This window comes from Lactuca sativa, chromosome 6, assembly GCF_002870075.4.
Source record: "Lactuca sativa cultivar Salinas chromosome 6, Lsat_Salinas_v11, whole genome shotgun sequence".
NCBI classification, from domain to species: Eukaryota; Viridiplantae; Streptophyta; class Magnoliopsida; order Asterales; family Asteraceae; genus Lactuca; species Lactuca sativa.
In genome coordinates this window covers 67,095,592-67,167,680 of record NC_056628.2, presented here as the reverse complement: position 1 = coordinate 67,167,680, position 72,089 = coordinate 67,095,592, and the positions used below count along the sequence as shown (strand labels likewise).

The window sequence follows — 72,089 nt, the reverse complement described above, 5'->3', positions numbered from 1 at the left end:
ATGTATCCAAGGCTTACAATTCTAGATCTAGTGTAAATAATTGAATCATAACATATGAATCAGATCTAGAAGAATACCTTAAGTTGCTTGCTTGAATCTTCTTGTTCTTGGAGCTTAGAGTCACAATTATCACTCCTCTAATGGATTACAAACACCAATTAGCAAGAGGATGATTTAGAGAGAGAGGAGAAGTGAGGAAATCGGCTCTAGGGTTTCAATCTTACAAGAGTGGCCGTTTTCCCTCACCCATGGGGTCTATTTATACTATGAGCTACTAGGGTTACACCCTTAACCCTAATTGAATAACTTAGGCCCTAAGCAATCCAAAGATCCTTCTAGATATGAGGCTTAGACGAATTTAAGATATCCAACCCTAAAATTCGCCCACCCTAATATCCATAAAGATTCATAGCCCAAAAAACACAACTATCACACATTTGACAGTTTATGCCCCTTTATTCAATTAACCTCTTTAAGTCACCAAATTAATTCTTAATTAATTTATGACTTACATCAATCAAATAATATTATTATTCATTTAATATATTATTCTCATAATATATTAATATAATAATATCTCTTATCTCTTTATAAATCACCCTGTCAAGTTGATATGGTGAAGGCAACCCGATAGGACCATGCACAACCAGGTCAAGTACTTACCAAATATAGTTACAGGCTTAGACACTAATCCAACAGTCTCCCACTTGGATAAGTCTAGTAACTACAAATACAAACACAATCCGATTAGCAATCATAGCTCTCAAAGACGCTGTCAAACTCTGATCTTATAAGTATCCTGTCCTTTAGATAAGGGATCGTATAATCCTCTGTTATAAATATCGTGCGAATAATTACATGGAACATTGTCATACTTATTGTCCAGCAATTGGTTTCTCGATCTCAGATTCATTTGACGTAGAACTTAATTGAGCACATCAATTTAGTCCTGACCGGGCCCGGCACATAAGTCAAATCAAATCATCGAGGGGCCTTGATATCGCTTTTACCCTCTTAGGATAAAAGGAACAGATAAACTTCGACTTATATGCATTTACTATTCACTAATCAAATCATACACAACAATGCGTTTTATAACATCAAGTTATTAATGCGTTTTCACATTATCAATGCACCACCAATTAGCAAACAATAAACCATACATCTAGGTTTTAAGACCATATGATATTATCGTCTTGCGATCACTCGTGATAAATTCCATGAAGTGATTCCAGCAAGCGCGGGTTTATTCCAATGCTCAAAACTTGTTCATAAGCACTCATGAACGTTGCAGCAAACCTTTGCTATGTCTAATACCTTTTAGACAATCTACACATCAATTCATGACAATCTTCATTCATACCTACTTCCAACATATGAACGATTGTGAACCATTCGAATAATTCGATTATTCTCAATAACTCAATTATTCAGGAAGTCAAAACATGCAAATTGAAACAATAGTTAAAAAATTAACATAAGACAATAACTTTACTTATAAATAATACTCTTTTATTTAATCATCAAATGTCAATTACATTTATCTATTATATGTTTCTAAAATATCTAATCTAAACTAATATCGTCCTTCAGCCCAATGCTCCTAGCGTGCTGCAGGTGCTTAACCCTACTTAGTCCCTTTGTAAGCAAATCTGCTGGGTTATCCTCTGACGATACCCTCTTTACTACGAGGTGTCCTTCTTCTACCCGATGTCGAATAAAGTGATATTTTCTGTCAATATGACGAGATCTACCATGATCCCTTGGTTCCTTGGTCAAGGCAACCGCTCCTTCATTATCACAGAAAATTTCCATACGCTCCTTTATGGCAGGTACAACTCCAAGGTCTCCAATGAAGTTATTCAACTATATTGCCTCCTTTGACGCTTCACTCGCTGCAATGTACTCTGATTCGCACGTTGAATCAACTACGATTTCTTGCTTGGAACTTTTCCAAGTCACTGCTCCTCCATTAAGGGTAAAGACCCAACCCGAATGCGAACGAAAATTGTCCCTGTCGGTCTAAAAGCTGGCATCACTATACCCTCGCAACTTTAAGTCATCACTCCCACCGAGGACTAGAAATCATTCCTTGGTCCTCCGAAGGTACTTAAGAATGTTCTTGACTGCGGTCCAATGTGCTCTGCCAGGGTTCCCTTGATATCTACTGACCATGCTCAAAGCAAAGGCCACATCAGGGCGAGTACAAGTCATAGCATACATAATCGAGCCAACTGCGGAAGCGTATGGTACTCGGCTCATTTCTGCTATCTCAACTTCGGTACTTGGGCATTGAGACTTACTCAACTTGGCATTACTTTGGATTGGTAACTCTCCCTTCTTTGAGTTTACCATACTAAAGCGTTTTAGTACTTTCTCCAAGTAAGTATTCTGACTAAGTCCTATTAGTCTCTTACTTTGGTTTCTCACTATCCTTATTCCCAGAATATAGGAAGCCTCTCCGAGATCCTTCATAGTGAAGCACTTCCTGAGCCAGAACCTAACTTCCTGCAGTGTCGGGATGTCGTTTCCTATGAGCAATATGTCATCGACATACAATACAAGGAAGCTAACTATACTCCCACTGGCTTTGAAATATACACATGATTCATCTTCGCTTCGTACAAACCCAAACTCTTTGAATTTCTCATTGAAGCAAAGATTCCATCTGCGAGACGCTTGCTTAAGTCCATAAATGGACTTCTCAAGCTTGCACACTCTATTGTGATGCTTCCCATTGACAAAAACCTTATGGCTGAGCCATGTAAACATCCTCAGCCAACTTCCTATTAAGGAAAGCGGTTTTGACATCCATCTGCCATATTTCATAATCATGAAATGCAGCAATGGCCAGCATCACCCTAATAGACTTTATTTTGGCAACTAGTGAGAAGGTCTCATCATAGTGCACTTTCCCATCCATGTCGGTCTTCTTCTTGAAGATCCACTTGCACCCAACCGTCTTACGTCCGGGCACATGGCAACCAAATTCCAAACTTGGTTGTCGTACATGGACTAAATCTCGCTGTCCATCGCCTCTTTCCATTTTTCAGACTCCGGGCCTACCATGGCTTCCTTATAGTTGTTAGGTTCATCTAAATTTATTAGTGTACTATCACTAATATACGTGTCCCCTTCTATAGTGATATGAAAACCATATAACTGGGGTTGAACTATGACTCTTTTGGAACGTCTAAGAGGTAAGGACTCGTCAATCGGTTCAACTGGAGTTTCCTCCTCGGGTTGAGCGTCAGCGTTAGAGGTTCCTTCATCGCTCGACTCTTGAATCTCTTCAAGATCGATTTGTCTCCCACTGTCCCCTTGGCTTATGAGTTCTCGCTCTCGGAAAACCCCTCTCCTCGCAACAAAGACAACATTGTCACTCGGTCTATAGAAGAGATATCCAAAAGATTTCTGCGGGTAGCCGATGAAAATACACCGCTCACTACGAGGTTTGAGCTTGTCGTGAGTCTCTCGTCTTACGAAAGCCTCGCAACCCCAAACCTTGATATGTGCCAACGAGGGAGCTTTCCCTGTCCACATCTCGTGAGGTGTTTTGGCAACCTTCTTTGTAGGGACTAAGTTAAGGATATGGGCGACAGTCTTTAAGGCATACCCCCATAATGAGTTAGCTAGTGAAGCACGACTCATCATGGAACGAACCATGTCCAACAAGGTTCGATTATGCCTCTCAGCTACACCGTTCAATTGCGGTGTTCTAGGTGGTGTCAATTGCGAAACTATTCCGCATTCCTTGAGGTAGTCGTGGAATTCAAGACTTAGGTACTCTCCTCCTCAATCGGATCGAAGCATCTTGATTTTCCTGCCCAATTGATTCTCCACTTCTTGTTTAAACTCTTTGAACCTTTCAAAGGTTTCTGACTTATGCTTGATTAAATAGATATACCCATATCTACTATAGTCATCGGTGAAAGTCACATAGAAGCGGTTCGCATCCCTCGTGGTGGATCTAAAGGGCCCACACACATCGGTGTGTATGAGATCCAATATACCCTCACCCCTTGCACAAGAGCCAGTAAAGGGTGACTTGGTCATCTTTCCAAGCAAACAAGACTCGCACACGTCATCATCCCTAAGATCGAATGACTTCAACACTCCATCCTTTTGGAGTTGGGTTATGCGTTTCTTATTGACATGTCCAAGAAGACAATGCCACAAACATGCTTTATCCATACTATTGGAAGAATCCACACACAATACATCATTTCCAAAGTTATCTACAACCATAACAGTTTCATAAATTCCATTACAAGGCATTGCTTCAAAATATAAAACACCATTTAGATAAGCATAAATTGAACCTTTCTCATTATCAAATGAATATCTAAATCCTTGTCTAAACAAACCATGAAATGAAATGATGTTTCTTGCCATGTCTGGCGAATAAAAACAATTATTTAAATCTAAAACTAATCCATTACTAAGCGCTAAAGAATACACTCCAATCTTGGTGACATGCGACGATCTTCTGTTCCTCATGATTAGATTTATTCTTCCACGCTCCACATCCCTATCTCTTCTTAGTCCCTGAAAATCAAAACATATGTGAAAACCACATCCTGTATCAAGAACCCAAGAAATAGTATGTGATGAATCATTAGATTTAATTGTGTAAATACCTGCAAAAGACGACTTGATCTTCCCATCCTTGATGGCTTGCAGATATTTCGGGCAGCTTCTTTTCCAATGCCCTATTTTGTGGCAGTGGTGGCACTCTGCCTCTTTAGGGTTAGAGTTGGGCTTAGCAGAACTAACTTTGGTTCCACTAGAAGAGGTACCATATTGGGATTTACCCTTGTGGTTGCTCTTGGAGGGAGCCTTCCTCTTCTTGCCCCTCCCTTGCCCCATGGCCAAAACAAGAGCAACAGTTGGAGTGGGAGTTGATGCAACAGACTTGTCTTTGAGATTGCTCTGAGCAGTTCTCAACAGTCCTTGGAGCTTGCTCAAGGTGACCTCTTCCTTATTCATGTGATAGGTCATGTGGAAATGGTTGTAGCAGGGAGGCAAGGAGTGAAGGATAATGTCAATCGCCAGGTCTTCATCAAAGTTAACATTCAACTTTAGCAGACGATCGACATATCTCTGCATCTTTTGTAGATGAGCGGTAAGGGACTCCCCACTGCCCATTTTGGCAGTGATCATTGAAGTGATGATCTCATACCTCTCTTGCCTCTCACTTTGATGGTAACGGTCCACCAAGTCTTGATGCATCTCATAGGGATAGTAGTCCGCATAGGAATTTTGAAGTTTAGCAGTCATGGTCGCTAGCATGATGCAATGGACTTTCATAGCATCATGCTCATGAGCCTCAAAGGCAGCGATCTCTTCGGGAGTAGCAGTGTTGATGTTCACCTCCTTCAGCTCCATATCGAGGACATACTCTTTGTCCTTGTAACGAGTGACCATTTGGATGTTGCGGATCCAATCGTTGAAATTGGACCCGTCGAAAATCACTCTCCCACTCAAATTCATGAGTGAGAAAGAGCCGGAGGAGTTCGAGCCGAAAGCATTGTTGTTGTTTGAGTTCGACATCTGAAAAAAAAAAGAACAAAGTTTGATTATAAGTGAATCCCTAATTAAACACCCAAAATGAGAAATTAGGGCTAGGATTCAACAACATTATTTACATACTAGAAAAGGGATGCCGTAATCCAATATGCAAATAATTTGAAGGTAAGTGAATGACGATTCACTAATTTTCCACCATGAAAAACATAAAAGAGATTAAGTTTTAAATGTATTGAAAAATTCCTAGATTCCTTTTAGATTCATTGAACTTTTCAATGACATGTTTAAATCTCGATATGCCCCTCTAGTTTGTGACTGGGATGCCGAGGATCACAAAGCGGGTGTGAATAACCATGCAAATATACATGATGCCCTCATTGTTACAGTCACCTATTCGATGTGCCGGTTAACCATACACACTCCATCGAACTATGACAAACAATTAGTCACTCTTTGCCACCTTTGCTTAGAACCAATTAGTGTGTCGGTTAACCACACACGCTCCACTAACTTATTAGCAAGGGTACAAAGTGTAATTTCATGGGATTGCATCAATTCACTTTTCCTAAAGTAACTAAGATTGTGAATTTTATGAAACACGTTTAGTTACTTCATATAAATACATTATACTTATTAATGAGGAAGGGATTGCCCTATCCTACCCGTTCGGCTAACGACCCTCCACCAGTCAAGCAAGCGGTGGGTGCGAGTGTAGACCCATTAAGCGCCATTTTATAGGCAACAACCTTATACCCACCTTATAGACTGGCTTCGTGAATGAGGCCTACTAACGGTAAGACTAGCATTTTTAAATCATACATACACACACACACACACACACACACACATATATATATATATATATATATATATATATATATATATATTAAGCTTGTAATAATATAATAGTATAGGGTTGAATTTTAAACTTGTAAAATTCTAGGGTTTGAAATTTAAATTATTCAAATTAAACTTTTAATCACAAAACTTAAATTTCAAAAACTTGAGGACAAGTTTAAAACTTTTTCAAAACATAAAGGATCAAATATCAAATAATATAAATCAACTAATTAATTTAATGATTATCTAAATTTGACCTAGTCAATATTACATGTAAGACAATTTACCAATTTAATTCAAATAATCAATTATTATCATATAAGGAAATTATCAGTCAATCAAATGGTAATTATCTTTTGTTTGGTCAAGAATATACTCAAATATATGATAAAATTCGGATATTAATGATCCAAAGCAATTAAGGCAAGTATCCTCAAGCAAAACAACAAGAAATCCCGAAATCAGCTCTAACTGACGCTAGAACTCGCCGAGTTCCACTATGAACTCGCCGAGTTGGAGCTACTCGCCGAGTCCACAATGAGACTCGCCGAGTTCATCAGTCAGAGGCACAAAAAACGATTTTTTCAAGCAAAAAACAATCAACCAAGGCATCCATTCAATAAAAATCAATCAAAGCTCTGATACCACTGATGGGTTTGAGCCATAAGAACTTTCCTATGTGCACATGCAAACCCTAATGCTTGGATCTAGGTTTCTCTAATTGAACATGCAATGTATCCAAGGCTTACAATTCTAGACCTAGTGTAAACAATTGAATCATAACATATGAATCAGATCTAGAAGAATACCTTAAGTTGCTTGCTTGAATCTTCTTGTTCTTGGAGCTTAGAGTCACAATTGTCACTCCTCTAATGGCTTACAAACACCAACTAGCAAGAGGATGACTTAGAGAGAGAGGATAAGTGAGGAAATCGGCTCTAGGGTTTCTATCTTACAAGAGTGGCCGATTTCCCTCGCCCATGGGGTCTATTTATACTATGAGCTACTAGGGTTACAACCTTAACCCTAACTGAATAACTTAGGCCCTAAGCAATCCAAAGATCCTTCTAGATATGAGGCTTAGACGAATTTAAGATATCCAACCCTAAAATTCGTCCACCCTAATATCCATAAAGATTCATAGCCCAAAAAACACAACTATCACACATTTGACAGTTTATGCCCCTTTATTCAATTAACCTCTTTAAGTCACCAAATTAATTCTTAATTAATTTATGACTTACATCAATCAAATAATATTATTATTCATTTAATATATTATTCTCATAATATATTAATATAATAATATCTCTTATCTCTTTATAAATCACCATGTCAAGTTGCTATGGTGAAGACAACCCAAAAGGACCATGCACAACCGGGTCAAGTACTTATCAAATATAGTTACAGGCTTAGATGCTAATCCAACACTAATTAGCTGAGTGTGGGTTGGGCCCATATCTCTTTAAGTGTGGGTGGGGCCCGTATCTCCTAGTAGCATGATTTATCTTATAGTTAGCCGAGTGTGGGCGGGGCCCATATCTCGTAGTTAGCCGAGTGTGGGCGGGGCCCGTATCTCATAGTCGGAGGAGTGTGGGAGAGGTCCGTATCTCCTAGTTAGCTGAGTGTGGTCGAGGCTCGTATCTCCTAATTAGTTGAGTGTGGGCTGGGCCTGTATCTCCTTAAGTGTGGGTGGGGCCCGTATCTCCTAGTAGCATGATTTATGTGTATGGTATGTGGTAGTTTGGGGAGACTCACTAAGCTTTATGCTTACAGTTTTCAGTTTTGGTTTCAGGTACTTTCGGTAGCAAAGGGAAGAGCTCGGATAATTGTAGTGCACACACCATGATTTTAGCGTGGGATGTTTTTACTATGATATTTTTGACAAATGTTTATGATGTTTTGAAATATAATGACTTATATTTTTTATGCGATGATTTGATAACTATGGTCTTATTAATAATTAAAAACGAAAATTTTGGACCGTATTTTTTGGATGTTACATAGACACAAATATATGCATTGCGGTTTTAATGTAATGGATGAGCTTAAAATGGATGTATTGTGCGATGTTCGTGGCTAGGGTTTTGATTTGATGGTATGATGATAATAAAATTCAGTTTAACTTGGGGGCAAGCAAAACTCAAGTGTGAGGTATTTTGATATGTGCATAATTAGTTGTGTATTTCATGCATTTTCTGAATACTTTTTGCTATATTCATGCTCATTAAAGAACAAAAGGTACTTAATATGTTTAAATTCTATTTTGCAACAGCGAAGACATGCTCGAGATTAAAAGGAAGCAGAATGCGGAGCTGGAAGCGGGAAAGAGTGGACCTGGTCAACCGAAGACAAAGTCGTTTAAGGAGACCGAAACCCACGAGGTGGAGGCTTCGGCCACACCGTGGGCAAAGGAAAATTTGTGACCCATCTGTTAGACTTGAGGAACACGCATGAATAATGCCTGCCACACCATGGACGCTTTGGCCACAACGTGGGGATCAGATTTTAGGAAACTATAAATAAACATCCAATCCTTCAACCCTACCTTATGCTTCAAGTTATTTTCAACTTTTGGAGGCCAAAGGCATGCTGGAAGACAGAAGAAAATCAAATTTCAATTGAAGTTTAGTTTTATAAGAGATTTAAGGCAATAATACTTCTAAACCTTGTTTACCTTGTTCTTCATTATGTTTTCCACTGTGAACTTCAATTTTAAGTGTTTTCAGTAATCATGGGCTAAAAACCCTAACTTTTGTTAAGAACAGAGGATCAATATGACTATGTGTTGATTTATTGGATCTTGGATTGTTGCTGGTTGCTTATTTGTTATGATAGCTTGTTAAAGAACCTTTTATGTTAATGAAAACTACTTCTTCTGTATGTTGCTGAGTTTTTTTTCTGAATTAGATGATCATTCTTGTTTGGTAAACTTGAATCTTATGAATTTGTGACCGTCAAAGTTGTAAAACTAGTGGTTTGATCATAAACCTATGGTTAAATAGAAGAGTAGATAAATTAAGGTGGAAGTTAATATGTGATGATCATTCATGTATTGTTATCCATTAATGTCAATCATTAGTTCAAGTCTAGCATAACTCGAATTTAATACTAGTAATCTTATTTGTTTGTCAACCTGATCAATGTATGAGTGAATTAGTTTTACGAAAGGATTATTGTTTTGATCATAAAGTATAATCAACTTAGGAATCGATAAGCAACAAACAACTCAATCCATTGCACTTTTCCAATAAATCAACCATAGGAGTAATGTGAATCGTATCTAAATGAAAGTCTTTTTAATATCTTGTTTTAATCATCAATTTGAATTGTTTTTTGTTAGTTTATTCGTTTTTGGTGATAATTGTTTTTAAGTAAGTTGGACTTGTAAAACCAAAGAAAAACCCTTATTTAATTGCTTGAGTAAATTACACGAATCGTCCCTCGTGCAGGTACGAAAATGCACGTTCGGTCCCTATTTTCAAAAAATAACTCGGATCGTCCCTCGATAGTTTCAAACTTACCCGCTTCATCCCTGAAATACAATTTTGTTGCGAACTTAGTCCGTTCCAGATTGGAAATGACCATAATACCCTTATGTTTTTATTTTTCAATTAATTTGATTTTTATTATGATTTTCAATTAGAAAAAATAAAACCCCCAGACCTTCATTTTCCCCAACCTATCCACCACTTTTTAACTGTTACCGTAAGCACACACACATTCATAAGAAGGAAACAAGAGATCATCAACTTGTCGATGACCGATCATCATCATCGTTTCCACCCTCCGGTGGTGGTGGTTTTGGCTGGGTTTTCTGGGGGAACTCTAGAAGTACCCTAACTCATCCTTCTCGTTTCTCCAACTTCATATGAGAAGGCGATCGGTTAGGTCATCATCATTGTCATCGCCTCCAAGCCACCATCATCCTCCTCGCAAGCCATTGACTTCATCTGCGGGTTTCAGGCGAGGGCTAGGTTTTCCAAGCCACCATCGTCCAATCCACCGCCGCAAGCCACTAACTCCTCCATCACAAGTGAACGCCACCATTACCACTAAACTCCACTATCGCCACGTTTGAACCTGTCACAGATGGCCACTCCTGGTGAATCTCTCACCCATTTTTGTCTCAAGCCCAATCTTTCACACCCTCACTCATAGATCTGCTCAATTTATTCACAATCATCAGTCGATTTATGCAAGTGGGTTTTCATATTTGAGGGCTAGGTTTTTCAATTTGAAGTGATTGATTTTAAGGTTTGGGGTTTTAGATTTCTGGTCGGTTTTCAGATTTCTAGTTTTTCAGGTTTCAATTCTTGGTTTTCAGATTTGATTTGGTTTGGTTTGGTTGTCGGAAGTAGGCTGGTGGCTGGTGGTCGGACATGATATTGTTGACCAACATTTTCCGGTGACTTGGTTGAAGGGAGGGTTTAGGGCCACATCTTTTTTAAAAGAAAATAATAATATTTTTTTATAATAAGAAATCAATAAATAATTAAGAAATAACAAATAAATAGAAAAGAAATCAAAAAATAAATAAGTAAGGGCAAAATGGTATTTTTATGTTTGGAGGGATAAAGCGTGTAACTTTTAAACTAACGAGGGACGATCCGAGTTAATTTTTAAAAATATGGACTGAACGTGCATTTCAACACCTTCACGCTGGTCGATTCGTGTAATTTACTCTAATTGCTTTTAAATTAGTTAACTTTAGTAGATAAATTAGCTTTTAATCATTCATGTTCCCTTGTGTTGGACACCCTACTTTTTTGTAGAGGTGGCAAAAATTGACACGACATGAAACCCGACACGAAATAAACGGGTTTGGGTAAGATATTTCAACCCGTTTAACTAAACGGGTTGACACGACACGACACGGAAATTAAACGGGTAAGGTTAGGGTTGAGAATTTCAACTCGAATATGACTCGAAAATAACCCGTTTATTTATATGCAACATTTTTGAATTATTTAAATAAACTAGAAAGATACAAAACAAAAACCATAAGTAAAAGAAAACCTTCGAATTGAGTCGTTTTGTAATGTTGAAATGACTTAGCCGTCTAGATCAAGATTTAGTTTCAGTTTTTCCATTCTCTCCCAAACTACTCACTCTCTTTCACCACTCTCACATCCTCGCGACATTTTCGTCCGCCTCCCCAATTCCCACTCTTTTAATTTTGTCATCTGAACTTGCTATGACTTCATCTATTATGCTTCCAAACTATTAGTTTTTCCTCTCCGCCTACCCAACTCCTAATCTTTCAACATGCTCAATCTTTTAACCTCACATGACACGACATATTTTAAGGTATAAGCCTAACCCGAAACCCGACACGAACTCGACACGAAAATAAACGGGTTGACACGATACGACACGTTAATTAAATGGGTCGGGTTAGGGTCAAGCACTTTCAACCCGTTTAATGTTTCGACACGACACGAACCCGACACGACACGACACGATTGCCACCTCTACTTTTTTGCTATATTACTGTTTGATTAGGTACATTGCCTAACACATTAGCTAGTTTAGATAGTTGGTTTATAAATTAAAAATTGATATTTAAATTGTGTATCAACATCAAACCAAACATAGGTGGTAGTCAATCTTCGAATAAGAAGGACATGTGTTATATAGGCGGAGTAAAGTTAACATTGACGATGAAGCAAATGATGAACTGTAGTAAGAGGCAGAAACCAAAGCCAAAGACGAAAGATGGGGTATCGATACCTGACTGATAAAATGTTTGCTGAACCCAAAATCGAACCCTAATCTTTGGTTGCTCATCGATAGATTTTGTAACCATGAGGATTGGCGGACTGGAAACCAAACATAGGTGGTAGTCAATATTTGAAGAAGAATGGCAGGCTTCACATAAGTGGACTAAAGCTATTGGGGGTAACACGTGGTGAAAAGTAGGAGAACGACACGTCAATGATTAGAGGAGACAAGTCAACTAAAACCTTCAAGCCGAAGCTAATACTAAAATAGGAGCGGCTAAACCAGAAGCCACTTGGTTCCAAACCATCATTGTTTATAAGCCCTAACCTTATTAATATTGATATGTATATAATATCGAACCTATCGAGTATATGTTAAAAAATAATAAAAATAAAAAATAAAAAATAATATAATGACTTCCAACCCGTATTTGAACGGGCCTTTTCTTTGCTATTGGAATCTACGAACACATGTTGCAATCCTAAGGCGTAAGCGTCACCACCCACCACAAATAACCCAATTTCTATGAAACAGATGAATGTACAGTAAAGTACACGACCACGGAATAGGACCCAGGAATATTAAAATACACGTAAGGAACAGAGAATCCAAACCCGGATTTGGTTGCATGAACTTAATCGGATTGCACAAGGGCCTACACGTCCGTTCAACTTTGTAATTGGACTAAGGATTATCGATTTATTTTTCCGACCTCGATTATCAATCAAAACAGGGAAATCGGTGAGAGAGAAAAGTGAAGTCGGCGGCGTAAGGTTCCGAGTTCACCGAATACTCTGAAAACCTCCGATTTCTCCGATCATCGTTTCCATTCGTGCCCTAACTTTATTCATCATGTAAGTCGCCCTAATCTCTATTCGATTGTAGGTGGAATGGAACACTTTTGATCTTGTTATTCTGGAATTGTTTGTTTTCTAATACGTTTGAAAGGTGTTTAATTGCGTCTTCTGTTTGAACATTTTCCATTAGATCGGTCGTCGATTTTGGGGAAGGAGATGAGCTGTTTTTATCGGTTTGATTGCTGCTGATTGATTAGGTGCAATCTATTTATTCAGATAAAGATGGATTTGGTAACGAGTTGTAAGGTATTGTTTCAATTATGTCTGTTCCTAATGGTTATTTAGGTTTTTGTGGCTTCAATGTCGATGGGTGTTCTCTGTGGTTGTTCCTGTTGTTTTACAAATAGTGTCAACTTTGTAGATGGTGAAGATTAGGGATTTATGAGAAAACTTTGAGTGGTGCAAATATCTTTTTGTTAATTTGTTGTTGTTTTATAGGAAAAATTGACACATTTTCGTATAAAAGAGCTTAAAGATATTCTTACTCAACTTGGGCTTTCTAAACAAGGAAAGAAACAGGTTCAGTGTTCAACTAGTGCATCTTTGTATCTTCTTCAAAGTTCAGTTGGCTTCTTATAAGTTACAAGGAAACAAAATTCTTCATTCTTAAATTCTTTTTATTGCTTCTAGGATCTTGCTGACCGGATATTAGCTATTATATCAGATGACAGAGGTAAATGGTACTTCCTCTATCAAATATTTATCTATCATGTATTGGTGTTCCTGTAGTCACTTGCTTCTTTACTTCATTATTATAAATACTTTATGTTTTTAACCTAATGAACACTGCATTACTATGTGATTTGGAGCAGTTTCTGGGATATGGGCTAAGAAAAGTGTCGTTAGGAAAGAAGAAGTGGCAAAACTAGTTGATGACATGTACAGGTGTTTATCTTTTTCATATTTCGTTATATAAAAAATGTTATATTTTATACATACGATTTCTGTGGCCTTCAGTTTATCTTGACACATAACTACTCTTTTGTCCCCAGAAAGCTGCAGATCCCAGGGGCAACTGAATTGGCATCAAAAGGTCAGGGTGTTTCAGATGTCACCATTAATAATAATAATACAACATTCAAAGAGGAAGTTGAAGATAGTTATCAGAGTGAAAAAGTTCGATGCCCATGTGGAACTTCACTGCAAGCAGATTCAATGATAAAGGTTTTTACTTTTTATCAGCATATCCCTTCTCCTTTATATGTTTAATTAGATTTAAGTAAATAACCCTTAGTTCTCATTTTGTTAGATAAAGCCCCTTGAAGTTGTTTATGGTTAATTAGTTATTACCTATGACACTTTCTTATAACTATCCATGACTTTACATGAGATACATCAATTAATGTTTCAGTATTTCATTCTTTTCTAAAACAAGAATCTCTATATGCTAATAATCTTGAAAATTTTCACTTTTTCATCTCAGTGTGAAGATAAAAAATGCAACGTGTGGCAGCATATTGCTTGTGTTATTATCCCTGAAAAGCCAATGGAGGGTATTCTTCCACCTCCTCCTCCAGTTTTCTATTGTGAAATCTGTAGACTTGGACGTGCAGATCCGTAAGTTTACTCCATAAAATTATATATTTTTTTCCTTAAAAGTTAAAATCCTTGTAATATATACAAACTATATAATTCATCTTCTGTTTAAAACTTGGTTTAATTTTTTAAAAACTTTATATGCAGATTCTGGGTAACCATGGGACATCCTTTATATCCTGTGAAGCTGAGTATTGCAAATGTCCCTACAGATGGGTTAGTCTATAACCTTTTAACTCTATATTATCTTTTCATTTTAATATAGTTTTGCATGTTCTTATAGATATCACTATATCAGACATTGATTTAAATAAATTTTTCAGTACAAATCCAGTACAGAGTGTTGAAAAAACTTTTCAGCTTACAAAAGCTGACCGGGATTTGTTGGCAAAACCAGAGTTTGAACTTCAGGTTTGAATTTTGATGATTAATTAATTATAGCAAAAAAAAAATATTATATATATTAATAAAATGGTGATGATCACAAATATAGGCTTGGTGTATGCTTTTGAATGACAAGGTTTCTTTCCGGATGCAATGGCCACAATATGCAGATTTACAAATCAATGGTATGATTATATTGACTTGATAAATTATTTAAAATTTAAAATTTAAAATTTAAAATTCCTTTTTATTTTTTTCACTTACTGTGTCCTCTTAGGTATGCCTGTTCGTGCTCTCAATAGACCTGGCTCCCAACTTCTTGGAGCCAATGGCCGTGATGATGGCCCACTTGTAAGTTTTAATCAATTTTATTTTTTTTTAATTTTTTATATTAATAAGTTTTTTCTTTTTTTCAGATCATGCCATACACCCGTGATGGAAGCAACAAAATTTCCCTGACAGGCGTTGATGCTCGAGTCTTCTGTTTGGGTGTCAGAATCATGAAACGCCGCACAGTTCAACAGGTGAGAGGGCAAAATCGTCTTTTTTAACATATAATATGAATATATATATATATATTTATTTAATTTGTAAATTGTAATATTGTTATTGTTTGTACCAAAAAAGATTATGAATATGATTCCCAAAGAATCTGATGGTGAGAGATTTGAAGACGCGGTTGCACGTGTTTGTCGCTGTGTTGGCGGTGGGCCCGCTACAGAAAACGCAGGCAGCGATAGTGATTTGGAGGTGGTTGCTGATTCTATACCCGTTAATCTCCGCTGCCCAGTAAGCAACTTTTTTTTTTTTTTTTTAATAAATTTATAAAATCCATCAAACATTATATGACATGTCAATATGTGATGCAGATGAGTGGTTCAAGAATGAAAATTGCTGGAAGATTCAAACCTTGTGCTCACATGGGCTGCTTTGATCTTGATGTATTTGTACAAATGAATCAACGCTCACGAAAGGCAAACATTATATTCTATACAACATAACTTATTATTATTATTATTATTATTGTTTTATATTTTTGTTTTTATAATTGTTTTTATTCCCAATTATATAGTGGCAATGCCCCATTTGTCTCAAGAACTACTCCTTGGAGAATGTAATTATCGATCCATATTTCAGTCGAATCACAACCAAGGTAGAGAGAGTATCATTTCCATATATCTTTTTTCTCCTTTCCGAAGTTTTTTTCTTTAATAACTTTTTAATTTTTTTTTTATAAAGATGAGGAACTGTGGAGAAGACGTGACAGAAGTTGAAGTGAAACCAGATGGATGTTGGCGTGTAAAGGCAGAAAAAGATATAAAAAATTTAGGGGAACTTTCACAATGGCATTCACCCGATGGAACTCTCTGTATTCCAATGGAAGCAGAATCCCAACCAAAACCAAAACAAGAAGCTTTAAAACAAGTCAAACAAGAAGGCGTTTCAGAAGGTCATACGAGTCTAAAACTCGGGATTAAAAAAAACCGAAACGGAATTTGGGAAGTCAGTAAACCAGAAAATCCACTTTCTCTTTCTTCAGGGAATAAACAACCCGATAACTTAAATGGTATTATCCACTCTGGTATTCCCATGAGCAGTAGTGCTACTGGAAACGGTAGAAACAGTGAAGATCCTAGTATTAATCAGTCCGCTGGAGGAGGAGGGCATTTTGGTCATTCCACCACCAACGGATCCCTTTCACCAAACTACGGATTCAATTTCAATCCCTCTTTCGCAGACGTTATTGTCCTCAGTGATTCAGAAGACGAGACTGAACATGAACCTGAACCTGAACCTGAACCGGTTTATAAAAATAAAAACAATGGAATTTCCTTTTCTACCCCTCTTCCAAATCCGGAAGATCCAAGTCTTATACCTGGTGGGAGTTCGTGTCTTGGGCTTTTTAATAGCAATGAAGATGATTTTGGGGTACCCTTTTGGTCATTACCTTCCACTAGTCAAGTGGGGCCTAGCTTTCAGTTATTCGGTTCAGATGAAAACCAAATGGACCCCATGGGTTCTGTTCCGTTACTTCCCGAATCCTCAATTTACCAAAATACCCTCGACATAAACGATGGTTTGGTTGATAACCCGTTAGCGTATGGACACGATGACCCGTCGCTTCAGCTCTTTCTTCCAACAAGACAGTCTGACGTGGCGGCGGAGCAGGCGGAGTTACGAGATCCACCGTCTGTGTCAAATGGTTTGCAGGGTGACGATTGGATTTCGCTCAGCCTTGGCGGCGGCGGCGGTGGTGGTGGTGGCGGCAGTGGGGTGAATTTTGAAAGTACCGCTGCGAACGGGGTAAACTCCGGTCTGCAACCGCCGCGTGGAGATGGTGGGTTGGATTCGTTGGCGGATACGGGTATTGTTTGTTTTTAGATATATATGTGTAGAATATTTATAATATATATGTTTTTTTTTTTTTTTTTTTTTTTAATGTGATGGATTTTGTTTACAGCTTCTTTGCTTACTGGAATGAATGGAAGTAGCAAAAGAGAAAGATCTGATAACCCTTTCTCGTTTCCTAAGCAAAAGCGTTCTGTAAGACCAAGATTGTATTTATCAATTGAATCAGACTCTGAAGAAGAGAGATAAAAATAAAAAAGAAAGTGGTTTCAAAATTTCAATTGAAATTGAAATTGAAACTGAAATACCACTTTTTGATTGTTTTTTTTTCTCCTTCACAAATTTTGACCTTTAGAAGAACACTAGGTACAAGGTAGAGAGCACTTCCAGACCCTCATTTGGTGAGTTATGTTTTTTTTTTTTTTTTTTTTTTTTTTTGAAAAATAAATTATATGTAAAGTAGTTAATAGTATTGATTGCTAATGGTGAGTTTTGTATGTGTAACAGGTGTGGTATAATATAATAGATTCTTTGTGATCAACTGACTTGTACAAGAGAAAAGCGTATTTGGTGGTATAGCAATAGCATGTTTTGGTAGGAAGGAGTAGCTTGTAAATGTCATTTGCTCACAAAACTTATCTTTTAGTTATTTAATACAACAAGCAAGCATCTGGAGTTCTTATTATAAGTTGATTGATTGTATACCCCATGCCACTTTCTCCTTGTATGTCACCCAACATATAATATAAATATGACTCTCTTTTCATCTCTATGATCACCATTGTAACTCAAGAATCGTGATTTTTTTGAACAATCCGAAAAAAGATTATCCAAATCAATGCACGGTAGAACATCTATAATTTAATACTCGGTAAATTAATAACCTCGATAAGATTAATAATTTGTCCGGTTCTAATTTGGGATTAGTATAAAATTGGACCCCAATCGATAAAATAATAAAATAACAATTTTTTTGAAATCTTAGTATAAATATATTGGTTTCAGTAAAACTATAAATTAATAATTATTAAAATATTCTAAAATTCTAGAATTGTCTATTAAAAAAAATGAATCTATAGTCATTTGTTTTTTTATCAACTTCAAATCTATATTGAGTACATCTTTAAATCTTATAATTGCACTTAGGAGTTGAGACACTGTATTCTCGTTTTGCAACAAAAAGTTATGAATAGTTGTTGTCGCTTGCAATGCTTCTTTCCGAGTGACCGGTTCCAAGGTATTGAATCATCATCAACTTCATCATTAATCGAATTTTGAACGGTATCCGTGATAATTTCTTCAATGCTTTGAACCTCGTAACATTTATTATTTTCACCTGGATAATCCAACAACTCATTTACATCCATTTTGTCTCGATAATGCATTCTCGTAATCAAGTTCTCAAGCTCATGAATGTCTTCTTCAGAATTTACATCGTTTAAATCATTTGAGCCGATTGGATTAGCCGAACAAATTTTACAGTATCGAAAACAATTTGCTATGGACTCTTGTTTCACACTTCTCCAAACCGAGACGGCCAAGTTGATGACATCTAAAATATTAATCTTTTCTAGGGAAGAAATGTCCAACTCATAACCTTCCAAAATCTTATGATAAAACCTTTTATGGTAATACATTTTAAAGGCTCTAATTATCCCAACATCACATGGTTGAATTTTTGAAGTCATGTTTGGTGGTAGAAAAAACAACTCGATGTTTTGCAACCCTTGAATATTTTTTGAATGGGTTGAACAATTATCCACTACCAAGAGAATTTTTCGACCGTGCATTTGATCATCTAGCCAACGAACATATTCTTCGAAAAGCAACCCAATCATCCATGCTCTTTTGTTGGCGCGATATTCACAATCTAGGCTATTCATGTTGACATTCTTAAAACGTGACTTTGCATACTTACCAATGATCCATAGATGATTTTTTTTCCGAGCCACCCGCATTGCAACAGATAACAATTGTAAGTCTTTCTTTGTCATGTTTCCTACCTTCAAGTTATTTTGTTGCAAGTGAATGGTCAGCTTGTAACCTGTAAAACAAACCAGTTTCATCCATATTAAAAACATCTTTCATTGGAAATTGATTAATTTTTTTCCCTTATAGACTCCAATTTATTCTCCATGTCATGTGTGTCGACTGAGCCACTTTCTCTGAATCGGCGATACGATTTGATACCACGCCTTAACTTGAATTTCTTAAGCCAACCTTGTGTAAGATTATGCTTAGAAGAATCTTGTGGATACAAAAGTTTCAACGTCTCAACTGCCTTTTTCTATGATTAACACTTCTGTTATATTCACACGCTCTTGATGTTGGAGAAAATGATATTGAATTTGACCGGTGTTGATGAAGATGATATTGTATTGGAGGGTGTTATTTTGTTGTAGAATCTTTGGAAAAAAATCCATTACAATTAATCAAGCATCACAAACTACATGAAATTAGGTATCTAATCTGACAAGTAAATGTAAATTAGAAATTGAAAATTTTACAATTCATAAATTAAGTTAATAATGTAACTACTACATCATAAAATTAGAATTTTATTTATATTAAAATACAAAATTTGAAATTTAGCTTAGAAATTTGCCTAGAGAGAATAATAGAATACTTTTCCTTTTGATGTCTGGATGTATTTATGTTTGTCTTTGTTGGCTTGGAGTTGGTGATGTGGGGCAGAAGGAAGAGCAAGATATGAATCGTTATTTTATAGTTTTATTTTATTTTGCTGTGTTGAAGGGGCTAGAAAGATAAGAATGAAATAATTGGTTTTTATGTTTTTTTGGGTTGTTATTGTTGAGCATGAAAAATAGAGACAAAGAAGAGTATTTTTTATTTATTTATTTTTCACTCAACAAAGCCAGCCTGTAAGACACACCTAGTGATTTAGTTAATCATTAAGTTCATGGCAAAAGTTTTTTTTTTTTTTTTGTTTTTTTTTTGCGTTCATTCGTTATTTGTTTTTGCCAAATTGGACTTCGTTTTGGTTTCTTGAATTGTGACGGTTATTTTTCGATTAAATTTATTTATTTTAGTAGATAGTTTAACTTTTGGTTGTAATTTTTTTTATTAAGTAATTGTAAAATTAAGAAAAGCGTAAAAATACAAACTTTAAAGGCATTGGACTAGAAACCTTAAGAACATCATAGACCCAATGGAAGCAATCACATCAAGCAGCCCAACAGAGCAATCATCCAATAACGCACCGTATCCGTATCCAACATAATCTTATTCTAGGAGCTTGGCGGAAAAAAAGAATATACCAATTATTAATATTAACATATACATTAGTAGTTTAGGTTTAATAGAAAATCATAATTAACCAATGAATCAATTTTTTTTTTTTAATTTTTAGAACTTATTTTTTATCAAAGAAAAAAAACTAAAAATACAGAAATTCATAACTTTTTATCCTTTTTCCAATGATATAAAATTCGATTTTTTTTACGTCAAATTCACAATGTGAATCTTCGAAAATTCACAACGTGAATCCGGATTCACCGAATATTTTTCACATTCACAATGTTAATATATGAATTTAGATATTTTTAGATTTTTTTTTCGATAAAGAATAAGCTCTATGGTTCTCTATTGAACTTTTCCCTACATTAGTATAAGTAAATTACTACCAATTATATGATAAATATATATAATAGGTTCTTCCCTTTTTAGGGTATACATGGTTTCACATAATAACTGAATAGACTTACCTTGAGATAAGCTTGGATAATGTTCACATCCTTAAGCTATCTTAAGAGTATCCAAACATGTTAAGTACAAATTCAAGATACTAATTATTAATATAACACCTTGATTAACACTTAACCAAGTGCCCCTTAACTAGTATCATTCTTATGTGCAAGCACAAATCCATCATAACATTAACAACTTCAATTAGCATCTTTAACAACAGTAGCATCATTTTAAAAGATAAAAATTTCTTCACTCAACCTAGGGTTTCAAATTTCAAGTCCTTTAAAAGTTGCTATGGATCTATCACATCCATCTAGTTCATAGGCTAATTTTCAAGCCACTACCACCATAAATTACAAATCAAGATCATTTACCACAAGGCTTGATGATTTATGATCATCAATATAATTTTTCATGAAACCTCAATTGTCCTAATTTTATCATATTTAGAATATGAGACGTAACTTACTTTATATAACCATTAAAAGGAAATTGTAAGTGTATATCAATCCTTAACTTCAACAATATACAACTTTTCAATTTTTCAACATCAATAGTTGCTATAACAAGTTTTAATTCTACACAAGCTCTACAACACCTTTCAAAGAGAAAATTCATCACCTTGATGTTGAATAAATGTGATTAACACTTGTTAATACATTGATTAATCCTTCAATAAATAGGCTTGGTTGAAATTTTTTACCTTCAAGGAGTCAAATTCTCCTCCATTCAGCTTTAATCCAAATGAGAGGAAATGACCCAAAATGAATATTTATACACTTAAATGCCAACTAGAAGTCATAAATGTGACATCCCCAATTTCACGGTTAGAAACTACCGATTTATTTATGTTTATTTAAAAATCATAGTATCATTTTTTGAAAAATAATATTCCGGAATTTGTTCCTAGAAAAACATGATAATGATATTATCAAAACATTTTCGGAGAAGTGTATTTTATTTATATTAAAATATTGGGATATCATCGTCAATACATAAACATAAACATAACAAAATATTACAAGCCTTACAATAATTAAACTAGTGGCCTAATACTCCTTGAATCTCTCAGCAGAATATATCTTTCATATAACCACATGTGATACAATAAACTGAGTTGGTCAGGTTGAGAAACCTGGTGAGCACGTAGGGTTTTCAACCTACAATAATATAATTATTATGTTTAATCATCAAACAATTAACCCAATTTCTCATCCCCAGTATCTTCTTTATTCTTAAGGATCTTCCATAAGAATCATCTATTCTTCATTTATTCATTACTAAGGATCGTCCTAAGGAATAGGAACAAAGTCCATCGCTGCTAGGGTTTATCTAACAGACACTAAGTTCATAGCTGTCGATGTTATCTATTAGGCACAACTGCCAATGTTATTTATTAGGCACAACTGTCAAGGTTCATTTATAAGGCACAACTGCCAGGGTTTTTTAGAGTACATATAGTGAACACGTAGTTCAAAAACACCTACAGGTTGCGAGCCTGCTAGCGTTCCACATGACTGTCTGTTAGTGTCAAATATGTTGTAATATGTCGAAGTGATTTGAGTCAGTTTCTAAAGTCATCTTATCTATTTACTAAGGCATATTAGTTTCGAAGTCTTGATGTTTAGTCCTTGGTATTTTTTGTATACTTTCTTATTCTCCTATAAATAGGAGTTGTACTCAGAGGTAGATAGAACTTTTCCAAGTCTTTCTGTCTAATATTCTCCCTGTATTCGAAAGTATAAGTGAGCTATAAACAAGATCTTATTTACTCTCTGTGTTCATAATACTTTGATTACGCTGATTATATACTCGATTAAATCGCTACATCAATTGGTATCAGAGTAGGAATCATACTGCAATGATCTGATTTTCATTCTGTATCAATCATATTTTGAATCTCATTTTGGATTCAAAACTCTCCGCATCGCTAATACTGAAAATCATCCTTGATCTTCAGTTGTGATTTGATTCTGCAACTGGTGAGTATAATCGAGTGTTAATCTTGTTCTTTCTGTTCAATTCATCCATAAATTCTCATATTTCTGAAGTTTTTCTGAGAATTCATCCGTACATCCATGGAAAATTTTAACATGAACACGATGACATCGTATTCTCATCTCCTTGGATCATCTACAAAGATCCCAATGCTGATTCCAGAGTACCACGATCAGTGGGCTGATCGAATGGAGGATCACTTGAACGACATAGATGAATAACTATGGAAATGCATTACAAATGATGTAATTCCACCTTCTTTTGTTGAAAGCATATGTACTTCTTCATCAACTCCAAGTGTTACTGGACAAAATGAAAGGTTAAAGAAGAATGAAAAGAAATGCATGAGAGAGCTTCGTGGTGCTCTTCTTCCTATGGTGTATAATGTAACATCCCAAATTTCGAGTCCAAAAATTTCTTTTAAAACATTACTAATTCATAGTGTTAAGTCATTCAAACATACAAAAGGGTTTATATAACAAATCATAGTTTCATTTCCAAAACACTTGTTTAATTATCAGAGTAAACATCCCAGGCTAACTTGCTATGGTGTGTGCACTACAACCCTCCCGAGCTCCTCCTCTGAAAACTGAATACCTGAAACCAAAAGTGAAAACCGTAAGCACGAAGCTTAGTGAGTTCCCTAACCTACCGCATACCATACATATCTACTGATCCATACATGCCATACATATCACTGCGCACATAACCACATATTGGGCTCCCGCCCGCTGCATTGGGCCTCGCCCGCTATCGGACCCCGTCCGTCGCCAGGCCCCGCCTGGCTTCGATCCCCGCTCTGCGTACATATATGTTTTCCTTAGGCCCCGCCCGCTAACATATACTAGCATACAATCATATCACAACACATAACTAACATACTCTACTAGATTACTATACTAAGGCCTCGCCCCTGTCCTACTACTGATGAATCATGGAACCCCGTCCACGCTCCTACTGACTGTAAGATACGGGCCCAAACCACACTCACTCTTTTCCTAACTTGGGCCTCGCCCCTGCTTTACTGCTAATGAGGTACGGAACACCGTCCACACTCTGCTATTGGTGAGATACGAGACCGCACCCACACTTACCTCCCTACTAGGCACATACATGTATCACACAGACAACAAGTATAACTATCATACAAACCATTCCTTGGGCACCCGCCTGCTAACATTGGACCTTAGTCCCGAATGTCATACTAGCATATTGTGCCTAAGGCTAACCCCCCGGGTCTTCGTACTCATAATTACATGGGCCGACATTATGGCCGTAGACCCATTTACACAAAAGGGAAACTCACCTGCACTGTTGAGCTTTGTTGATAACCCTCTGGCTGCTGACCGACAAATCTCTGATCCGCTGCTCCACTAGCTCCCCAAGCTACTAATATCAATATAACACTTAGTTCCAAACCGAACTATAGAAGTCTAACTAAGTCAACTCTAGTCAAAGTCAACCTTCCAGTTGATTCGACTCGTTGAGTCAACGCATAGACTCGTCGAGTCCCTAAACTCAAAAACTCTCCAAATACGACTCAACTCACCGAGTCATCCAAGACTCGTCGAGTTCAACGATCTCTGAGTCCCATCCTGTCCAACTCACTAAGTCACCACTCAACTCACTGATTTGCGTCTTAACCAGAAAAGGTTGAGGTTCTGAGACCAAACTCGTTGAGTCCAAGAATAGACTCGCCGAGTCCAAGGCAATCTTCAACAAACTCGTCGAGTTGTTCTTTCAACTCGCCGAGTCCATGCCCATGTTCATAAAACTCGCCGAGTACACCCATGTGACTCGCCGAGTCTCTTCAGATCTCAATCCATACAGTGGCTTTTTGGGCCATGCAGGGGCTCCAATCCATAGATCCACTCTTCTATAGTCTATCCCCCACGTAAAGTTGCAAACTTTACGTGAAACCAAGGAGCTAAAGGCCCAAAACACTCTAAGGCTAGGATTTAAGACAAAGAGGCTTCACCAATAACTCATTGACTGATGCTTTAAGTCATTCTGGACCACCACAACCCTAGATCTGAAGTAGCAACCTCAGATCTAAGCCCCAAACCCGAAATAGATCTCAATCTTGCCAAAATAGCCCCAAAATCTCACTCAAGAATAGATCTAGATGCAAAAAGGTGAAGGTAACAACTTATTACCTCAAAGATGACCTCCCACTGAAGAATAATCCAACTCTCTACAAAGCCCCTTGGTCCAAGCTTCTTGATCTTCAATATCTCCTCACAAAAACCCCTTATCCAAGCTCCAAAATGCTTCCAAGGACTCTCACTCACGATTTAGGGTTTCTGGATCTCAAAAGGGGAGTAAAGAGGCTGGGGAAGGGATGTAATGTTCTTTAAATAGGGTACAACCCCCGGGGTTAGGGTTTTTCTCGCCCATACCAGACTTGTCGAGTCCACTAGCCGACTCGTCGAGTCGGTCACTTACTCTATGCCCCGGATCCTGCTCCGACTCGTCGAATTCCTCCCTGGACTCGACGAGTTGACTCATGACTTAGAACTTTTCCTATCTTTTCTTGGTCTTTCTGATTCTGGGTGTTATATATAATCATGTTCGCACTTGCACAACTTCAAAAGAAATATTGTACATGCTTAAAAACAAAAGAAAAAAAATATAAGAAGTAAAATATTTCACAAAACAAAAACATATTTATTAATTAAAAAAATAAAGCTAAGAATTGATCAATATTTTATTAATATTTAGGAAATTATGGATATTTTAAAAATACCATTAAAAAAAATAATACAAACAAATATGAAAAATAAAATCGCTATTAAAAGTGAGGAAAATGATTTATTAAGATAATTAACTTTTCGTTTTGTTCATATTTAGGCAACTTTATGTTTTTTGTACATATTTAACCATTTAACTTATTAATATGTTCACATATTACCATTGTCACCTGTTGTAGTCGGTGACAATGACAATATGTGAACTAAATTGTCAAATATGTACAAAAATAAAGAAGTTGTCTAAATATGAACAAAGCAACAAAGATGATTACCTTCTAACTCATTTTCCCATAGTTTTACTCAGTATCCCTATAATAAATCGAGTAGAGGAACACTATATAACCTGTCGTACAAGAAAAGAAAGGAACTGCTCAGAAGCCTCCGGAAAGGGATGAGCAACTTCGGCAACAACAACACTCATCCTCACTTCCGCAATCACGTCATCCATCTCAGCCACATGCTCCTTTTCCTTTTCAGCTTTCTCTCTGGATAGCTTCTCCAATCTCTGTAGGCTCCTTATTGATTCCATCCTACTCCCTCAAAGATTGCTCTGTTTGAGTAAGCTTGGCTTCGAGATCCTCATCAAAACGAGAGACATGATCAACAAACTGAGAGGAACAACGGTAAATAGGTAATAGAACTGAATGGAAATGAACACATGATACTCACGGATTGGGAGAACGAATTTAACTTCTTTAACTCCTCCTCTATTCCAAGATTCTCAAGATCCCAAGCGTCATATGGTTTCCTCTTGTGAGATGTTGGGGTCTTCATAGTGAGATCGAGCCAAGTCTTCTTAGGAAGAAGAGAAGGAGGGACCTTTTCCTTCTTCACCATAAGCAAACCACTAGACATGTCGTCTTCAAGTTCGGACAAGACGAATCGAGCGCTAGAACGAGTGTTTTTGGTTCCTATACAATAAGAAGGATCCCATAAAATTAGGATCCTCATTATAGAATAAATAAAATCACTAAGAAGGATCCTTACCAGTCGCTATCGAAGTTGTTGTAGATGAACCATCTCGAAGACTAGGAGACTCAAGCTTAAATTGTAACATCCTAAAATTTAAGATAAGGATCTTAAATTAATTAAGTAATTAAATAAAGGGTGATCTAAATAATCAATTCATTTAAATGATAACTATATCATTAGTTGATATAAAGCTTAGAAAGTTAAAGGTTGAAATGTTAACATTTTAGAGGTAAGGGACCAAAAGTGCTAATTCGGCAAAGTATGTTTGACCAAGGGTTGACTCAACTAATGGAAGTGACTACAAAAGTTATGTAATGGATGGAGAGGGACTTAGGATGTCTATTCCCAAAGAAAAAGTCACATATATTGGAAGAATGGACCATTTTTGACAAAAACGAGAAATTAGAGGGACCAATTGTGAAAATATTGGGAAATAAGATGCAAGCCTCCTTCATTCTTCTTCAGATCGTGTTTTGCAAGGGAAGAACTCCCTAATGGCGATTTTGATCTAAAGAGCTCCTAGGGTTTGAATCAAGCAAGTTTAGAAGCATTTAAACAAGAAGGGAAGCAATCAAAGGCTAATGAGGTATAATCTCTTCTCTGTTACTCCTAAATTTCGAGTTCAATGCTTGGAGAAAACACCAATATCGAATTTAGATTCTTCTAAGGGTTAGGGTTTGGTTTTCTAACCTCCCTTGAGTGGTTTCCATGGTTCTAATCTCAATCCAATCATCATATTGATGGATTTGATGATTTGAGTAAAAAGCTCCATGAACCCTAGAAAACCCAAATTGGGGATATTGCAATTGATGGTGAAATGAGATTGGATTCTATGACCTAGATGATATTTGATAGCAATAAAACCAATTGGAATGCTCAAATTCATCCATGATGGTAAAATCAAGCACAAAGATGAATTTTAGGTGACTTAGGGAAAGATATGAGGACATCAATGGATTTTATGCAATTTGGTATAATTGTTAAACAAATAAAGTTCATAACCATGAATGGATGTTATTGGAATGATTTGAATTCAAAACATGAGGTGTTGCTTGATTCCTAGATTGATATACAGAATAATTGGTCATAAGGGTATTTTAGGAAATCTAGGGATAACTATATGATGATTGACATATTGCAAGTGAATGACATTCATGAACATGAATTGACACTTTAGAGATGGAATTGGAACATAAACATGAGGGATCTATTGAGCTATAAGTGGTTCTAGTGATTGTTTTAGCCTAAAGGTCAATTTGGGAAACATGGAATAGAATTGAGGATTCCATGGTTAGTTTTTGTACTTACAATGAGATTAATTAAGGTTTTATGTGCTTGACAACATTTATTTGAGTGTTCAATAAGTTGGGAACAAGCCTTGTGAGCTTTGGAATGTTCAAGTGAAAAATAGACTAGTTTACCCTTCTTTTAAACACTTGGGGATCATCATGATCTAAAGGTTTCAATGAACACTTATTGGATTAAGTGGAGTGTTTTAAGATGATAAAACACCTCCTAAACATGTGTGAGAACCTAAATAAATGGTACAAAGTGAATGGAAAAAAGGTCTTCAAGAACTATGCAAAATAGGGTGTTATTTGGTGAAAAATAGAGTTTTGGGTGTGTCCAGACATAAAAACACTGCCCGTGTAAATGCATGCTTTAATTTACACGGCCCGTGTAAATCTCTGATTTGGAGATTTTCTTGTTTTCTTCATAACTGTGACAACCGTCAACTTTCGGTCAAGTCAAAGTCAACTAAAAGTCAACAAGTCAAACCGGTCAACCCAATTTGCCGTGAGTACTAGAGTTTACGTTATATAACTTCTAAACAACTCTTCATTCTAATGAGAGATCATAAATCGAAAAGTGCGTTCACCTAAATCTCCTTAACCTAAAACGGTGGTACGTAGAAAGCCAAACCGATACAACAATGTTACATACTCATCGGGAGTATGCAAGATCCCTAATCAAGGCTTAACGGGGTTTAAGGACCTTGCAGTGCGTAGCCGGACACTCAAAAAGGTCACCAGTGAAATCTCTCCCACATATCTCTAAGTATGTGAAACCTCTCCCACATATCTCTAAGTATGTGAAACCTCTCCCACATATCTCTAAGTATGTGAAATCTCTCCCAAATCTCTCTAAGTATGTGAAATCTCTCTCACATATCTCTTTGTATGTGAAATCTCTCCAACTATGTCAAATCTCTCCCAAATCTCTCTAAGTATGTGAAATCTCTCTCACATATCTCTTTGTATGTGAAATCTCTCCAAGTATGTCAAATCTCTCCCAAATCTCTCTAAGTATGCGAAATCTCTCTCACATATCTCTTTGTATGTGAAATCTCTCCAAGTATGTCAAATCTCTCCCAAATCTCTCTAAGTATGTGAAATCTCTCCCACATATCTCTTTGTATGTGAAATCTCTCCAAGTATGTCAAATCTCTCCCAAATCTCTCCAAGTATGTCAAATCTCTCCCAAATCTCTCTAAGTATGCGAAATCTCTCTCACATATCTCTTTGTATGTGAAATCTCTCCAAGTATGTCAAATCTCTCTAAGTATGTGAAATCTCTCCCACATATCTCTTTGTATGTGAAATCTCTCCAAGTATGTCAAATCTCTCCCAAATCTCTCCAAGTATGTCAAATCTCTCCCAAATCTCTCTAAGTATGTGAAATCTCTCCCACATATCTCTTTGTATGTGAAATCTCTCCAAGTATGTCAAATCTCTCCCAAATCTCTCTAAGTATGTGAAATCTCCCTCACGTATCTCTTCGTATGCGAAATCTCTCCAAGTACGTCAAATCTCTCCCAAATCTCTCTGAGAACGAGGAATCTCTCTCAAATCTCTCTCGAAATCTCTCCCAACTTTCTATAATCACTCGGGGCATCCCGACCCTCGAATTTGGCGAAAATAGCCCAAGAACGGAAGTCTACGCGAAAAACGGACTTAAGGAAACGAACCCTCTGAACCGAAAGTACTATTCATGAACCGAACCGAAAGCACTATTCATGAGGGTCCGAACCGAAAGTACTGTTCATGTGCTGGACTGAAGTTACTGTTCATCCGAACCGAATCCGGCCATGAAGGAGATCCGAACCGAAGGCTGCTAAGAAGAAAGGTCCGAACCGAACCTCGGGTAGAAGGGAGATCCGAACCGAAGGTACTGTTCACTACTGTTCACTACAGTTCCTTCGGTTCTAGCCTGCCTCGGACCGAACCTTGCCTTCGCGTCGGACAGCTTCCCTTCGGACCGAACCTGCTTTCGCTTCCCACTTCGCTTCGGACTGCATCACCTCGGACCAGACCCTCGCCTCGCCCCTTCTTCTGGCTCGCGCCTTCGCTTCCGAGACCAGCCACCCGCGTCCGAACCCAAGCGCCGCCTGACCAGACTTCGGCCTAGGGACCGAGCCTCGGCCTAGGTCCGAAGAAACTTGCTGGAAATTACATTTTTCGCCCGTTTTTGCATGCTTTTGCGTTTTAAACCCATTTTTAATTATTTTAACATGGGATTTTCACCCAAGACTTTATTTTTAAATATAAGGCCCCTAAATTAATGATTTAATCACATTTTAAGGATAAAATCTTATTAAAAAGGAGTTGGTAAAGTACAAAAAGAAGAGTGTTGACTTTACCTTATTTTATGACACAAGCAACCCCATACCCACTCCATGATCAACCCACACTCCTCCCCACCATACCTTGTACTTTTTACCTCCCTCACAAGCCACCTCCATGCTTTGAGAGCTGGATATTCACCCTCTCTCCTCATTTTCTCTCATTTGTTCTCATTTTCACAAGAAGATCAAACTCCTTTCTCTCTCTCTCTCTCTCTCTCTCTAGAAATCCGAGATTCAAGGGCTGATCTTGAGAGTTTCCTCCACCTTTGGTAAGCATAATCCATTTCCTTTATGATTATCTCAATTATTTCCACTCAAATCATGGATATCTTACACAAATTCCATTATATATGTGTTAGAGCTTCAAATCTTCAAGCGGTTCTTCTAGTGTTCTTGGGTTGAACACTTCTCTTCTTCATCACTTATCTACTGAAATCACACAAGGTGAGTTCATACCCCTACATTTTCACGTTTTCTCAAGTTTTTAGGGGGGGAATACAAGTTAAAATGCTTAGAACATAACTACATTCTTCTAACAGCTTTCATCAGAAAAGTTTCACTCCATTCACGGACTGTTTTGGACATCTTAAATATTTTTGTTTTCAAAACTGTTTTAGGTGCATGTAGTTCCACTTCTTAGCTTTAAAATGACTACTTGCACATCTCCATACGATTTTTCTACAATTTATGGTGATTTTTACAAAACCGCCTATCATTTCAAACATCCGGACCAGTCTGTGATTATGGACTTTTTCACCCAAGTTAGAGATCATTAAAAATTATAATAAAAATTATGAACAAACTAGACTCATTTTCCAAACTCTCAGAAGTTACAGAACCTGATTTGGACATTTTATGATTTTTCTACAATTTTTCCAATATCAGTTACAGAAAAGGTTATTAACAGAAAAACACAATAAATTTCATTTCACCTTGTAACATGTCGAGCAAGGTATACATCGTTAGTTGATTATGTGTAGTTGCAATATATGACAAATTTTGTATTCCTACATATACATACATCAGAAAACACATGGATTTACATCTTCACAAGTATGACAAATATATATATATATATATATATATATATATATATATATATATATATATATATATATATATATATATATATATATATATATATATATATATATATATACGATACTACGAGGCTATATCCATTAAAATATAAATATTGATAAATTATGACAAGTAAGGCCTATGCTCATTTCCCACGAAATCAATCGATAAACTATAATAGGTGTAGTTTAGGGTCATTCATATAACAAACACAATATTAAAGGTCTTACACTTACATAAGAGTTATTGCAGCTATGGACGATTAAGATAATCTATAATAAGTATAGTTAAGCCATTATACCCCCACAAACGAACTCGTTAGTTATAATTGGTATAGTTATGGTAAATACATATTACAAACAAAGTAATAAACTATAATAGGTATAGTTTATGTTTCATCTACTCTAGGAACTTAATTACAAGAAAGGAATTCACCATCACTTTCGATAAGCTATTCATATGCATAGTTCAGGTTCACTAATCTCTATTATTCCCCGGTGAACTATGATATGTATAGGTTATATTCACATTAACACATCATATAGGTTATATTTACATCACTTTCGATAAGCTATTCATATGCATAGTTCGGGTTCACTAATCTCTATTATTCCCTGGTGAACTATGATATGTATAGGTTATATTCACATTAACACATCATATAGGTTATATTCACATCACTTTCGATAAGCTATTCGTATGCATAGTTCAGGTTCACTAATCTCTATTATTCCCCGGTGAACTATGATATGTATAGGTTATATTCACATTAACACATTGTATAGGTTACACTCACCATCACCACCACTTTTGATAAGCTATTCATATGCATAGTTCAGGTTCCCTAATCCCTATTACTCCCCGGTGAACTATGATATGTATAGGTTATAATCACAATAGATTTTCATATGGTTAGACTTCAACTATAATCGTTGAGCGTATATGCTTGAGTCATACAAGAATTTAGTCTGGATTGGCTTGGAATTGGTGGTGCCCGCCTCATCTCCTGTTCCTTGTTTGGTTGTGGACCTAGGGCGGACCCATTACATTCGACGTTTTATCTAACCTAAATCTTATATACTTATATAGGCTGGACAATTATAGGGGAAATCTACGGGTAAATCTAGAATACATCAACGTATCATTTAGGATTATTCTGTTTACACTTAACTAAGAAAATATTGGATTTTCTGGAAATCTAACTTCATCGATTTTAAAAAGGAAAACGGTTTCTACTCCAAACAAAACTCTTATGAACTCACCAACTTAATTGTTGACACTCTTTTTCAAAACTACTTGTATTCTCAGGAAATCAGTGAAACAGGAAAATTTCAGCGCTTTGAGGATGGAACGATAAACTGTCAACAATTTATTTTTGTCATCATATTGTAATTGATTTTGTAACATGTAAACATACACTTTGATGTAACTCTTTCAATTATATTTATGATGGTTGTATTTACTTTGAGCACTATTATACACGTTGTTGTGATACTGTACATGAAGTCCTCCACCCCTGGACGTTTCCGCCATCCTTGGTTTGGGGGTGTGACAATAACTTTTGCATACGAACTCGGATTTACGCTCGATTTTCGCCTACATTCATATTTTCGGACGAGGAGTGATTTGAAACAATAAAATTTAGTATTTGAACCTTTGAGGGGTATTTTGGTCATTTTAATGACTTATGTCCATATGTGGCGTATGTAGTGTTTGAAGAGGATTGCTATAGGGAAAGGAACTAGAAGAGCACTAGCTAACCTATGTGTGATTAAGGTGAGTACGTGTTGGCATTTTTCCCACTTTGGGGTACATGGCAAAATGATTTTATGTTAATGAAATGCAATGCTTTGATATATGTAATGTTTTGAAACGAAAACGTTAAATGTTTTTGGAAATGGTATTTTGAAAGAGTGACTTAAAGGCAAGATGTTTTTGAAAGAAAATAATGTTTTGTAAGATCGAATGTTTTGAAAATATGATTGAAATGTTTTGAAATATAAATGTTTTTCTTTTGAAATGATTTTAAGATACTAATGTATGAAATGTGTAAAGAATGGAAAGTAATGAAAAGAAATGTAAAGTAATGAAAGGAATTGGAAAGTAATAAAATGAAAACTGCCCGGGCCATGATACCTTGTAAGAGGCACTGGAGGAATCTATTGGGGTGGCGCCTCCCCTTCGCGAGATAGATGTCCTAATGGAAATGATGCCTTGGTGGATTATTTTTTATTTCCACCTTGGTCTAGACTTGGGAGTGGTTCCTTTATTGGACGTAGACCCTAAGTATAAAAATGGCAACGGTTTAATACCGAAATTAGCCCTTAATGATAAAAGAAAATGGAATATGGAAATATGTCTTTTGAAATGAAATGATAAGATATGAAATGATATTTATGATGCGTACGAAACGAGTTTTCCTTGAAAATGCTTGAAACTGATTTATGGTCTAAAACTATGTTTTGCAAAGATTAAACGTTTTGATGAAAAGTGATAAATGTTTTGGGTCACAAACCCATGTAGCTCACGAGACATTTTTGTCTTACGGATCTCTTTTTAATGCCATGTATTCCAGGTCGCAATTAAGAAGAAAATTGATAGATGGAAGTTAGAAGATTACGAGATAGAGAATGGAGTGGAACTTGTTAAGTTCCTTATTTAATGTTATTGATGTAATTCGTATTTGCTGGCTATGGTTGTATAATGCTTAATCGGAACACCCAAGGTTTTAATTGTAATTATTTTTGTGGGACCGGTTTTATGTTAAATGGGAGTTAATACCCAAATGTTTTTATAACCATAGCATTTGAAAAAATTTTGAAAAATTTGGGGTGTTACATGAATGATCTAACGTCTGTGGGTAAAGAAGCAGGGAAAACTTCACCAAACTTGTAACCTGCATCAAAATGAACAAAATAAAAAACGTAAATCCTTGGATCCTCAAGATCAATAAATAAGATTCTGCCCTTTTCAACCCAAGCTTTAGGCGAGAGATCCCGCCCTCACAAAAAAGAACTTTTCCTGCCAGGCTCTATTGTTGTGTTTGGTTTTCAAGATAAGAGGGGGGTTTTTTGGTTTTAACCCTAAGCAGAAAGCAAGAACTACCGAAAGTAGATAGATCATAAACAAGAGTTAACTCAGTAAGACCGATGTCTAGATTGTGGGAATGATTCATTCGCTCGGTCCAGTACAAAATCCTCCAAATAATGGTCATTGCTTGGATATAGGAAAGCTTGGTGGCTCAAAAGAAATCAGAAACAATACCCGAAAAAGGATATTTGAAGCCCAAAGAAAATGGATATTCAGAGAAGCATACCCACGAAGGAGAAACGAAATCATGCTTAATAGAAGGATCAAAGGACCTGAAGATCGTATCGGAGGGAAAAGCCCCATGGGCCTTAAGGGACTACATGCCCTCGTTGAAGGAGCAGACCTCATCGTGGGTCAGAATCCCCTGATCGACAAAGTCATTCTCTTAAGGAGCAGTAATGCTGACACGAGAATGAGTCACCTTCTTGCCCATGATCGGAGAAAAGAAGAGAACAAAAGAAAAACAAAGGGAAAAAATTACCTATGAAGGTGGCCGAAGACGTATTGGGAAATCTAAAAAGAGTTGATAGGATTACCCTATTTAACCTAATGGCAGAAGAGAGAGGGTATGATTTGACTGCATGGTTATTAACATTGGGCGGATAAACCCTATTAGATTAGAGTTTAAAACAAATCTTTTATCTCTTTCATTTATTATTTTTTTAAATTGTATATGTAAATATGGGAAAACTAACCTCAATATTTCGCAGGTATAATTTAAGGGCAATTGTTATAGGTAGGATCCTTAACTCATATTCAAGATCCTCAAAAATTTCTAAAGCTTCGGGATCCTTAAACATACCCTAGGATCCTGACTATTACCACTAATATTTCTAACACTTGTAACAGCTATATTTTCTTTATTTTTATCACATGTGTAGAGCTAGTCAACACAAGACTTATTCTCAATGGAAAGTCATCTCAACCAGACAAAAGAACCGGAATACCAAGTCAAATAACGTTCATATGCTGATTCCAGAAGATCCTTGAATTATCGGACTTCTTGTTACCTACACTAGACTACAAAATAACATATGTATCTAACACACAACATACACGATTAGCCCTAGAATTACTCATGTACTCGTATTACTCTCATAATCTTTGTAATCTCAGTTTAAAATCAATAAAATACATCAAGACAAGTGATCATTATCACTTCTCAATGTTTTATGTCGGAGATCTTACAAAGGAGGTCTTATGTCGGAGATCTTATAAAGGCTTTCCTTCTTACCCAATTGTCTTACTTTGATTACCATTTAATACTTACATTATACTAACACCACAACCTTTCATACAATTTGGTTGAATTACACTTTGATCAAATTTTGACCAAAACACGAACTATATTTAAATCAATAATACTTAAAATAACATGATGTAAATATAACTTAATCACAAAATTGCCATCTCTTCCCTATTAACAAATTTTCTTAAATGGTATATACATAAAAAGACCAAAGTATCGGATTGGGTGCACCATGTGGATGACCCATCGAAAATGTCCAAAATACCATATTGCGCATTTATTGGTTATTTTGCAAAAGAACTTTTTTTTTAGGAATTTACATCAAATTAAAATTGATTTAGTTTTACTCAGTATCCCTATAATAAATCGAGTAGAGGATCACTATATAACCCGCCGTACAAGAAAAGAAAGGAACTGCTCAGAAGCCTCCGGAAAGGGATGAGCAACTTCGGCAACGGCAAAGGGAAGCCAGTTACCGGAGACGACGACGACGACGAAGATGAAGGAAACGAGAGAGACCTCGAAGCATGGGAGAGAGCATACGCAGACGAGAGGTCCTGGGAATCATTACAAGAAGATGAATCTGGACTCCTCCGGCCAATCGATAACCAAGCTTTACATCACGCTCAGTATCGCCGCCGTCTCCGGTCACTCTCCTCGGCTTCCGCCACCTCACGTATTCAAAAAGGCCTCATTCGATATCTCTACCTGGTCATCGATCTCTCTCGGGTATATAAATCTTCCCATGCTGCATTTCATTCGAAAAAAAAAATGAGATTCACCTTTTCATTAGTTGTGAAAATGTTGATTTTCAACTCCCAAATTGACTCGGATTTTGAACTTATGAAGTAATCTGCTACGAGTTTCCACAAATAAATCATGCTAGTATTGAATTCACAGCTAAATCCATATCAGTCCCGAATTCAAACAGCTGTTGGTTTGATATCAGCAATGCAATCACGATTCTATTTAGTTTTGGAAACGGAGAAAATCATTAAATGAGCATTTACCTGTTAGGGTTCAAATAAGATTTAGGTCTAGCCTTTTTTTACCATGTTCTTAGGGTTTTGATAAGATTTGTCGACTGAGTAAGGTTAATATGCAAAAATCTTAACACTTTATGTATAGTTAACTGCAAATTTGATGAATCCATCACCTATTATTCATCAATATTATTCCTTTTGATCATTTTTGAGATTCACATTCAGTCATTCACACAATGTTAACATGTAGGCAGCTGGAGAGATGGATTTACGACCAAGTAGAATGGTGGTGGTTGCTAAACAAGTAGAAGCTTTCATAAGGGAATTCTTTGATCAAAATCCATTAAGTCAAATTGGCTTAATATCTATAAGAAATGGAGTTGCTCAATGTTTAACTGACCTAGGTGGAAGCCCTGAGTCTCATATAAAGGTCTTAATGGGAAAACTCGAGTGTGCAGGTGAAGCTTCTCTACAGAATGCTTTGGAACTTGTACATGAACAGCTTGATCAAATCCCATCATATGGTCATCGTGAAGTTATCATTTTATATTCAGCTCTAAGTACTTGTGATCCAGGAGATGTAATGGAGACTATTCAGAAATGTAAAAACTCCAAGATTAGGTGTTCAGTTATTGGTCTCTCTGCAGAACTTTATATATGCAAGTATTTATGCCAAGAAACTGGAGGGTTATATTCTGTTGCTTTAGATGAGGTGAGGTCAAAAAAGTCATTTCAAATCTTTCAGTCCAACATATGTGTAAGAAGTTAGGTAAATTACATTTTTGGTCCTTGAGTATAGCTCTATAGCTGGTTTCTTCAGTTTTGGTCCTCAAATAAGGACCAAATTACAAGAGAAAATCTCTTTAGGACCAAAATTGAAAAACAAAATAGACTATATCCAATACCCAGGGACCAAAAATGTAAATTACATGAAGTTATGTAACATGTATATTATTTTACAGGCACATTTAAAAGAGCTAATTCTAGAGCATGCACCACCACCTCCCGCCATAGCTGAATTTGCTATAGCCAATTTAATAAAAATGGGATTCCCACAAAGGGCAGCAGAAGGTGTTATCTCCATATGTTCATGTCATAAAGAAGCTAAATTTGGTGGAGGGTATACTTGTCCAAGGTGTAAAGCTCGTGTTTGTGAGTTGCCTACTGAATGTCGTATTTGTGGGTTAACCCTTGTTTCATCTCCTCATTTAGCAAGATCTTATCACCATTTATTTCCGGTTACGCCCTTTGATGACGTGGCACCTTTGTTTGTACCCAATCATCGTAGGCCAAAAACTTGTTTTGGTTGCCAGCAAAGTCTTTTGAATCCTGGTGAGTTAGTTCACTTGATTAGAGTGAATTTTGCTTCTTTTTTTTTTTTTACAATTTCAGTCCCTGGGTATAGCTAATTGTTTCAATTTCGGTCCTAAAAGTTTTCTCTTGCAAATTTGGTCTCTCTTTGTAATGTATTTTCATCACTGTTCCAAGTAAAATGACTATTTTTGGGCCAAAATTGCAAAAATCAGCTAAACTCAGGGATCAAAAGTGTCGTTTTACTTAAAACAGAGACCAAAAACGATACAAGAACCTTAAATCAGGACCAAATTTGCAAGAGAAAACTTTTTATGACCAAAATTTGCAAAAATGTAACGTACTCAATTGATTATGTTGTTGAGTTAAATTACACTTTTAGTCCCTGACTGTAGCTTATTTTTGCATTTTTGGTCCTAAAAAGTTTTCTGTTGACAAAATTGCAAAAATGGGTCCCTGTGGTTTGTTGAAAATTGCAAGTTTGGTCCAAAAAGTTTTGGAGTTGCACCACTGGTCCAAAATAGGTTTTGGTCCTACAAAACTTTTAACAGAATAAAAAAGAGGGTTAGGTGGGGGAGGGTAAGATTTTTCTTTTATTTTTAGTTAGAAAATACTGAAGCATTTAAAAAGAAGAGAAAAAACAAATCAAAAGGGCAAATCTGTCATTTTAACAATTTTCAAAAACATTTGGACCAAAACCACAACAAAGAACCTATTGTGGACCAGTAGTGCAACTCCAAAACTTTTTGGACCAAACTTGCAATTTTTGACAATTCGACAAACCACAGGGACTATTTTTGCAATTTTGTCATTTCTATTGCACAAGTGCTATTTGAGATTCTTGTACATTTTTGGTCCTTGTTTAAAGTGAAATGATGATTTCTAGTCCTTCAAGTATAGCTGATTTTTCGCACTTTTGGTCCCAAAAATAGTCACTTTTGCAAGAGAAAAACTTTATGGGATCAAAACTGAAAAAATCAGCTATACTCGGGGACAAAAATGTAATTTACTCTAGGTAATCAAACCGACATTGGTATTATTTGCTATTGTGATGTAGGGAACATTCCGGGCAGATGTGTGACCTGCCCGAAATGCAAACAGTTCTTTTGTCTTGACTGTGACATATATATTCATGAGAGTTTGCACAACTGCCCGGGTTGTGAGGGCTTAAGAGACTCCAAGTCACTTTCTTAGTTCTTTTTTTTTGAGACATTTTTACCCTTAGAAGCCCACAAAGAGAGAGATAAAATTGTCATGTTTATTGGAGGGCAAAAGGGGGCATCAAACTTGTGTTTCTATATATCATGTAACTTTGAAGCATGGTTTTTAGATAGGATTTTATCTATATTGTGTACCCTTTAGCTTAAAAAAAATATGATTTTTGATAGGATTTTATTTTTTTGTTTAATCTTATTTGGCTGAGAGATGTTGCCAAGTTCATATAGATATATGGTTTCTTTTTGACTGAATGGACTTAATGGTTAAGCAGTTAATTTGGATAATTAATTATATATGGTTGCTTCTTTTTTAAATCGGGAATCATGGCTTAATGTATTAAGAAAGTAACATCTACTTATTTGCATTTCTTCTTATTTACTCCCAACTCTTATCACGTTATTGATAAATATCTTGATTTAAAAAAAAATACAAGAATAAAATGGTTATTTAGTCTTGTTAACATGGTTTGTTCATTATAGAATAACAATTAAAAATCCGATGGCTTAAACTACATTTTATTTAATTTAAACTACATGTAATTTCTAGAATAAGATGATATTATTTATATATATATTTTATATCTTATAAAACCGGAAATAAATCTTAACATAAAAACAACTATAAAATTGTCTCTGTCTAGATTGACATCATGAGTGGATGTAGGGTCAATTCATAAGGGACATAAAACTATCACAAGTCAAACTCTTAGCTTCCACTATTTCTACCAACTTCTTGGGATTGAATCGCCATTCACTTCTTTTAGCTTGATATTCTTTATTAAAAATATAAAATGAGTAAAGTAACCATAATATAATGTGTATTTAAAGGAAATAAAAAAATTGTTTTGGCAAAATAACCACGAAGTCAGAATGATAAGTTTGGATGTACAAAAACATTTGAGAATAATACTTCGGATTTCAGACTGAAATTACATGAGAAAGTAGTCGTTTTTCATAAACTAAATAATTATGCTCTAATTCTATACATATCAATTTTCGAGTGTTACAATTATGCTCAAATTCTAAATTTGAAAAGGACCATAAAAATACACACAAATTACCAAAAATTATTTGAACAACTTCAACCCCACATCCCCAAAACCCTTGACTTCTTTGCTAAATGAACCAAACATTCAACTATTTCTTGATAATAAGGGTGTGATTTGTCTCTAACAATGAACTCATGAACATTTCCATTCACCTCAATTGAGCTACAACCAGGAGTCTTCTCTACACCTCTTTCCCTCATCAACTTCCTAACCTCCATAGCTTTCTCAAACATCTTTGCTTCCCTATACATATTAGCTAACAACACATAATTCCCACTATCACTAGGATCCAATTCAAGTAGTTTAAAACCCGCTCTTTCACCCATCTCAACATTCCCATGAACTCTACAAGCAAAAAACAAAGCTCCCCAAACACCATCATCCGCAACAATCGGCATACTCTTGATCACCTCTTCGGCTTCTTCAAGCAAACCAGCCCTACCCAAAATGTCCACCATACAAGAATAGTGTTTACATTTGGGAGAAACATTGAATTTTGATGTCATTTGTGTGAAAATCTTGCGACCCTCATTCACCAAACCACCATGGCAACAAGCAGAAAGGACACCTACAAATGTCACATCGTCTGGTGTAATGCCAACATTGATCATGTCCCAGAAACATGAAACCGCATCATGAGCATTGCCATGGTAAGCTAGACCAATGATTATGGTTGTCCATGTTTGGGAATTTCGGTTAGGCATTTCATCGAACACTTGGAGTGCTTTTGCTATGTTGCCACATTTAGCATACATGTCGACTAGTGCAGTGCCTAAGGCAATGTTTATAGGAAGATGGTGTTTTGTGATGTAATGATGGAGCCAAATTCCAAGATCAAGTGCTCCAAGTTGTGTGCATGCGGATAAGCAATGAACTATGGTCACCCAATCGGGTTTAATCATTGTAGCTTGAAATTCTTGGAATGTTGCTAATGCATCTTTGTAACGTTTGGATTGAATGTAAACACCAATCATGGCGTTCCATTGAACCACTCCTCTTTCAGGCATTTCATCGAACAGTTTCTTGGCAGCTTCTACATGGCCGGATTTTCCATAACCAACAATCATGGTGGTCCATGACACAATGGTTTTCTTGGACATTTTATTGAATAAACTTTCTGCAGCTTCTATATTTCCACATTTCACGTACATGTCCATTAAGGTATTGACAAGTGGAATTGTCATCTTTATTTGATTTTGTTGGATGTATTGATGAAATTCTTTCCCAAGATTCAAGTTTTGGAGTTGAGCACAAGAAGATATCATCCCTATCATGGTAACCTCATCGGGCTTAACACCCTCTTCCTCCATCCGATGATACAATCTCAAGGCCTCCCATGGCTTCTCACTCCTAACATACCCGTTAATGATTGAATTCCAGGACACCAAATCTCTAAGAATACTTTCATCAAACACCTTCTGTGCATTATCTAATTCTCCACATGACACCAAGAAATGAATAACGGAATTGTTCACATACATATCAGAATCAAAACCCAGATGAATAACATGCCCAATAACCCCAAAACCCATCCGCATCGAAGACAATTTGGCACAACATTTAAGCAACAAGGGATATGTGTAATTATCTGGTCGCAATCCTTTGCTTTTTGTCAACATCTCCTTATACAACAAAAGACTTTCTTCCGGTTTTTCGCTCTCATAGTAACCCTTAATCGTTACGTTCAATGAAAACACGTTTAAGTTTTGTAAATTATTCAATATTCTCGTACAATAATCAAGATTTCTTGATTCTGAGATGGCACAAAAGGCAATTAATCGACTTGCAGCTAACCCATCTGAGATTAATCCCGTTATGATCATTTGCGTCTGGATTTGCTTCATTTGGGTCATTGATTTGCATTTTTCTAATAGAGTTAACAATGGGTTCGAGAGGACGAACGAGTGAGTAGTGTTCCAGTTGGTTGGTTCTTCTTTAAGAGGTAGTAGAGATCGAGTCTGGAAAGAGAAAGTGAGTAAGAGATTTGGGTGGGGTTTATGAGTATAATGGAGAAATCTCATGTAGGAGATAATCATCACAATTCATATATAAATTAGGGTTCTTACATCGTAAAATTTAGCCAAATTGAGGGATAACTGCAGCATTATAAGTTATAACTCAAGCTCTTAGGCGTATAATGTATTGGCTCAGTTTTTGTAGAGGGCACGTCAGTCGTTCATATTTTCCTTTTTTTCATTTTCGCTTCGAAAAACAACGAAGTGTTCAATCGAGTTCACTTTTTTCCTACAAAAATCGTGGACGATGTAATTTCCATGATATTTGAATGGTTTAGATTTTATAAAATATATTGCCATTATATAAGAAAGATTTATATAGGCGTAGCAGGTAAACGAACAACAAGCTGAGTCGCAACCCATTTTTAATTGGATGACAAAACTAATTCTTTTAAAAACAACATCTATAGATCTTGGAATCATAACATTATTATGCAAGACCCATTGGACTCTATTTAGTAGCTCCATAACTTCTGGCGCAAGGAAACCGAAAGCATCAAATGCAAAGGGTATAAACGTGTGTTGATTTTCCATGCACGCTTTATCATGTTTTGCCACTTTGCTTGATGCAGCTTGCCCCACCGTGAAAACTCCACTCCCCAAGCCCACAAGAAGGGAAACCCCTATTAGATCCATGCATGCATGTTTTCCTCCAACACATCCAAATACTAGAACATCAGTTGGTCTAAGTGTTGATCTTCCTTCCAATGGGTCAATCAGAAAGTTCACATGTGCCTCTTTCTTGGCAGAAACCCCAGCACGCCTAAATATGTCGAAAAGAACATCCCTAACCAGATCGTGTAAGTATTTGAAACCCGGGAGCTCTTTACAATGAATTGCATGCTCTCCAAAGGAGTCCAAACATGCCTTGCGACAAACATGACAAGTCTCGTCAGCCGGAAATAAAGGGATCATAAGGCGATACTTGAGGATGACATGATACTCCACTGGCGACATATGCTGGCCAAGACCGTCAATAGGAATAATCATAAAAAAATCATGAGCATTTGGGGCCCTTAGACACTCAAAAATTGCTTTCTGCCTAATCTTCATTTCGAAGTGAACTTTCATGTCTTGGACAATTTTACTAAAAAGGACACCCGCCAATGAATGTTGAGTTTTTGGAGTGGCAGTGTCCTTATTAATGAAACCGTTGAAGTCAAAGCCTGTAATCATACCACGAAAACAGGCCAAAGCACAAACATTTTGGCTTCATGGAGTAACATGTTGTGTTCTTCCTCCTAAAAGATATTCACATTGTGGAGCATACCTATTTTTTTATTGAGAAAGAAATACCATACTTTCTTATATATCTTTTTGAACATAATAAAAGTTAATGGAACTTATTGTTAGTCAAAACTTCCACCAATATTAAAATATGTGTCGAAAGAATATGCTTTATGTCATGAGTCATATACGATATCATCATCACACATGTTTTGTTGGTGTTTTCTTTGACTTACGGGTACAACTTGATTATGTTTTAGACTTTTAGGTGTATAATATCATAAAGATTCATACACTTACATATATATATATATATATATATATATATATATATATATATATATATATATATATATATATATATATATATATATATATATATATATATATATATATATATATATATATATTTAAAATATGTTAATGTTCTTCGATTTACCCGCACGTGAAATGTCATGTTTATCATTTTTATTGTATATCAATATTTTTTTTAATTCAATAATCTATTTAATTTTATTAAAGAGATATTTATAAAAATGACCATGTCACTAACTTTAGGACACACTAAAAGTATTTTTATGATAAAAAAAGTATATTTCAGAATTAAATTCTGGATTCTTAATTTCAGATTTCAGATAAGAAAGAAAATCTATTCGAAATATAATGAGAAAAGTGGGTAATTTTAATAAAGTATCTGTTCTAATAACAAAAACTAAAATAAATTTTATTAAGCCTCCATGTTCTTCATCTTTTATACCTCCATGTGGACCTATTGAATCCTAGTTAGCATCCACTTAATTCTTATCAAAATTGCAACGTGGATTTCCATGATGTAATACAAATTTTATTAATCCTACATTAAATATCTTCATTAACAAAAACCGTAACATATATATATATATATATATATATATATATATATATATATATATATATATATATATATATATATATATATATATATATATATATATATATATATATATATATATATATATATATATATATATATTTTTTTTTTTTTAAATAAGAAGCAATTGTATGAAATTGCCTTTTAAGGTTTGGGGTTCAACTATTTCTTTAAATATATAAATAATTTTTAATAAATAAAACATATAACGCCTCATTTATCTCTTTTGATTGATTCTTCCTCTTTTAAATATATAGAAAATATTTTATTTTATTTTAATAATTCTACATTCTAATACACAAATACCAAATTCCTCTATCTAAACCTAAACACGATTAACAATTCTCATGAAAAGAAATACAAATAGACTTTAAGTAAATCACATACGACGTAATATTGTAATGTTTGAATTAGTAACTTTAATGAGAAATAGTCTTTCTTAAACGATTTTTCTTATGAGAAAAATACAAATATAAACATATTTCTAATCATTTTACAAGAATTAGCAGAAAATTACACGATTTCCACTAATAACCATTCATTCGTAGGAACAATGTAAAATAGGGATGAGTATTACGAAAAGAAGATGCGCGAAAACACTGAAAATGGAAAACCTCATTAAATCACCATGAAAAGTTTTTCAATTTGCTAATTTGTCATCCAATAGTTTTTTGGAATTTCAAAAAAAGAAAGTTTGAAAAGTTCTTAAAAAGCTTTTATTGTGGACGTTCTTAGACGTTTTTTAGAATTAGATTTATTATTTGTGCTTGAAATTGTTAAACTAGATTTGGTGTTCATTGTATTGGAAATTTATATATACACACTATATCTATATCTAATATAACCTAAATAATAAATATATAACATAACATATTACTAATAAAACAAAACAAAATAAAATATATAAAAGGGTTATATAGGGTAAATTTAGAATCACCCTTGAAATTTAGCATATGATTCTTACAGGTTTGTACTTGATATAAAGGTACATCAAGTCAGTCTACCTGTTGCTGCACTTAAAGTCTCCAAACTACCAAAAAAAAAAAAACTTCATGCTTCCATATTTGTTGCATTAGCACAAAATAACAACATAAACATATACTCTAAACCACCACCACCACCACCACCAGAAGATTACTCCGGTGAGGACTTAGCGGTATCCACCACCATGGCTGGTGCTTCCTCCAAGCAACTGGTGTCATCACTAATCACACCACCACTCATGAGTTTTTCAACTTCTTCATTCGTATATATATGAATCTTTGTAGCCATTCGTGCAAATTCCCTACATAAAACATTCATAAAATCATTATTGTTAAAATTAAATTGATTGTTTTTTATAATTCAAGATTCTTATGTAGTGATTCTTGATAGGATTTAGACTTACTCCCATGGATCATCTCCTACAACCATCATGTCATTCTCTTCATCGGTATAGAGTAATCGCCATCCACCATCACGATTTTTTAACAAACCTTCCATTTGAAATAGTGCCTCTAGCTCGCTAAATAGTTCTTCATAACTTGACATTTTTGAAAGATGAATGGCTCTTCCAACTTTGTTTCCTTGTTTATGAACCTTTGACATGAAAAAAGGAAAAAAATTCAAACTTGAAGGTCTAATTTGTGTATAAAAAGGTAAGTTTGATGGATAAAGGTAGCGTTTGGTATGCAGTAATCGTAAAAGGAATGGAATGGAGCACTACGACGAAAATGAAAAAAATGTTCTTTGCTTGGAACAATGGAATGGAATGTAGCATTCCTAACGGAATTTGATTCCTTCTCCGGTTCTCATTTCCTTTCCATGATTAAAAGTTGATACAATCTTGAGTTATAATAATATTAAAAAAATTACAAAACTTCAATTGAATTAATTTTGTTTTTTTTCTCTATAAATAACTAGTAGATTTTGATAAGATTTCATGGTATTTAATTAAATTTTTGTAAACAACTTTTTAACGTTATAAATAATTTTTTTTACTACATAAAATACATATAATATATATTTCTAACGACATGAAATATTTTTTATGAAACTTATTTCCCTATATATATCTTATTTGATTAAAGTTTATTTTAGAAAATAGTGTCAAAATTGAAAAAAGTAAAAACTTAGTGTATTTGCGACACTTTTTTTCAAATTTGGCACGTCAGCATGCCATGTTAACATGCCACGTCATCAATTTAATTTAAAATTATGTTTTAACTATACATAAGAAACGTGTTTAAATGGATTACTTCAATCCTTCAAGCCAACCAAAATGATAATGGAATGTAATAATCCATTCCATTACCTTACTCATTCCATTCCTTTCTAATTCCATTCCATCATACCAAACAAACCTTACCTTAATGCAACTTCTCTTGCTTAAACTTTGAGCATCTGGTGTCGAATTCACTCCATTCAAATGAAAACCAAATAGTTTACAACTACTCCCATTACTATCAGAACCACCATCATCTTTCTCACTTCCTGAATTCGGTTCAACGGTTTTAGGAACTTGAAGTTGTAATTTCAACGCGCTGACATCATCCCTCATAACCCCATTTCCAAAACCCTCACGATTAATAGGGAACCCAGTCATAGGCAACACAGGGGGCAAATTTGGAAAACAAAAGTTCCTACCACCTTCAGAAGCAAGTGGATAGAACCCGGGGTTATTTGGTATATTGGTTCTTGGTGGGCCCCAAGAACCGTTTATTTTTCCAGTTAAAGATCTCATTGAGCAAATTTCTTGACCTTGCAAGACCTTTGGGAATCTGTTTTCAGATCCCAAAAAGCCTGAATGATGATGATGATTCCTCATAAGTTCACTCACAATGTTTGTACTTCTTCCTGTTAATAACATTTGACTTGGAGTAAAACCCGTATGCATCGAGGGTTGTACTTGTACTCCATGCATTGAGGGTTGTACACCGAAGTTCAACGAGTTGTTTATCGTGCCACCTATATTTTCTTGACCTTGCAAGACCTTAGAGGATCTTGTTGACTCCTCAAAGTCTAAACATCCACCCCATGCTGCATAAAAGAAACAAGATTATCAAGAAAAGTTTCAAGATTTTAACTTTTTTGAAATTTATAATCAAGAAAGTTGGATACCATTTACGGGGTGTTCAGATGGAGATGAATGAAGATTTGCCCGAAGTTTCTTGAATCTTAGAGAAGGGTGAATGCTTAAAAGTGGGACAGATGCACCCGAAAGATCAATCTCCCATGGAGAGATTCGTTCTTGATTACTGTTACCAACATCTTCATCCCACCTCACCTATTCAAATGGATTTGATATTTAAAGAATGAATGTATAAAATAATAAAACTAGTTTCTTTATATGAAGTTGAAATGTGAAGTACCATTAGGCATCTCCATTTTGATTTCGACCATTTGTAAGGATCCATGTCACTTACACCGGTCACAGTGCCTCTAAACCTGCAAGAAAATGATCAAAGATTCTTGTTTGAGGGACAACGAACAAATAAACGTGTCATTTTTGTAACATCCCCAAACATACGTACCAAAATATTATCTGCTTCGAGAAACCCGACACAAGGAAACGAGGACTTCCCAGGGAGTCACCCATCCTGATACTACTGCTCTCGCCTGAGCACGCTTAACTGTGGAGTTCTGATGGGATCTGTTGTGCTTACTGCCTTAAAACGCATCTTGGAAGGAGAGTTATTCACAACCTTATAAGAAACATTTTATTCCCCTTTACAGTCGAAATGGGAGCCAGACTGGTTTTGTACTCTCATCCCACCCCTAAAGGGGTGGGATGGGAGTATAAAACTAGTCACACATCAACTGTAAGGGGAATTAAGCATTTCTTATAAGGTTGTGGATAGCTCTCCTTTCCAAGACGTGTTTTAAGGCAGTGAGCACAACAAATCCCATCAGAACTTTACAGTTAAGCATGCTCAGGCGAGAGCAGTAGTATCAGGATGGGTGACTCCCTGGGAAGTCCTTGTTTCCTAGTGTCGGGTTTCACGAAGCAGACAATATTTTGGTACGTACGTCTGGAGATGTTACAATCTTTGTATCTAAGATACCTTCTTTCAGGAGATTCGTCCATACTGAATCTCATTTTGAACCTTGTTCCATTTGTTATCATATTGTTAATGCAATCCATATACTTCACATATGGAACAACAAAATCGGCTCGATTAGACCTACATGGAAATTAAAAGTTTAGAGTAGTAAATCATCAAAAAGATGTAATCTTTACAAAAATGTTTATCGATCTAATATTTCACCTTGGACTATAGAAAACATCAAAGGTGGTGTTGGTAGATACTGCATTAGCTACAGGGGCAAGAATGTCCATGAAGGAATTTGAGTTGGGCATAATTGTATCAGGAAGAACATTTCTTGGTCTTGTGGCTCTTCGTGTTCCCAGCCTTAATTCACCTCCTTCACCCCTAAAATGATTATATAAAATGGATTAATGTAAGCTAAAAGATATTGTAAAGTTTCCTATAATCCCATTTAGCATTTATATTCAATTTATAATTTGGTTATTGGTTTTAATGGCTAACGATATTAAAATATTGAAACGTAAAGCAAAAGAAAAAGATAAAATTCTTTCTGGAGACCAAAAGAATAATCTCCAAGTTCTTGTATCCATACACATTACACAATACCAACTTAATACATTTTTTATGCTTTCCAAATATAATAAAAAAAAAAGGGAAAAAAAATCTTTTTTTTTCTTATCTAAATTTCAACAAAACAATCCACCGACAAAAGATTTTGGTTTTCCAAATTGGAATCTTGTTTTTTCGTGGTGTCTCCCCAAATTTGCACTTTTCTACTTTTATATTTCTTTTTTAAACCTCTAAATTTATCTTATTAAACCCGAAAAGATGCATAAAATTCTCATTGAATGGTGTAACGATACCTTAGAAAGAGAACTGCATCCCCAGAAACGAGATTCTTCTGGCTTACAAAAATGCTCCACCCTGTAGTAAGCAAATGTCGCCTCGGTTGACCTAAAAACACAAAACCCAATTCCCAAATTTAAAATTCAATGTGTTAAAATCGATAAAAAGTATGGAAATTTTCAAACAAATCGATCGAAATTCAATCGCACACCTCTATAAATGTGTCTAAACTTCCACTCAACTCCATGGAGATCTTTCGCCACTAGTTCTTGGCTTGGCCTTTGCTGTTTATAATCCTGAAATGGAAGTAATTTACGTAATTTAGTTATATAAAGTTTAATTAGAGATAAAATTGATCTAATTATGAAAAAAAAACCCACAAAGAAAAATTAAAAAAAGATCACACCAGAGGTGGAAAACAATCTTCAGCGGCTCTTCTGGGTACAGAGAATCCGCCATGGGTGGATGTATCAGATGCGGTTAGTGTTTTGCAGAACATTTGAGGGGTTGATTTCGCAAGTGTCCCACCACCACCTTCTTCTTCCCCTTCTTGCAAATTTTTATCAGTTAACTACAAATCATGATGAACAAATATAGAAAATTTAGCTCAATTTTGCAAGAATTCACTTAAGATAACGAGTACACCTCAATTACCCAAAAAGGAAGCAACAAGGTAATGAAAGATTAAAGGTAAACTTATGGAAATTTACTAATGAATTAATTATACCTCTGGAAGTGGGAGGAGAGTAAGTTTTGTATAGATTTCATCATTCTCCTTGTTGGCCTGTTTTTAGAATTGGGTGAAACATCAAAAGGAAATGAGTCAAAAATCAAAATTGAGTGAATTGGATAAAGAAAAGGGGAAATCAGGAAACTTACAAGCAATTGAACATCAACAACTTTGCAAAAGATTTGAGGTTGAAGGCCAAAAGAGGGAACTTCAGTGGGTGAGAATTGAATAGATGAATGAGAAGCAATTTGTTCCAAATGACCTTGTGGGAAATAAACAACCACATTTCCTTTGTTTGGGAGAGTTGTAAGAGGCCCAGCACAAGCATGCCAAAGCTCCATGTAAACCGAAGATTCAAAATTCGGATTTGATGATTTTAAGGATGAATTCGAGGAGTTTGAGGAAGCTGATAAAGACGAATCCCCTCCATTTCCACTCGAATCAACGCTATAAACCTGTTCCCCAGCTTCAATTCCGTTCACTGCATGATTCAGATCAATTTCCATCGCAAAACCCAAGTTCAGTTTCTCAGAAATTTCTCAAAAACAAGTGGTTATTCAGATAATTCAAGATAAGGGGAGAAATGATGAAGCAAAATCATGCAAGAACACAAATAAATGAGATGGTTTTCTTTATGGTATCCAACAGGATGATGATGAAACAAAAGGGGAGAAAATTTATCAAGATTTGAGAGAATGATTGCCACCCCATTATCTGGTTTCGAGAGTTGGGTGGGATTGATTTTGAAGAAGGGAGCAAGACATGGACAAATGCAAAGGCAGCACAGAAACCAAAGGGAAAAAAGCCAAACGGGTGGTGTCTTTCTCGCTTTTTAGAGAGGAAAGATTACAGTATTTTAGTTGGGGGGAGGGGACAAGGTGAGACCGTACAATGTAACCCACACACTCTTTCTCCTTTTGCTTTAAAAAAAATTAAAAATTAAAAATTAAATTAAAATTTTGTATAGTATATGGGAATTCTATTGAAAGATCTTTATAGGAAGTTTAATAAACAAATTTAGAAAAGTAATGGGTTGTTTTTGGAAATGTTCTCCATTGAAAAGAACTACTACCAAAAAAGAATTGATTATTGATAAATACACAAACGTTTGCATAAAAGATGAATTCAATAGAGGATGAGGACACTTCACCAAAAAAGTAAAAGGAGGTTTGGAATTTCCCAATTGAATGCCAACAACATATGCATTAACTCCCCAATTTAATTGCTTGGTGATAAACACTAAAACCAACAACTTCATTATAACTTTTGGGCAAACTTCGAATATGACTTTATTAATATATGTAACTATAAACAGTAAATAGATTGTGTTTTTATTTGGTAGATTTAATATATATATATATATATATATATATATATATATATATATATATATATATATATATATATATATATATATATATATATATATGAGAGTTAATGTCATAAAAGCCTTTAACTTTCAGGGTTTTGCCAAAAATTGAATTTTATGTTCGTTTTGGCCCTCACATTTTCCGAAAAATGTTCGGTTTTACCTTTTTACCGGTGATAACATGTTTTCCAGGTTACCATTATATTAACTTCGTAAAAACCCCTTAAGTTTATAGTTTTTTACGTTAATTTTATAATTTTTTTTTTACACTTTTACACTAAGTTTTTTTTTTTTTTCATAATATATGTATTCATCCAGAAAAATCGTATTTTTTTTTCTATGAGAATGACGAATATGGATGATGTTTATTGTACGAATGTGTGTGGACAATTTTATTCTTGAGAATGAATAAGAGAATAGATTGTTTGGTAATGTTAATATGTTCTACCTTACATAAATATCGTCATTATCATGCATTCTTACTAATTATCATTCATTTTTGTTATCATGAATCGTTTTTCACTCATTCTCATTCTTACAGAATACGATTATCAAGAACACATTTTGATAGAATGAGAATCATAAAAAAGTTCATAATACCTTTATAGACGATTTAATTAATATGTAATGATGATAATAGTTATGTGAGGTTTAATGTATTCACATTACCTAACAACAAATTCTCTTAGTCATTCTCACATAATAGTAGTGTCCACACGTCTGTATAATAAATGTCCATCCATATATGAACCTTTCTCTTTCTCTCCCTCTCTCTCTCTAATATTGTTAATAGGTGTCTCTCATGGTTCCTAACATTTTTACAGTTCTTATTTTATCTAAGCTCATTCAAAAGTCTAACTTTCGGTTTATCCGTTGGGCTCCCAACATTAACGTTGCTATTTTGACATTACTCTAAAAGAAAGATTAAAGTTGTAGCTCGAGGAGTTAGATTGTACATTTTAGAAAGACACGTATGTTGTAGTGGCCAACCTATGACTAGTGTTCTGATATAATTATACATCTTCATAATTTTACAACTTGTTTGGTTTACTTAAGTTTGGAACCTAATTTTGACAATAACTATTTGAAATGATTAAACATTTTTCAAAATATAATTTAATTAATTCTAGCCCACACGAGGGGTATTTCAAGATGGATATTGGACCGACCAATTCAAGAGTTGAATCTATGGATCGAAGTTATTGAATTAATCTTGAAAAGGATGTGTTGATTTTGTTTTGCCTTTATCGAAGATGTGTGAGACTTTTAAGACCATCTGGTATGGGTCCAACGAGAAGCAACGGGGGGTGAGGTGGCACCCCTCAACGGCGTTATGACACGGGGAACACCGCCCCCCTATTCGTTATTGCTCGTCGAGAGTGGATCTCGTGGCCAAGGCGACGTGATGCAACGAGTAAATTTAAAACGTTTAATAACGTTTAAATTGCAACGGTTATAAAAAAAATTAACTATTAAAAAAAACCATTTATACCCTATAAATACCTACCATTTTATAAAAAAATTCACACATTTTCTCTTCTCCTCTCTACATATTATCAATTATCTTCAAAAAAAATATGGATCCTTTCGACTCGTCCAATGATTCAGATGACGATATTTTCTTTAGGATGATGTATCATTATTACACTAACGACCTGCTACAACCAGACCCAGCCCCGCTACTAACAAGACATGCGATGTTAAACAGAAATCGCGAGGAAGGACACGAACATCTATATTGCGATTACTTTGAGGATAATTGTGTATACGGGGCGCAGAACTTCAAAAGAAGATTTCGTTTGAGTAGGGATGTGTTTTTACGAATCGCCAACGCCTTGGAAAGCCGGTATCGCTTATTTACTATACTTTTATACAAAATAAATAAAAATGTACTACATGTTTCTTTAAGTTTACAACATATGCAATATATTTTTAAACTGTAGTTTATTTATGTTTAGGTACGAATTTTTTCAATTAAGATATGATGCCAGAGGTAGACGAGAGTTTACAACGTTGCAGAAATGTGCTGCGGCCATTCGTTTGATGGCTATGGGGGAGTCACCCGACACCATGGACGACTATATGAGAATGTCCGAAAGACCGCAGGAGAGAGTTTGTATACATTGTCAAGGGGTGTTGTTGAAACTTTTGGAGACGTGTATTTGCGGAAACCTTCGTTGCATGATTTGCAAGAATTGTATGCGGCGCATGAAGAACGCCATGGGTTTCCCGGAATGATAGGAAGCATTGATTGCACAAACTGGAAATGGAAAAATTGTCCGGTAGCATAGAAAGGGCAATACGCAAGTGGTCATCACGGATCACCTTTGTTGGTGTTAGAGGCTGTCGCTTCTCAAGATTTATGGATTTGGCATGCATTTTTTGGGGTTGCAGGTTCCAACAACGACATCAACGTTCTTGATCAGTCGCCAATATTCGACGATCTTTTGAATGGAAAAGCTCCAGATGCTCATTTCACGGTAATGGAAACGAATACAAATATGGGTATTACCTTACAGATGGAATATATCCTCAGTATTCCACATTCGTGAAGGCATTCCGTCATCCGGTTGAAGAACGAGACAAATTTTTTAAGAAGACAAGAAGGAGCACGTAAGGATGTGGAACGTGCTTTTGGAGTGCTGAAGGCGAAGTGACATATAGTCGAACATGCCGCACGACCATTGGATTTTGAAACTTTACGATATATCATGTATGCATGTATCATAATACATAACATGGTAGTAGAAGATAAAGGGAGAAATATTGCACATTATATCCCAACAGAGCCCAGACACGTTCAGTTTCAACCAGGAACAACAAATTATTTGCATCGCGTTGTTGACATTCAAGACGCAAATAAACACAGACAACTTTGAGAGGACTTGGCGGATTATATCTTCTATGGTAACAATAACGATAACGAATAACGTTGTTTTTTTTTTTTGAATTTGGATGTTATTTCTTTTTTGTTTTTGGATATTATGTGTAATTTAGTCTTTATGTTAATTTTAATCTTTAAAATTTTTTAATTGTTTTTTATAATTTTTAAACATTATGTTTTATTTATTATTTATATTTAAAAAAATATTTGTATCAATTTAAAAAAAAATCGAAATAAATAAAAAATAAATTATAAAATAGAAAAAAAAAAAAGTTGGTGTCATAACAAGATACAACATGTTGCTCATTTCCCCACTTGGTGTTATAACACCATTGATGTTGTGAAATGTGATGTGACACCAAAATGGTGTTACATCTAATTGCCCACACCTTACACTCTAAGTGAATGTAGTGTCATGTTTAGAAGTACGACAACCTGATATGAAACATGGTAATTATAAAAGCTACTATTCTATTTTTCTCTGTCTCTTTCTCCCTATCTACAAATTCTTTACGTATGTAATTCCAAATTTCTAGTTTTCCATGTTTTCAATTAATCGATTTGTTTTAGTCGTTTCTTCCCTAATTATCGGAACAAACGACTTTTTACATTATAACATGTGGTTTTACAGTTTACAACTGTTACACGCCGTAAATACCTTTAAGGACAAGAGTTATATCGTGCAACAATCTTAGGTCAACAAAGTTGATATCATCTAGTTGATTTTTATTTTTTATTTTTGTTCCATAATTTTAACGTGTATGTTAATATGACGGTCTTTTTTCTATATTTTTATAACCAATTTGATCGATAACTATAAACAATAATTATAATAATTTTGCATTTATTATTCATAATGAACCGATTTTATTCACAATATTAATTATCATTCCTTTCTAATTATTATTTGGAATAGCATGGTATTTAATCATCATTATTGTTTATGGATTTGTTTGTGTTTATTGTGATAGCTTGATAATAAATTCTTAATACTATCTATGTGCTTGTTTACTTTCATTTTGTTAACATTTTGGTGATTAATCCAATAATATTAACTATCAGATCTGAAAATTCAACACATAGACCGTTAAATTCTATTGTTTATATATTAATATACTAGTTGAGATTCATTATAAGTTATAGATGAAACGATTGTTATTAAGATCCCGATCTTGATAACAAGATCATACGCCTTTAAGATCCCAAAGAGAAAAATGACCATGATTTCACTAGGACTAGAAGCAAGATTTGTATTGGATCTTAGGCTACCGATTTGGATTATAAGATCTTACCAACATCTAATCTCACATCTTTAGTCTTTATGACTCTAACCTTAAGAAATTTGTTCATTTACGCTAAAAATCTATTTCATAGCCTTTAAAAGTTGTCCATTCGTTTGGAATCAAGCATATTAGAGTTTAACAATCAATGACGAATTGCAAAAGTGCAATTAAGATTCAGTAGATCAAGTAAATATAACAGTTTGAGAACTTTGATTAAATATTGGATGAAATGTTACAAAGAAATCTTAGTGTCTTGGATATGAAAAAGACTTTGTACCTAAATATCACATACGCACACTTATTTATAGAAATAATAAACTTAAGGTATATGATACCCAATAACATAAGGGCACCTAGGACCGGACCGTGTGACAAAATAAAAAACAGATCACGCACACATTTTAGTCTATTACGAATATAGGATACATAATAAATACATCTTTGAAAGCTTTAGACTTGTAACAACAATACAAAATTTAACATAGTTTCCAAATGTTCCGATTTAACTCGAAAATGAGCATTACATATCACAGAAAGCCTCTTAGAACATCAAAAATTCATATGTTTATTTCAAATTAGGCAGAACATAACGCACACATTTTAGTCCATTTTGTGATCTTATGTCCTTAGTTGTACAAAGTGGTAGTGATCTTAGCTCCTTTTTCTTTAAGATGTTTTCTTCTTAATTATTGTAGCTACCATCTACAAGAATTATGATTACAATAAAAAATTTTAAGTTAATTATGCCATCCACAAGAGTAAGACCTTGCGAAAAAAAATTGAGACTAGTTTATCTTGGTAGGATATTACGATCTTGATCTGATCTCAGGAACACAATCTTTAAAAAAAGAATACAGGTCAGATCTTGAATTAATAAACTTTGATAAATTTATGAGAAAAAGAAAAATCAACCTAGTCTCATAAACCAATTTCAAAGATTTAAGCAAAAACTAGTAAAATGACCATTTTAACCACAATTTCTGCATGCCACTACCTGCAAAAATATAGGTGGCCTACAAAAATGTATATTTTTTGATAAATGACGTTGTTTGGGATAAGATACTTGTGGTAATACAAAGTAGGTTGCGAAAAAGTCACACAACATTTTCAAAAAAAACTCTCAAAGTTCTCTATAAAAATGGTTGGAGACGACAACGATCTACCTAAATCAGTGAGTTGTTCATTCTTATCTATGTTTTTAATATTCATGTTCATAAATGAATCTATTTATAGGATTTATGAAGGTTTTGCCCTTCAAATAGTTAGGTTTCAGAGGTCTTGACCTACAAAAATTTAGGTTTTCTCAGGCCTACCTGTGAAAATCTAAGTTTTCCCGAGCCATGACTTGTAAAATCTCAAGGTTACTTACAATAATTCCCTTATCCGGACATCTAAATTTTAGTTGTATATATATAGTTATTTAGAACAATTTTTATGTTAATGAGCATGACTTGAAATCATTTAAAGGTTTTTTGAATTCAATAGCCAATGCGGAAAATGTTAGACGCGCTATAAGGTGTTTAATAGGAGGAAGGTTGGAGTTATTTCAAACAACCTTTGAATATTGTGTTGACATACCTAATATCAAGGGGGGCCATTTCTTATTCAGAGGGTAATGTTGCATGATGTTCAACCGAACACTGATCTTATAGCACATAAGCACTTTTAGTTTTTATTTTGCTACAAATATGTGTATTTTGGTTGTGAGGAATTTTGTTTGATTAGAGGATATAAATTTGGCGGTTGGCATCTAGATGTAAATGGAAAAGAAATGAAACATGTTGGTTCATCGTTCCAACGGTGTTTACCGAACGACACATGTAACTTGTTGACCATTGAAGATTTGTATGTGATTATATTTAATAAGATTTTTTTTTTCTATATTTCGAACTAGTATGTAGTAATAAAGAATTATTTAGACATGAAATTATTAAGACACCTACAAAAAACAACCTTTTCTACTTTCAAATTAGCATCCTAATTAATGTAATCGTATTTAATGTTCAACGCGTCAAAATTCGTAGTCCAAACATTAGAACGAGCAGTTTGGTTATTTTGAATGTAATATGTCACAAATGTCATTTCCTTGAACCCATATAAAAAATGGTGATATTTGGTATTTTTTTTTCAAAAAAAATACACAGGAGCCTACTTTGGAATATGAAAAGTATGATTTTTCGATATCCAAATTTTTATTGTGATATAACCATGGATGACCCGTATTATGAAGAACAAAAATTCAAGTCATATGGAATTAAAATGAAAAAGTTATGACCATTTAAAAAAATATCTTATTTAAGTGTTGTAAGAAAAGTTTATAAGACCCTATCTTGACCTTGTAAGTTGAAATCTAGAATGGTTCATGTGAAAAAGTTAAGAGGCTTAGGCCAAGGTGATCGACTATGAAAATCATGGCTAAAATTGTTCATTTGTTAATTTGGTTAAATCTTGAGAAGTGGTTTATGGAATTAAACTTATTTGTCATTTTCTCTTAATTTGTTATAGGTTATAAATTCTTTTAGATCTCTCTCTCAAACATACATATATATATATATATATATATATATATATATATATATATATATATATATATATATATATATATATATATATATATATATATATATTAGTAAAGGTAATTATGTAAATCAAATTAATATATTATTTAATATTAAACACTTATAATTATGGTAATTAATTTTAGATTGAAACATATAATTAACCATGGTAGCAGATTTTAAATTGAATCCTGTAATTAACACTACACATATGCCAACCTTTCTAATTTCTTCAATCGTTTTCATAAGATAGTTTAAATTTCTCAATAATAACAATGTCTATATTAAGATCTATCAAATAAAGAGCAATCATGTAAGATCATATCGGAGGTAGGGTCCATTTGGTATACATAGGACGTGTTTGGCACGAAGCTTTTGGAAGCGTTTGAGAGCTTCTAGCTTTTAGCTTTTGATAAAACGTTATAGTTTAAACAAAAAGCTCTGTTTGGCAGTACAAACGTTTAGCTTTTAGTTTTAACAAAACGCTTCGATTCTAAAAGCTACTTCATGTAGCGTTTAACAAAATGCTCCTGAGCTTTTGAAATCAATTTCCATAATTACCCTTAAAAATATATTTATATGTTTATTTATTTTTAATCAATTGTCCTTTTATGTAATTTTATATATTTCAAAAGCTTCTGGCTATTTTTGCAAAACATTCATATAACAAATAAAAGTTACAGCTTCCCGCTACCAGCTACCTGCTACATGCTACCAGCTAACCGCTATCCGCTTCCAGCTAACAACTACTTTTGCCAAACACGCCCATAGTATACTGTTTGAAAATCTTATTTTAAACACCTCACCAAATTTAGCCTAGATATCACCCCCATAAGTAAATCAATCAATATAATGACTTCGAATCACTGATAAATTTTATTTATAAATTCATAACAGTGACTATGAATATAAATATAAGTTACACTTGAAATAAAATAAGTGTAGCTTAACTTAGAGAGATTTTAGCGAAAACTGGGAAATTATGCGGGAAAAAAATCTAAAATTGAAAGCTCTATTTCTTCGGACTCCTAGATATGCTAGAGCCCCTCTAATATACTCAGAAACTCTAAAAATATTATATTCAAAGAGTGGGAGGTTTCTATAGAATTCTGGAGTGAAGTGTGTGGAGAAAGAATGAATTTTTGAGGGTTTTTATAGGAATAGCAGGCACACCGCACCCACACCAGAGGTGTGCCGCGCCTCAGGGTGGTGTTGGCTCCATTGTTTGCTCGCCATGTGTCACACTCATATTCATCCACATCATCTCCTTCTAGAAGTAGCCACGTGGCTTATTATCATTACACCATGTATCATCCCCACGTTACACCATGTCACTGTGTCTCTCGGAGGAGTCTGCTTCCCACCATGCCATGTGGTACCACCAGGTGCTACCACGTCATCAGTTTAAGTAAATTATTGCAGATCTTTGGACGACCATAACTTTTGCATACGAGCTCCAATTTCGATGTTCTTTATATCCCTAGAATCCTCTCAACGATCTCTACAACTTTCATTAAGGCCTCAACAACTAATTCTCACTCTAACTAAAATTCACACTTAGAATGGTTTAGAACGTTAAAGTTCGTGCAAAATTCATTACTCCTTCATTCTCAATTGTGAAACATCCCAAAAATACAGTCTGAAAATTTCGTTTGAAATTAGTAATAAAATCATATTCATCAATTGTCATATAAGAATCATAAAGAATGTATCTCAAAATATCTTAACAACTGTCAAATATATCAGAGTATAGACATCCCATGCTGAACAAATGGTGTGTGCACTGCAATCTCTCCGAGCTCCTCTTTTGAAAACTGAGTACCTGAAATCAAAACTGAAAACCGTAAGCACGAAGCTTAGTGAGCTCCCCCAAACTACCACGTACCATACAATAACATATAAAACACATACTGGGCCTTGCCCACTGCATCGGAACGAGGTCCGGACTAACTGGGGCCTTGCCCCCTGCATCGGACCGACGTCTGGAAACTGACTGGGACCTTGTCCCCTGCATCGAACCGAAGTCCGGACTAATTGACTAGGACCTTGTCCCCTGCATCGGACCGAAGTCCGGACTAACTGCGTCGGACCGAAGTCCGGAACTAACTGAACAGAACATAACATAAACATATCAACTAGCATGAACACACATATACTGCATACTGCGTCGGGCCGTAGCCCGGAACACATAACACGTAAATCCTGTCTGAGCCACGAAGGCATCAAACATACTAACTACTGCATCAGACCGAAGTCCGGAAACTACTGCTAGCTAAACGGACCGGCATTGTGGCCTTAGACCCGTTCCTACTGGAAGGAAACTCACCTCGAAATGCTGACTGTTGAAAACTCGAGTGAAAGATCCCCGACTGCTGTCCCAGTTGCTCCCCAGCTATCATTGGAAATAAAATACTAACTCAGAATAGGGATTCTCCTATGGGTAAAATGACCATTTTACCCCTGTTATGGCATGGGTCACAACATGGCCCAAAAACCCCCAATTCCTTCTAAGCCCATCCATGGCCCCACTAAAGGCCCACTAATGGCCCAATTTGCTCCATTGGGCCCAAAGCCCTTTATTGGACCTTACTCAAGCCCAATGCTAAATCCTTGGTCCTTAGCAACTGAATTCTGATGACCCAATAACGCCCAAGGACCCTAAGTCTCAACTCAGCCCACACCGAGGCCCAAAATGCAATAAGCCCAACTGACTGCGTTACGCGGGGCGTACTCTAATGTACGCTTTGCGTACTGACTTGCTAGAGAGTATGCGGGGCATACCTGCAATTACGCTCGGCGTACTTACTCTGTTAAGACACTTCCCATTAAGCGCTTAATACTCCGACTCAAGAGCCATAAACTTAGATCTAGGTCTTATTCCATGCCCTAATCCATAAAGTTACTGACTTGGTGACTTTATATGGCCCAAACCAACCCAAACTCTCAAAACACTCTTCTACTTCCATAAAGGGGACTAGATCTCATGCATGAACTTAATAGGACCACAAAGGTTGTAACTTTACTGCTTCTGGGACTCATATGACTCTAAGGGAGGCAACCCTGGTCTTAGAAACGAGCTTAAGTCATAAAGTCCAAATCTTGGGACCAAAAGGTCCATAAACTTGCACTAAGGAGATCTAAGAGGTTAATCATCAAGCTCAAGACTTTTTACCTTGAAAAGGTCCGAAATGAAGCACTTATACCAGATCTACAAGCTCTAGCTTCAAAGGTTCCTCCTTGCGAACCTTCTTCTCTTTGCTTCCAAGCTTTAATCCACCAAAATGGGTTCTCCAAGGTCAAGATCTCATAAAATGAGGGTAGGGACGTTCTAGGGTTTCTTCTGAGGTTGGGGAGGCTCATATGGGGGCTAGGGTTGGAACCATAATGTCCTTTATATAGTGCTCAATCCGAAATTAGGGTTTCATAACTTTTAGCATACGTTGGGCGTACCTCCTGGTACGCTGGTCATACACATTGGACATCCGCGACCAAGCTACCTCATTACGTTGGGCGTAACCCAGCTTACGCTGGGCGTACCCACGCGTGTTCTAAACATGCATCCAGGGCCTTCCATGCAAACTTTTCTCTATAAGGGCCATTCTTGCCAAATCTTCAAAGTGTCATAACTCCTTCATTCGAGATCTGATTCTGATGAACCTTATATCCACGGAAAGGTGACGAGACACCCTATGTTTCTAACAACACAACCTGGCCCGAAAACTTCTCGAATAATAACTCCAAATTTAATAAAGGATTAAAACGCCCCTGGCCTTGGCCTCTGAAATTCCATAAATGAATATTTTAGAACAGGGCGTTACAGATTGTCTTTATATCGATGGACTCCTAATCACGAGATCTTCAACTCTTGTTTAGATTGTTTTGGCTAACAATCATTTGACTTAAATTTCAATTACTATGCTAACATAGTTGCGCTGAAACTTCGAAAAATCATACATTTCTCATATGAAGTCAAATTTGGATGTTCTCTATATGCCCGAGTTTACTTTTACGGATACTACAACTTTAATTTGGTTTATTTAGGTTAATAAGCAATCTATCTCTGATTCACTTTTTATGAGGCACATAGTTGTGTCCGTTTAATCGCGAAACCTCGAAGAACCATAACTTCATCATACAAAGTCAGATTCGAACATTCCTTATATCTACAAAATCATCATTGTGACTACTACAACTTCATCAAGATTATTTATCCTAAATAATCCTTTATCGAAAACATTATTTTATCTCTTATCGATGAATCTACAAAGGCTTATAACATATAGTCTGCAATGCGTACTACTAACGACTTCTCTATTTGAGGGTTTAAATTATAATATCCATTACTCACTACATCTTAAATATATCCCGAAGTTACGGGCGTTACAATAGTGGCTCGAGGCAATGTTAGTGCCACCTAGATGCTATATGGACTACTTTATTAGTCATTTAGGTAAGTTTTTGCGAACTTACGTATTATATAGATTATATGTTGTATGTCAGCCAGACTAGAGACAAACCTATCGGAGGGAATCTTGTGGAATTAGGACCATGATAGACCTCTCGGAGGGAATTGGCCAATGCCAGGTTAACTAGAGCTAAACCTCTCATAGGGAATCTAATGGATTGTGGTTAGTTACGTCAGTATGCTAATAGTTTTATGTGTTTAGTTATATATGTTTACAATTATATGTGTTCAATTATGCATTTATGTGCTCAGTTATATGTTATGTGTAAGCTTTAGGATATATATCATTTATATAGTGATTAAGTGTTGTGATTACTCACAAAGATTTAGGCTTACTGTTGCTACCTTATGTTTTTAGATGCAAGTCCTTCCATTTCGAAGGGAAAGGAGTTGTCATGATTGGGACATCTGGACATTTTCGGAGGGGCATGACATCTATTTTAACCACTCTATGATACATTATGGTTTTCAAAACAATATTTAGCTTCCATGTTTTAATATGAGAATGTCAATGTGATATGAAAATAAAATTTTATGATTTGTTCACAAATATGAATGAAACCTTTTAGTAACACATATACTCTGATTTTCAAAATCTTTATGGTTGATTTTTTGGGATGTTATAGATGGAGTAAAAGTTACATAACTGTGACATCCTCTAATTTCATAACCGATTTTTTTTCTTAACGCTTTTGAAAATTATATTATCTTTTATTGCGGAAATTCCTGGTAAATTACAATATTTGAGTACGAATGATTTGCCACATATAAAAAATCCTAAGGATGTCACACCCGATACAAAACATATGTTACAACGTAACGGTCCTGAACTCTATCACATGTCTTCTCTTTAATCACTCAACATCCTACTCAAGTCTTCAACAGGCTTAATATCGCTAGCTATGATGTATATAAAATAAGTGGGTCAGGTTGGGTGATATGAGCATATCTAGTTATAAAATTCATCCAATATCATAATACTTTATGTTGATTTTATCTCATTTAATGAACAAAAGGTGTTTAATTAGTTTATAATTTCATTTTTCAGCAACAATTACATGCTCGGATGGAAAAGGAAGCGGACCTAGCGATTGGAGGCTTGGATCTTGGATTTTGAAGAAAGAAGAATGTTGCTGGACAGCTTGACCCCTCGTCAGTGTTTTGGCCATATCTCATGAACCGTAACTCCGATTGACGAGATTCAAAATGTTCTGAAAACTAGACACAATTTCGGACGACTTTCGTGTTTTGATAAAATGCTGATTCCAAACGGACTCAACGAGTAGGCCATCAACTCGGCGAGTTGGTCAGAAGTTTCGCGATTCTTGACTTTGTCTTGCCGTACACGGGATTTTAAGTGATAGACTCGGCGAGTAGGTCACTGGACTCGCCGAGTAGCCCCTGTTTTCAGAATATATATATATATATATATATATATATATATATATATATATATATATATATATATATATATAGAAACGCTTCTCATTCGAACCCTAACAAATGGGGGAAGTTTAGGACGATTTTTGGAGGTCAGAAGGGTTCTTAGAAGCTGTGGTTTTTGAGATTTCAACCTAGATATCAAATTGGAAGAAGATCAAAGGCAATAACACACTACTTTTATCTTAATCTTTTGCATAAACCATGTTTCAATCATTAGATTATGTTTTTAGTTTGTTATTTGCTGTAGATATGAGCTAAAAACTCATAACTTCTATTTAGGAAAGATGAATTTGTGATTATGGTTTGATTTTATGGTAGGATTGATTTAATATTGGTGATTTTGTTGATTTTAGCTTGTTAAAGAACCTTATGTGTGAATGATAACTATTTTTCTGTTAATAGGAAGATAATTAAGTTGCATGAACATCTCTTAGTTGTTAACCTCATATGTTTATGTGACTACTTTATCACATGTCTAGGATTAATGAACATGAAACTAGAATTAATAAGAAAGATAGGTAAATTCATGTGTGAGCTTGTGTGATGACCATCAACAAGAGGTTAACTAAAGGACCAAATTAGTTAACTATTACAAGTCTAAATTAACCCGAATAAATAACCTAGTGAATTGAATTAAATTAGACAACTGGCCACTGTTTGAGTTAGTTTGTTCTCTAAGGATTAGTGCAGCGAATGTGAATCTAATCACTTGAATAGGCAGCCAATAGAAGAATTAATCCATTTCACTATTACCATAATATCAACCATAGGATCAATTGAGTCAACCCCCTTTCTATCACTTCTTTTATTTAGATAATATTAGAGAAACCCCCTTTCTATCACTTCTTTTATTTAGATAAATAACCTAGTGAATTGAATTAAATTAGACAACTGGCCACTGTTTGAGTTAGTTTGTTCTCTAAGGATTAGTGCAGCGAATGTGAATCTAATCACTTGAATAGGCAGCCAATAGAAGAATTAATCCATTTCACTATTACCATAATATCAACCATAGGATCAATTGAGTCAACCCCCTTTCTATCACTTCTTTTATTTAGATAATATTAGAGAAACCCCCTTTTTATCACTTCTTTTATTTAGATAATATTAGCATTTATTTTAATTGTTTACCGTTCCCTGTGTTCGATACCCTAATTGCTTGAACTATATTACTAATCGATAGGTACACTGCCTTTCGTGTGTTTATTTTGTGTCTAAGTTAGTAGGATTAAAACTAGTTTGTTTCACACACATCATTGGAAACCTGGCGAGATACATAGGGTTTTCAATCCCATAATGTTTTAATATTGATATATCTCAAACCTGCAAAACCAACTGTTATTATTAACATGGATATATCATATCTATGACACACTCTACCCCATCCCGTCAATCCTCATGTACTAATCCTATACAATGATATTACGAGATCTAACCTAAAGGATCAATGTGAATAATAAGGTGACAGTACTACCTCGAGGATTCCTTAGCAGTAGATGAGGATCAATAAAGACATCAAATAAGGGGAATGGAATAAATCTCATCGCTAAACCTTTGTTCAAAGATACCACAAGACAATTAATTCAGAGGTGGTTATCCAGGTAACTGTGTCTAGCAATGGTCTGGCCCTAAGGTATTTTACCCCCAGACTCACCGTATCTGGAAAAATAACATTAAACATACCTAGTAGTTGTCTATTACTGATACACTCTATTTTGGCAGTCTATAAAGTTACCTCAATTACTTCGCGAAAGAAAATGTTGGCACTTAAAGCTCACCAAGAGAAAAGGAAAGGGAATACTAGTATACTACTTCAATACACTCCCGTTCCTCGACACGTAAACACATAATAGTGTTAAAAAGGACTTTGTACATGATATTACTTCTAGCATATTATGGTACCCTGGTACAAGTAGTACCCGTACCCCAACGGATAATAATACGCTAACACAAGTAGCACATCAGACATAGAGCTTTGAAAAAGAGTTTGTACATAAAAAGTAATTTCGTATGTAGGATGTACTCCACCGATCATCAATCTCAGCACACACTTACTCTTAATAAGATGTTACCTAATATTCAAACTTAATTGAACTAAGCATCCCTTAGGGTATAACTAAACAAGGTTGTAATACCCATAATCATCGTAATGTTTCTGCCTATGTAATATATTTATAGTATAGGGTAAATCTAACATTTCTTTAACTCAACTCAAACTAATCATCCTTTATAAGTCTTATCCTATCACTAGGCAAGACTAAAATGTTTATAATCAATGTCCAATACCAACTTCATTTAGGCGACACTATTCTAACAAGTGTCTACTTTTAACATATTAGGTATTAATATACATTTACTTTCGTATAAATAACACTTCTATTATTATTATTATTATTATTATTATTATTATTATTATTATCATCATGTAATAATATTATTTATACATCGTATTAGATGTATAGAACCATATATGGTTCACATATCATATATACATCGAACATATATTCCATGCAATAGGCATATAATTCACATTTAAACTTTCGACAAATATTTAATACTTTAATTAATACTTCTATTAAAACCATGTCCATTAAAGTAACTATGCACTCACCTGACTTAGGTGGAAGATCCTCAGGAAAGCTAGCTCCTCTGCTATCTTTTCGGCTTATCTCTTGCAACATCCTAAATATGAATATTACTATGCTCCAGTATTCGCTTGTATTTATATTATTTTATAGATTCCTCAACAATCCCAATTAATACATCGAGATCTATCAAATAAGGAATAACCATGTAAGATCATATCGGAGGTAGGGTCCTTTTGGTATATAAAATATACTGTTTGGGAATCTCACTTTAAACACCTCACTAGATCTACCCGAGACATCACTCCCGTAAGTAGATCAATCAGTATTATTACATGAAATCATTGATAAATCTTGTTTATAGGTTCATAATAACGATAATGAACTTAAACATAAGTTACACTCAAAGTGTAATAAGCGTAGCTTAACTTAAAAAGTTTCTAATGAAAACCGGGTAATTGCGTGAGCATAACTCCGACCCGAAAGCTCCTATTTATCGGGCTCCTAGCTATCTCAAAGCCCCGTTAAAAAGCTAAAACTAAAAGATTTGCAGAACTTGAGAACTCATAATCCAATCATTATTTTTCAAAATCAAAACCACCAATATTAACGAAATGCAACATATAAGCGATAGCTAGGCTAAAAAAAAGATTTGAAAAATGTTCATATATAAGCATGCATATATATATATATATATATATATATATATATAACATTACAGAAATATACGAAAACAAATAAGAAATAGAAAAAGTTGAGGCATGTGTTTAACACATTGTCCTTAAAACAAATTCGCCCGCTACTAGGTGTTTGTTTACCAGGCTACAACAACTAGAAGTGGTTCTTCTAGACCACCCAAACCCTCAATAGGCATGGATTATATCTTTGATATAACAAGAAAATAAAGAAGATGGTAGGGAGATTTTGATTGCATTCTTGGTTTTTTTTTCCTAAATGGTTGTCAAGATGTTGTATTTATACAACGAACCATAACCGACAAAACAATTAAATTGTCATCAAAACACAATTCGTAACCGACATTATATTTAATATCGTTCTTAATTACGAGTTGTAACCGAAAATTAAACATCCATTTTCGATTATACACCATTCAACCCCTCAACTTTAGTGATTAGTTTCAATTCACCAAATATTTTTCCAACAATCCCCCACGTGAATTGAAATTTATCAAACATTTTCAAGCTATTTAGATAAATCCAGCAGTTGAATCATGCACAGGATAGGTAGGTGTTACCCTTTGAACATTCCCTTAAGATATATATATATATATATGTATATATATATATATATATATATATATATATATATATATATATATATATATATATGTATATATATATATTACTAGCAGACCAGTAGACTCGATATCCTTGAACTGGTCTGTTGTTTGTGTAAATAATCAATATGTGTCTCACATGATTCTCCCTGACTTAGTTACATTCTCATTAATGTGCTCGTTATGGTCATGGACACTTGCCTGGTTCTATAAGAGCTCTCAGGAATGTTCTCGTATAATTCCTTTTGAAGGACCCCACTTCTCTCTCACATAGGTGATTATATAATAATCATTAAAAGCTAATTCATGATGATTTCCAATTTATCATCCGCGACTATAGCTTAACCTACATCACTGTTTGTTTTAGGAATGGGTTGGGGTTGACCCCCCCCCCCCCCCCCCATAGTGATTCACAAAGGTTATATGCAAGTAGGTTGTCCCATTGAACCTAAATCTTGGGATCTCCAATCAACTAGGTTGGTTTATCCTTCACAATTACTTATTGATCTATGGGTTTTAGTCCCATTCTTCATAACGACCTCTCATTCCAAGAATTTCGTTAGCGGATCCGCAATCTTATTTTGACTTTATGTAGTCATTAAAGACAATTCATCTTGAGAGTCGAAGTTGAATGGTGTTATGTCTTTGACAAATATGTATAGACTCACCATTATTTACATCATCATATACATATATAGGGGTTATTGGCTTATCGTGGGATGTCTCCCAAGAACTTACAAAGCCCTTTAGTTCATTGTTTAACCTTGGAAATTTGTTCTCCTATATTTTCCAATAAATTTTGATCATTATCAATATGGTTATTACTACACCATAGTTACCACTATTGAATATGCATAATTGTGTCAACATAATACGATAAACATATGTACTATGTGTATATGTGAATTCACAATAGCATTGGCCAACCGTAATTATGAATATTCTATACATAAGTTTTCTTGCAAATATCGTATTTTCCATGCAATTTCTTGCTTTAAGCATCTACATGTTAAATTCTTTTAGGCATCCTATCTCAATGATCATACTATGTCATAAAATAGAATAATACGTTAAATTGCCATTTATATGGATCTATTTCATCAAATCCACTAATGTTGAATGATATATTCAAACTTTTGATACCCGTTGTTCTAAATTTGGATTTAATCATATAGTAACTTTACTACTCATACAATTTTTTCTTTCCCTTGGGTAAGATAACTGCTTGGTAGTTCCATGTAGATTTATACTTGTAAAACTATGTTTAGAAGTCTTAGTCTCATATCAAAATGATAAGCTTCAAAATTTTGTGAAGTTACAACCACATATAATTATAAGAACATACAAATGAAATTAATCAAGACATACTTATGTTTGTAATCCAAACATATATTTCAAATACGTCATCATCTCTTACTTCTCATTTGGAAACCCACTAAACCACAGTTATTTCTCAAACACAATAGTTTAAATGATAGAACCATTACTAGTTTTTACAATTTAATCCAATATGATATTCTAAGAAACGATCATATGGTTCCAAAATTTGAATACTTATATTTCCGTTCATAGTCCTTTTAACTTCATGTTGAATATCTTAGTATTCATCAAAACCTTTATCTTGTTTTGATGAATTCCAACCAATATTATTTGATATAATGAAATAGCTTCTTGGAGTATAGAAGTATCATTTGATTCTAAATTTCCAAACAAGAAATCAATTCATATTTCTATTGAAATCATAGACCATTATGATCTAACCGATTATCAATTGCTTTCATTTTCCTCTTAAAAGTCCATTTATAGTCTATTGGTTTACATACTAGAGATATATCCACTAGCTCTCATGTGTGATTTGGCAAGATAGAATCCATTTCACTTTTAATTGCCTCTTTTCATTGAGGTATTTTAGAGGAATTGAATTCATTTTTGAAAGGTTGAGGCTCTCATTTAACCATACACATTCAGAAATCATCTCCAAATGATTTCTCACTTGTCCCCTTTTACTCCATCATAATTTATTTCTTCTTCCATTTCTTCTTCATGAGAAGATTCTTTGTTCCCAATTGTTGTGGAGCACTTGTCTTTAATCTATCAAGACATGGAAGCACATTTTCAAAGTATGATGCATTTGTTGACTACATTATTGTGCCTTTATTTTAGAGTCGTGTATAAGAAAACAATAAGCACTATTGTTTTGTTCATAACTAATAAAGATACAACCAACATTCTAGTGTCTAATTCTTACAACCTTGGGGTTAGGTATAACAACCTTTGTAATATGCCCCCACATTTAATTGTATCTGTAAGATGATTTTATACACGACAATAACTCATATGGTGTTTTATTCATTTTCTTTTTGGGGGACCTTATATAAAAGGTAACTAGTTGATAGCACAACTTCCCCCACATTGAGGGTAATAACCCAAAACTTAACAACATGACATTCATGATTCCTTAAATGTATGGTTTTTCTTTTCCGTGATGCCATTTTGTTGTGGTGATTAAGGTGTGATAATATCATGTATTATACCATGATTTGCATAAATATCTTTAAATGGTGATATATATATATATATATATATATATATATATATATATATATATATATATATATATATATATATATATATATAATCACTTCTTAGTACTTTAATCTTTTCGTTGAGTTGGATCTCAACTTCACTTTTATACACTTTAAACTTGCATATTGTGTAATCTTTACTTTTAAGTAAATTTACATAGCAAAGTTTAGTGCAATCGTCAATAAAAGTGAGAAAGTACTTATTTTCATATTTACATGGATTCAACTTCATATCACACATATCTTTGTGAATTAATCCAAAGGGCTTAGTTGTCCTTTCAATGGACTTGAAAGATTGGTGTGTTAACTTTGATTCAACACAAGTGTTGCATCCATATTTTAACTTATATGAAAGTGAGATATGTGTTCAAGTTTTATTAACCTTCTTAATGTGCCAATATTAACATGTCCAAATCTAGCATGTCACACATTAGAAATTTAAGCAAGTAAGCGGAAGAGTTATCCAACTCATTGATATTAGGCTCATTAGCCAATATATGGAATTTAAACATTCCACCATCCGCATAGACCTTGCCTACAAACATACTTTTTAGGTTAGTACAAACTTATTATACTTAACACCAAAAAACTCATGTTCAACAACCATCCAAACATTATGTTCTTCATAATCTATGGAATATACAACACACCATTAAGTGTTAGCTTTTTTCTATGTGATACCATTCCTGTAATATTTTAAACACCAAATTTAAGTGTTTAGAATCACAATTTCAAGAATAATTTTGTGCCTCAACTTGGACAACCTTATAATTCTTGAGTCACTCCCTCTTTAAGCACACATGACGTGTAGCACCCATATCAATCCATCACTCATTGGAGTTAGAATCCATAGAGTTTACTTTGGAAATCGTTCCACTTTGGATGGTGACATTGCTGAAATCATTTATACACTGAATATAAATGTTTTGAATTCTAATTTCCAGAAAATATGTTTGCCTCTTGCTTGGACAAAACTCAACATAAGTAAAATCTATATTTGAACAATTATGAAACTTGATTTCTAATGCAGAAATTCTAAAACTTCATTTTTCATGCAGAAAACTGATGCATAAATCATGATATTAGAAAATCTCATGTTTTCTTTAAAAAAAACTATTTAAAAAGTAATGTTTTTAAGTAAAACCAAGTTGCTTTTTTAGTTTTTCGGGTTGTTTTTTTTAGAAATACCAAGTTGTTTTCTGATTTCCAAAGTAGTTTTACATAAAATTGAAGTTGTTTTTTACTAAACAAAACCTTTTTGTATTTCACAAAACAATATAGTCTGTTCAAGACTGCTTTAGCCCTACTTAAACCTGTCAAAAATGCAATATAAGTTTATAATCTAGTAGCCCTGTTTCTCAGCTTTCCAGGGACTACTTTCAAAAGTTCATACGATTTTTCTACAATTTATTATGAATTTTACAAAACTGTGTATCATAGCTGCTAAAAACCTAACTAGTCAATGGAAATCGTATTTTCACAATAGTTATATTTGCTTCCAGCTTTCGGCCAAAATTAATGAAATGAAGTGGACTCATATACCAAACTTTGAGAATTGGGTTCAACAAAAATTGAGCATCCATGACAATGTTATGATTTTTCAAAGATTGCGA

At 34.8% G+C, this 72,089-nt stretch overlaps 4 protein-coding genes and 1 pseudogene across 5 annotated transcripts; 2 read left to right on the top strand and 3 right to left on the bottom strand.

The window, feature by feature from the left end:
* The first annotated feature begins 12,700 nt into the window (after window positions 1–12,700).
* Window positions 12,701–17,991, top strand: LOC111877503 (E3 SUMO-protein ligase SIZ1). Of its 2 annotated transcripts, XM_023874022.3 has the most exons (18): window positions 12,701–12,947; window positions 13,081–13,196; window positions 13,389–13,469; window positions 13,581–13,623; window positions 13,763–13,835; window positions 13,943–14,114; window positions 14,374–14,507; window positions 14,634–14,702; window positions 14,810–14,897; window positions 14,980–15,055; window positions 15,148–15,221; window positions 15,287–15,394; window positions 15,498–15,659; window positions 15,740–15,844; window positions 15,943–16,023; window positions 16,110–17,235; window positions 17,332–17,620; window positions 17,727–17,991. In XM_023874022.3, the coding sequence occupies exons 2-17, from the start codon at window positions 13,173–13,175 to the stop codon at window positions 17,466–17,468; spliced, it is 2,553 nt and encodes an 850-aa protein (XP_023729790.1). In that variant the 5' UTR covers window positions 12,701–12,947; window positions 13,081–13,172; the 3' UTR covers window positions 17,469–17,620; window positions 17,727–17,991. The 2 variants fall into 2 exon arrangements, with proteins under 2 accessions (XP_023729790.1, XP_023729791.1); XM_023874023.2 differs by lacking the exons at window positions 12,701–12,947; window positions 13,081–13,196 and having other exon boundaries at window positions 13,581–13,630.
* Window positions 17,992–18,220: 229 nt separating this feature from the next.
* LOC111877471 (CENP-B homolog protein 2-like) lies at window positions 18,221–26,204 on the bottom strand (annotated as a pseudogene).
* A 9,856-nt stretch (window positions 26,205–36,060) lies between these two features.
* Window positions 36,061–39,454, top strand: LOC111877504 (general transcription factor IIH subunit 2). The gene is made up of 4 exons (XM_023874025.3): window positions 36,061–36,420; window positions 36,925–37,386; window positions 37,637–38,006; window positions 39,043–39,454. The coding sequence occupies exons 1-4, from the start codon at window positions 36,130–36,132 to the stop codon at window positions 39,177–39,179; spliced, it is 1,260 nt and encodes a 419-aa protein (XP_023729793.1). The 5' UTR covers window positions 36,061–36,129; the 3' UTR covers window positions 39,180–39,454.
* A 677-nt stretch (window positions 39,455–40,131) lies between these two features.
* LOC111877505 (pentatricopeptide repeat-containing protein At2g22410, mitochondrial) lies at window positions 40,132–42,495 on the bottom strand. The gene is made up of 2 exons (XM_023874026.3): window positions 42,318–42,495; window positions 40,132–42,209 (listed from the first exon to the last, which is right to left on the bottom strand). The coding sequence occupies exons 1-2, from the start codon at window positions 42,354–42,356 to the stop codon at window positions 40,284–40,286; spliced, it is 1,965 nt and encodes a 654-aa protein (XP_023729794.1). The 5' UTR covers window positions 42,357–42,495; the 3' UTR covers window positions 40,132–40,283.
* A 2,788-nt stretch (window positions 42,496–45,283) lies between these two features.
* On the bottom strand, window positions 45,284–50,915 carry LOC111877506 (auxin response factor 4). Its single transcript, XM_023874027.3, has 12 exons — window positions 50,157–50,915; window positions 50,005–50,061; window positions 49,684–49,848; window positions 49,489–49,573; window positions 49,295–49,385; window positions 48,651–48,815; window positions 48,447–48,566; window positions 47,754–47,829; window positions 47,503–47,668; window positions 46,751–47,421; window positions 45,791–45,981; window positions 45,284–45,688 (listed from the first exon to the last, which is right to left on the bottom strand). Exons 1-12 carry the CDS (start codon window positions 50,511–50,513, stop codon window positions 45,538–45,540), a joined length of 2,295 nt encoding a protein of 764 aa, XP_023729795.1. The 5' UTR covers window positions 50,514–50,915; the 3' UTR covers window positions 45,284–45,537.
* Between the last annotated feature and the right edge of the window lie 21,174 nt (window positions 50,916–72,089).

What these genes read in the sequence shown, in the direction of transcription:
- LOC111877503 (XM_023874022.3), top strand. Translation starts at nt 13,173, where the DNA reads ATGGATTTGGTAACGAGTTGTAAG. An exon ending in CCGTTAATCTCCGCTGCCCA is followed by an intron (nt 15,660 to 15,739) that starts GTAAGCAACTTT and finishes TATGTGATGCAG; the next exon opens with ATGAGTGGTTCAAGAATGAA. An exon ending in GGATTCGTTGGCGGATACGG is followed by an intron (nt 17,236 to 17,331) that starts GTATTGTTTGTT and finishes TTTTGTTTACAG; the next exon opens with CTTCTTTGCTTACTGGAATG.
- LOC111877504 (XM_023874025.3), top strand. Translation starts at nt 36,130, where the DNA reads ATGAGCAACTTCGGCAACGGCAAAGGGAAGCCAGTTACCGGAGACGAC. An exon ending in TGGTCATCGATCTCTCTCGG is followed by an intron (nt 36,421 to 36,924) that starts GTATATAAATCT and finishes GTTAACATGTAG; the next exon opens with GCAGCTGGAGAGATGGATTT. An exon ending in GCAAAGTCTTTTGAATCCTG is followed by an intron (nt 38,007 to 39,042) that starts GTGAGTTAGTTC and finishes ATTGTGATGTAG; the next exon opens with GGAACATTCCGGGCAGATGT.
- LOC111877505 (XM_023874026.3), bottom strand. Translation starts at nt 42,356, where the DNA reads ATGCTGCAGTTATCCCTCAATTTGGCTAAATTTTACGAT. An exon ending in ATTTGGCTAAATTTTACGAT is followed by an intron (nt 42,210 to 42,317) that starts GTAAGAACCCTA and finishes TTCTCTTTCCAG; the next exon opens with ACTCGATCTCTACTACCTCT.
- LOC111877506 (XM_023874027.3), bottom strand. Translation starts at nt 50,513, where the DNA reads ATGGAAATTGATCTGAATCATGCAGTGAACGGAATTGAAGCTGGGGAA. An exon ending in GATGTTTTCTATAGTCCAAG is followed by an intron (nt 48,567 to 48,650) that starts GTGAAATATTAG and finishes ATTTCCATGTAG; the next exon opens with GTCTAATCGAGCCGATTTTG. An exon ending in GACGAATCTCCTGAAAGAAG is followed by an intron (nt 47,830 to 48,446) that starts GTATCTTAGATA and finishes ATTTTCTTGCAG; the next exon opens with GTTTAGAGGCACTGTGACCG.